Source organism: Orussus abietinus, unplaced genomic scaffold (assembly GCF_000612105.2).
Source record: "Orussus abietinus isolate OABI.00-Male unplaced genomic scaffold, Oabi_2.0 scaffold497, whole genome shotgun sequence".
Lineage (NCBI taxonomy): Eukaryota > Metazoa > Arthropoda > Insecta > Hymenoptera > Orussidae > Orussus > Orussus abietinus.
Genome location: NW_019394641.1, coordinates 1 through 58,784, shown reverse-complemented (window position 1 = coordinate 58,784; position 58,784 = coordinate 1). Strand labels below are relative to the sequence as shown.

At 42.4% G+C, this 58,784-nt stretch overlaps 5 protein-coding genes across 8 annotated transcripts; 2 read left to right on the top strand and 3 right to left on the bottom strand.

Moving 5' to 3' along the window:
* The first annotated feature begins 10,202 nt into the window (after positions 1–10,202).
* Positions 10,203–24,561, top strand: LOC105702730 (tubby-related protein 4). The gene is made up of 13 exons (XM_023432920.1): positions 10,203–10,262; positions 14,028–14,135; positions 15,164–15,329; positions 16,814–17,082; positions 17,919–18,007; positions 18,073–18,207; positions 18,288–18,687; positions 19,103–19,280; positions 19,353–20,904; positions 21,379–21,492; positions 21,588–21,810; positions 22,444–22,623; positions 23,203–24,561. The coding sequence occupies exons 1-13, from the start codon at positions 10,203–10,205 to the stop codon at positions 23,317–23,319; spliced, it is 3,591 nt and encodes a 1,196-aa protein (XP_023288688.1). The 3' UTR covers positions 23,320–24,561.
* Positions 24,562–31,427: 6,866 nt separating this feature from the next.
* LOC105702726 (mucin-3A) lies at positions 31,428–50,877 on the bottom strand. Its single transcript, XM_023432918.1, has 18 exons — positions 50,578–50,877; positions 50,038–50,239; positions 48,866–49,545; positions 48,483–48,666; positions 48,261–48,341; positions 46,032–47,588; positions 45,667–45,918; positions 45,437–45,538; positions 44,229–44,327; positions 42,168–42,312; positions 39,941–41,706; positions 39,026–39,670; positions 38,234–38,647; positions 37,733–37,951; positions 36,659–37,206; positions 35,762–36,005; positions 35,533–35,635; positions 31,428–35,455 (listed from the first exon to the last, which is right to left on the bottom strand). Exons 4-18 carry the CDS (start codon positions 48,585–48,587, stop codon positions 34,716–34,718), a joined length of 7,020 nt encoding a protein of 2,339 aa, XP_023288686.1. The 5' UTR covers positions 48,588–48,666; positions 48,866–49,545; positions 50,038–50,239; positions 50,578–50,877; the 3' UTR covers positions 31,428–34,715.
* Positions 50,878–51,915: 1,038 nt separating this feature from the next.
* Positions 51,916–56,283, bottom strand: LOC105702727 (cell cycle control protein 50A). Of its 4 annotated transcripts, none has more exons than XR_001104309.1 (6): positions 55,409–55,427; positions 55,097–55,187; positions 54,120–54,944; positions 53,807–53,972; positions 52,372–52,551; positions 51,916–52,097 (listed from the first exon to the last, which is right to left on the bottom strand). XR_001104309.1 is itself a non-coding variant. In XM_012430524.1 (6 exons), exons 1-5 carry the CDS (start codon positions 55,412–55,414, stop codon positions 53,271–53,273), a joined length of 1,101 nt encoding a protein of 366 aa, XP_012285947.1. In that variant the 5' UTR covers positions 55,415–55,427; the 3' UTR covers positions 51,916–52,551; positions 53,227–53,270. The 4 variants fall into 4 exon arrangements, 3 of the variants coding, with proteins under 3 accessions (XP_012285947.1, XP_012285948.1, XP_012285945.1); XM_012430524.1 differs by adding an exon at positions 53,227–53,283 and having other exon boundaries at positions 51,916–52,551; XM_012430525.1 differs by lacking the exon at positions 55,409–55,427 and adding an exon at positions 56,260–56,283 and having other exon boundaries at positions 51,916–52,551.
* On the top strand, positions 55,761–57,257 carry LOC105702729 (ankyrin repeat domain-containing protein 40). Its single transcript, XM_012430527.2, has 3 exons — positions 55,761–56,103; positions 56,329–56,636; positions 56,698–57,257. The coding sequence occupies exons 1-3, from the start codon at positions 55,979–55,981 to the stop codon at positions 57,042–57,044; spliced, it is 780 nt and encodes a 259-aa protein (XP_012285950.1). The 5' UTR covers positions 55,761–55,978; the 3' UTR covers positions 57,045–57,257.
* Positions 57,194–58,656, bottom strand: LOC105702728 (ribosomal L1 domain-containing protein CG13096). The gene is made up of 3 exons (XM_012430526.2): positions 58,422–58,656; positions 57,558–58,123; positions 57,194–57,481 (listed from the first exon to the last, which is right to left on the bottom strand). Exons 1-3 carry the CDS (start codon positions 58,622–58,624, stop codon positions 57,306–57,308), a joined length of 945 nt encoding a protein of 314 aa, XP_012285949.1. The 5' UTR covers positions 58,625–58,656; the 3' UTR covers positions 57,194–57,305.
* Positions 58,657–58,784: the final 128 nt, after the last annotated feature.

The window sequence follows — 58,784 nt, the reverse complement described above, 5'->3', positions numbered from 1 at the left end:
TAAATATTTACAAAATGTACGATATTTGTTAAATATATAGAGAATACAAGATAAAGATTTTATGCTACGAGGGATACCCTTTACATAATGTTTATAACATGTAATGTGTAAGTAAGATTTATATTACTATTTCTTATGCAACTATATAAAACTGTTATAAAACGGCAAATATTCAACATCCGGAAACAATTGCAGGAACATTTTTATAGATATTGATGTGGAGCCAAAGAAGTCATCTCAAACAAATTACCGCAAAAAGTAATTCCATTCGATTACTATAAATTTCCTAAAATATAAAATAGAAAATATTGAACATACGGAAACAATTGCAGGAACATTTTGATAGATATTGACGTGGAGCCGAAGAATCCATCTCAAACAAATTACCGCATGAATGGTTTTTCACCAGGGTGAAATTGAATTTGAACACGCGCTATTATATTTTTATTCTCCACGAGATATTTTCATAAAAGGGATTTGGTGCGACGGTGCCATGAAATGAAAAAAAAAAGAATGTAATATCCCCGACACGCTAGCGTGGGTGTGCACGCGTGTAATGACCGGGCCCATCGCTGTAAATGCATTTTCAGCTGCGCTCACGCATTACTGCGTTCTCGCCTACCGACAATAATTTACCCTTTAAAAATGAGAGCCATGTCGAAAGTGTATTTTCAGACCTAGTACCAAGCATACACTACAACTTTCCTCACTAAAACGATTAAACAAGGACTAAAAATATGAAAGCGGAGTGAAAATGATCGTCGCATTGAAATCACTAAAATCGAAAATTTCTGCATGGCGCGTTATTGACTGTATAAAAATCGATATATGAAACAAAATGCAGCATCACCGTTGGCACTTGCAACGAAATTTATATTTAATCCACGAAATTGGCTCGCTTTGCTTCTGGAGCGTTCCCTAGTAGCATAGAATAATTTTTAAATATTTCTTTGTAATCTTTGCTAAGTATCTCCAGCGACAGATTTTTTAAGATCTCTTGTAGATTTCATGCGAAGATATTTGAAATATTTCTTGAAAATCTCAATGACATATTTAGTTTCAATAATTTATAAACATATGGAGAAATTATATTTTTTAACTCGTGAACATAATAAAAATACAGTTTTTACTTCACGACTATTATCGGACACTTCATTTGGTATCAAAAAACACGAGAAATTTTTCTAATATTTTCGTACCGCTATTTCATTATGGGAGCAAAACGTGTGATTTTCATTTTAAACGGTTGTCAGAAAACGACGTTTTTTTAAACGGTTGTCAGAAAACGACGTTTTTTTTAAACGGTTGTCAGAAAACGACGTTTTTTTAAACGGTTGTCAGAAAACGACGTTTTTTTAAACGGTTGTCAGAAAACGACGTTTTTTTTAAACGGTTGTCAGAAAACGACGTTTTTTTAAACGGTCGTCAGAAAACGACGTTTTTTTAAACGGTTGTCAGAAAACGACAAAACTGTTTAATAATAATAGTTCGAACGAAATGGGTCATTTCTTTAATGATTTTAGGAACAATTGATGCTCATTCAAATGTTCTTAATAACAAGAAAATGTTGCGAGTATAAATTAATATATTTCATCTCGATGGGTTCATTTCGCTCTGCATATTTATTACCACGCTTAGTTAAGGATTATCCCGCGATACTATCATTAATCCAGATAAGCCTTAAGCAATATTCTGCAAGTTTTTAATTAAACTAGTTTAGCTATGTGTCAGACTAACAAATTAGTTAGTCTTAAAAGAGTTATAGGATACTTTTAAAAGAGCTGTTTAGAGATAATGCCAGATTGCACTGGATTAAGGATAGCAACTAATCTCCTTTATTATTATGAAAAATAGCTAAATTAATTTCATGGAACAATTACATATTCTCTGAAGTTCATTGACTTAATCCTTTACTGCATAACGTGCCCCTACGGCAACAAACCATATATTACTTTATATTGTTATATTTTTAATCCTTTAGTTACGAAGCGCCACTATAGTGGTTTTCGCGTGACGTCGTTTTACCAAGTGCCAATATAGTATCCGACTTCATTCTCATGTATTCAAAGCGACAAATAAATATCGTATTCGAGCCATGGTTAAAGGGTTAATATAAAAATATGATAAATAAACTACACTGTACCAATTTTATTGCAATATAATAGTTTATAACCAAAACTCTACATCCGAATTACGTTTTCTTTTAAAAATATATTTAAAATGGTCACGCAATAGAGAGTTAAGTAAGTTTCTGAACATTTTTCTATGTCATCGGATAGAAAAAACAAATACGAACATGTAAAAAATGGCAACGTAGCTCAATACTATGATACACTTTTTTTTTAATATTACCCGCCGAATACATTATAAACGTTTTAAAAATATTTCATATCAAAATCACACGTTTTGCTCCCATAACGAAATAGCGGAAAGAAAGTATTAGAAGAATTTCTCGTGTTTCTTGATACCAAATGAAGTGTCCGATAATAGTCGTGAAGTAAAGAATGTATTTTTATTATGTTCAAAAATTAAAAAAATATAATTTCATCAATTGTTTGTGTAGCACAATTATAGTACAATTGTGTACTATATATATAAAACAAGTGTAGTACAATTGTGTAGCAATGTTTATAAATTATTGAAACTAAATATGTCATTGAGATTTTCAAGAAATATTTCAAATATCTTCTCATGAAATCTACAAGATATCTTAAAAAATCTGTCGCTTGAGATATTTAGCAAAAATTACAAAGAAATGTTTAGAAATTATTCTATGCTACTAGGGTTTATTTACAATGCTTCGGTGCTTTTCGAGCAAGCATTTTATTATCCATGAATATTTGTATTTCCCGCCACTGCGCGGTCTATATTACGGTACACTGCCCCTAGATGGCAGTAAGAACTTCAGGACGCCTTCGTCGAACCTCAACAGTTTCTCTTCTATTTGACCGTTATCACGAGCATTGACCCTCGAAACCGTATTCCATGCGAACTTCCTTCTCGATAAGCTTGAAAAATGGTTCTATTTTCAAGTTTTAGGGAGGCGATAACGATTTCAATGCGAAGGGAAAATATTTCCGAATGTCGTTGCGTGACCGATATGGTCGTTGACGATCCTTCCCGCGGATTCTGGCTCGAAGTTCTTGAGGATATGAATTTCTACGTCCGTCATGCCAGTGGAAACCAATTTCACAGCTTTCGGATATCGCGTGGAAATCTCACGTGGAGACGCAGTCATTGACGTGGATGCGTCGTGACGTGAAGGGACCTGAGGAAACGAGGCATCCCGAGAAACGTCACTTCCGGTAGCATCGAAGAGACTCGTAAATAGGGAATAAAATTTATAGGAACCAGTGACGTTCTTCCGAGGTCAAGACCTCTGGAGGATATGAAATATACAACTTAGCGAGGGATTTACTACTGTGAATATCGTTAAACGAGCCCTTGTTAGGTCGGGGATCGTTTGCTCAGGAGCAGCAATAACGGTTACCTGAGGATATCGATCGGACCAGGCCTCGTGGGTTGTTTTTGGGACTCGCTTCCAGATGGTTGAAACCAGCCAAAGACCTCGTCGAGTAAAGTAATAAAGATACTTTATTCCCGGTGCCTCTTGGTTTACAGGAATGACTCGTAGACTAATCTACTTAAGGGGATATGAAAGCGCTATCCGCAAGCTCAATTTTTCATAAAACTTTTCTACGAACTGGGTGCCTCAAATTGTTTCATACTTTAAACGTGAATATGGAGACCCTAAGGTAGGTCCTGAAACTCGGGAAATTTCATTTTTTATCAACTATTTTTAAAATACCTAATAATAAATTTGAAACGAATTGAAATTTCATGAGTTTCAGGACCTTCCTTATAGTCTTGCTATTCACACTGTAAAGTTTCAAACTATTCTGTAAACTGAGTTGGGAGAAAAGTATTATAAACAAAACCTCTTTGACGCCAATTTCACGTCACCTTATAGTCTTGCTATTCACACTGTAAAGTTTCAAACTATTCTGTAAACTGAGTTGGGAGAAAAGTATTATAAACAAAACCTCTTTGACGCCACTTTCACGTCACCTTAAGGTGAAGTGAAACACGTCGAGAAACTTGATCGACGTCGATAAAAAAGATTTTTCTAAATGCCTACGTTGCCAACGTTCGTTTTTATATTGATGGCTGTGTCGAATTATATCGTGTATTGTACCAAATGGCATACTCCAGCTGTCGTTTTCGTACAATAAATATCAAGAAATCGAAGTAAAACTCCAGAAATCCCCTGGATTCGTGCTTTCTGGGGCCCTAATTGACTGCAGAGGGACACCCTGCGCCATCTGTGATTTCCAGGTCAATTAAATTTTCACTCCGAGACCTCGTATTCCCATCGTTTTGGCATAGAAACGCATACAACACTTCTTTTGCCTTTATCCCGTTCAAATGCGAGTTTATCGATTACCAGAGTGTTCTAAATTGTTGTAAAATTATCCTGACCCTTTCGTTTCTCATATCAGAGCCTTCGATATTTGTATATTGATCGAAATATGAGAGCTCGACGCCATTTTGGTTCTGGTCTGGCTAAGTTAAAAAATTTGTTCCGAAAATCAAAGTTTTGAATGTGTCAGGACAATTCTTAGATGATCAGGAGTGATGTGTCAAAGTTTCGGACAGCTTGGTCCAATACCCTTAAAAAAAAAAGTGTTGTATTCGAATCGACTGATTTGAAGGGGGTTTCACTTCACCTTAAGGGGACTGGTATTCACCAAGAGTTACAGATGCCTCGCACGCAGGTTACAGAGAGGAGACAGTTCAAACTTCGCTGGTCAGTGAGAGGGAGCCCTTCGAAGCGGGCCTTTTTATACTAAACCGGTGTGTTCCTAGATGCAGAGAAGGACGCTTATTGGTGAGTTTTTAAGATTGAGAAGGGTAATGTCTGGTTGGTTTGGGGACAGGTTGAAGGGGAAACAGGTGGAAAGTCGTCTTTTCCAGAGAATCCGAATGTTTTCCTTTCCCAGGGCTGTTATCTGGTTTGAGGTGTGGAAGTACGCAGAGAAACAAAGGGGAGATAAAGCACGAAGGAAAGCGTGTCTCTAGGAGCATTTTGGAGCACGAGACGCGCCGCTTAGAGTTTCTGAAATGTTAGGTAGGGACCTAACACCCTCCTTCCGTGTTTCACCTTCCCGTTACACATCGCAGAAGGAAAATTGCGTTTCACGCACAACCATTAAAGACCATTGTCGGGACAATTGTGTATGATTTTGTAAAAATTTTGCGAAGAATGAACAATACAAATCTACGCATCGTAACAGATCTTATTCTAGTTAATTTACCTATGTTGCTGTAATGTTGTATGATGTATGCTATAATATTAAGGTTTAATTCCCCTTGCTTCCTGTCACACTTTATCTCATTGATGTTAAATGAAAATGTTTTCTGTTATTCCTTAAGTGAACTTTTTCAATCTCAGTACATCACGTCACTAGTTTATTTTATCTTTAAACATTAAAATCTCTGTTACCAACATCTTAAGAAACATAACGATTTAAAAATACATCTTGATTTCTCGCGTTCAAATGCTATGGCTCTTTTCTTTATGTGATGCACATAATATCATTGCTATCAACGTTTGTTTTCCTTTTTAGTCCCATTTCAACAAATATCTACAACAAAATTACTATAACGATATCAATATTGGATAAAATAAAATAAAATAGTTCCTTCGTAAGGTTTACTAGCGTTTTTTCGTGGTGGAGAAATTTATTCAAATTTGATCGATAATGATGTATATGTACATACTTACTTCTGTATATACACGAATACATTGACTTGATTAACTCCCGACTGACAAAATACCATGAATAAGTTCATTAGCAGATACAAATATTCCTAATAAAAATGATATTTGATTCGTAGTCATTCGGCATACTTAAACGTTCCCGACAACGAATACAAATCTTTGAGCATACGTTAAGTGAGTTTCGAGATACAGAAGTTATCAATGCTTTTAGTGACGATGACTTGAACAAAAACCATTTGTAACAATGTTCAAATTCCCAGCTGACAAACGTATAAAAGGAATGCTCTTCGACATGTGCATTAAGAACAAAGTTTTACCATTAAAAACGTTTGAAACGTTCTCGGAAACGTTCCAAAATTTCTTAGCGAAGCGATTTAGAAGTTCCCGACAATTTTACGTATATTTCGGCGACGTGATTTAGTCTCTTCCAACTAATAGGTACGCTGACTCGACGGGAGAGCATTGTCGAAGGACATAAATTAGTTGTCGCCGTCAGGGTGTACGGACGTAAGTCTAAGAGTGTGGGTGTTCATCCACGTTGCACTGCCGCAGAGCTTTTTCGTAAGCCCAGTCAGTCTTTCGACCGAGGGGTATTCATTCAGGAAATCATGGATTTTAAGGTGAAGTGAAACCCCCTTCAAATCAGTCGATTCGAATACAACACTCTTTTTTAAGGGTACTGGACCAAACTGTCCGAAACTTTGACGCATGACTCGTGATCATCTAAGAATTGTCCTGACACATTCAAAATTTGGATTTTTCAACGAAACTGTTTAACTTAGCCCAGACTAGAACCAAAATGGCGTGGAGCTCTCATATTTCGATCAATATACAATTATTGAAGGCTCTGATATGAGAAACGAAAGTGTCAGGACAGTTGTGCAACAATTTAAAACACTCTGATACTCGAGAAACTCGAATTTGAACATGATGAAGGCAAAAAAAGTGCTTTATGCGCGTCTATGCCAAAACGATGGGCATACGAGGTCTCGGAGTGAAAATTTAATTGACCTGAAAATCACAGATGGCGCAGGGGGTCCCCTCTGCAGTCAATTAGGGCCCCAGAAAGCATGAATCCAGAGGATTACAGGAGTTTTACTTCGATTTCTTGATATTTATTGTACGAAAACGACAGGTGGAATATGCCATTTGGTACAATACCCAATATAATTCGACAGAGCCATCAATATAAAAACGAATGTCGGCAATGTAGGTATTTAGAAAAATTTTCTTTTTCGTCGTCGATTAAGTTCCTCGATGTGTTTCACTTTGCTTTACTCTATGCTATCATTCCTGCCAGCAACGTTTCATAAGTAAGGACTAAAGTGACCTGAAATCCTTAGCGTCGTAGAATCGTCAATAATTGATATGATTCACGATTCCAATCCTCCTATTATCCTATTATGCAGACCACATCTGTTATACATGATGTTATCATTCCTGGCAGCAACGTTTCACAAGCAAGGACTAAAGTGACTTAAAATCCTTAGCTTCGAATCGTAAAATTGTCTCGGTGACGCTACGCGAATGGAATTTTCTGCACGTTTTACAGTTTCTCTCTTTCGTCAGAGAAAGCCGTCCTTGGCGAACCAGAGAGAACTTACCCCGTTAAATAATAACGCGATGTTATTGCCTTCACGCATAACGTGACCCCAAGGATTCACGGCCTGAAAAATGTCCCTCCATTTTTCACTTCCCTGCAGCCCTTGGGCCCTAATCTAAATCTACGATACGTCTTAAAAGATCTGTCGCTCGAGATATTTAACAAAGAATACAACAAATATTTATAAATTATTATGTGTTACTAGGGTCTTATATCAGTGCCGATAGGTCTGTCCGTGCGCTGAATTGACATTATTTTCTGGATGAACGTCGCAAAGCGACTCGCAATTTCAAGAAGCTGACAAGCGATGGCCCGTCCCAGAAGACTACTATTGGGGCTCTGTATGGTAGGGAGGTCTTCTAAGGACCCCAAAAAGATTGAAGGGAGCAGAGAGAGAGAAAAAGATAGAGAGAGGTAGATCGAGTAGGGGCAAGTGGAGGGGAGGCGGGGCGAGGAAACAGGCTAGAACGAAAGGGGACAATAGTTTGGGATACATATTGAGTGCTAGAGAAGCAACAACGGAGACACGTATGGGGAAGGAGAACAAATGCTGCCCAAGGTTCCAAAACACCGCAGTGCCCTATTAGCATTCATTTATTGTACCTTCGTGTGACGCCTACTCGGAATAGCATAAGTGTCACCAGCCCGTTCCGCCGGGGAACATTGTGCGAACATTGCCGAAGAAGAAGCAGATGCGGAACACCCGGTGCGCCGGGCGGAATACCGATAGAATCATCTGCAAGGGACACCAGGGAAAGTCTGAGCTTCTCCAGGAACGGGAGTGCCATGCCCACTGAACCTCACCTGAACAATTGGAGTTGACCCTAAAGAGGCGTCAGATGCCGGACCCAGAGGTAGAGGGTGGTGTGGTCTTGGCTGCGCAGGACGCCAAAGTAGCGACCAACGATTCATCTGTTTGGTCACGATCGTTGCAGATGCCGCTCGTTTTGACCATTGCTTAGTTATCGAGGGATGTCGTAGGTACCTAAGTTAAGTGTGCAGAGAACTGTAAGACAAGATATCGCGTGATTATTCATCTTCCGATGATGTATCCAGCCACACAACTAATGGTAAAGCGAGCTCCAAGATCGATAAGGACCACAACCAGACTGTAAAGATCTTCGGCAACAAGAATTTGCACTGATTGGACCAGAATGGGAATGAATCCACGCGGCTTCATCCTATATCACTTTAGGGCCAACGATTCATCCGTTTGGTCACGATCGTTGCAGATGCCGTTCGCCTTAACCATTGCCTAGTTATCGAGGGATGTCGTAGGTACCTAAGTTAAGTGTGCAGAGAACTGTAAGACAAGATATCGCGTGATTATTCATCTTCCGATGATGTATCCAGCCACACAACTAATGGTAAAGCGAGCTCCAAGATCGATAAGGACCACAACCAGACTGTAAAAATCTTCGGCAAGAAGAATTTGCGCTCATTGGACCAGAATGGGAAAGAATCCACGCGGCTTCGTCCTATATCACTTTAGGGCCAACGATTCATCCATTTGGTCACGATCGTTGCAGATGCCATTCAAATTGACCATTTCCTAGTTATCGAGGGATGTCTTAGGTACCTAAGTTACGTGTGCAGAGAACTGTAAGACAAGATATCGCGTGATTATTCACCCTCCGATGATCTAACCAGCCACACAACTAATGGTAAGGCGAGCTCCCAGATCGATAGGGACCACAACCACACTGTAAAAATCTTCGGCAAGAAGAATTTGCGCTCATTGGACCAGAATGGGATTGAATCCACGCGGCTTCGTCCTATATCACTTTAGGGCCAACGATTCATCCGTTTGGTCACGATCGTTGCAGATGCCGTTCGCCTTAACCATTGCCTAGTTATCGAGGGATGTCTTAGGTACCTAAGTTACTTGTGCAGAGAACTGTAAGACAAGATATCGCGTGATTATTCACCCTCGGATGATCTAACCGGCCATACAACTAATGGTAAGGCGAGCTCCCAGGTCGATAGGGACCACACTGTAAAACTGTACTGTAAAAATCTTCGGCAAGAAGAATTTGCGCTCATTGGACCAGAATGGGAAAGAATCCACGCGGCTTCGTCCTATATCACTTTAGGAACGTGACACCGGAAAGAAGACCCTTTATCAGCTATGTAAGTCGTTCAAATTTAAGATGGCGATCGGTGTGCCATCGAGCGACGACGCACGGAAGGAGACAGTCTCTAGTTGGCCCACGAGGACAAAACCCGCCGTAGATCATTTTGTTAAATAAAGCCCTAATTAATCAAACGCTGTGTCGTTCTGTACACCTCACAGGTAGGTGACCTCCCTTTGCCCAGATTCATGAAGGGGTTGTAATTCGTTTCGTACACGATCTGAGGATTAATTGAACCATTCGACATTTGCAGTCCGAAGCGAGATTATCGACCTCAGTTGCATCTCTAAACCCTGTGTTCATTTGATCGTGTAGTTTGCCGACAGAAATTTCAGTCTCATGTAGTTCACCAAGAACCAAGTTCATTACTTTCGTTAAAACCTCAAAGTCCTTGGAACGTTTCAATTGACTCGGAGTTTGAAAAATATAAGAATGGAATGGATATTCCAAATTATACAAGTGAGGCTTGAAAAATAGTACTTCAAGGTACTGGAACATTAAACTCATTAGAAAAGAAGGCAGCAAAACTAATTGGGAAGTGTACTAGAAATATGAGTTAAGATTATAATTACATTTATGAAAAGTGGGTTCTTCAATTTGCACAATTTAATATTACAACGTTTGCTAATAATTTGCATAAAACACGTTTGTATTCCTAAGGTTAGGTGGAGAGAGGACCTTAAACATGAAGCAAGGTTCAATTGAATACTTGAGAATTGAGGTTTCTGACAGTATGGTCAGCAAGGTAAGTTGTCAGTAAGGTAACATGTTATATTAATGTTATAATTTCAGTTACCTTAAAATAATGTTAATTTTTCATACATTTAATTTAAAAAATCACGTAATTTTATCGAAAATTATATAACTTTTTATTTTTAATTACTTTTTGGTACTTGACAATAGTTAGATATTAAATGACAGATCAGACTTTCAATGAAATTATGTAATGATAAACTGTCTGATTTTACTTAAAGACTATTATGGTTTCATGCGACTAGCATACAATTACTGATAATGTATATGCGCGTACGAATTAAAATCACATTTTTTCATACGAGTAATAAACATAATATGACATATATTAATCTCATGACATTTGACGATGAATTATGACAATGACGATGATGTAATAAAATAGATGACAGTTAGCACCGATGTAGTTCTGTTTTGTTACAAATATATGCTGCATATACACAGTAATATTAGGACAGTAACATAATGTAAGATAAGAGTAACAAAGTTACGCTACGTTTATATTGATATGGTAGTAACAAATGTTATGTAACCTGTTTGTTCCATGTTACATAACTGTTAAGTTACTGCATTGTAACAAATGTCATGTAACTAGTTAGCTCTATGTTACGTAACTGTTAGGTAATTATATTGTAACAAACGTTATGTTATGTGTTAGTTTTAAGTTACGTAACTGTTAGGTTTGGTGTTCAGTGGGTGGTTCTATTGGCGCGATTTTTTATTTCTTCATCTTCGCGGATGTACCTCCTCGGTTATCGTCACCTCGCTTTCGTGTCATTCCGGTCTGTCAATTTGACGCCGCGGTCGCCATATTGGTCGAGCAGATGACGTCACCAGCGCACAGCTATGCGCGTACGACGATTTTTCATCATATCCCTGACAGCTGTTCCTCCAATAAGAGGCTACTGTCATATTCATAAAAATGTGGCGTATCTCACGTTCGGCAAGAAATTCAGTAGATGGCTGTGGAGCTTCAACTGCACAATTAAAAATATTCCATGATTGCTTCAAGTCCATTCCTGCATCTTATTTTTTTTACCCTTTCCTATAATTCCTTGTAAACATCTGAGCTCGTTTAAATTGGACTAAAATCTAGTTTAAACAAAGATTTAGAGAGTTTAAATAAAGAAATTGGATCGAACAAGCACGAATAATTATTTTTCATTGCGTTACTTGGCGCAAGACTCTGTCGAGTTTTTACGCATTTAACCTGTGACTATGTAGGTATCGACTGCTAGCAGCTCGTATTTTATCATGCATTGACAGGACTGATCTATATACTAACTGGATAGCTGATATCCTACAAAATTGCGTGACGTTTTGAAGCGACCAAAGCCCTCTGGCCATGGGCACATAAACTAATGTCGTAGTATGTGCGCATATGTCAAAAGAACGTGTTATTTAGCTGCAGATAGGATAAGAGGGATCAAATATGTTTCCTGGAAAAGAATTATTGTCACTTTTATTAAAATACTTACGAGAAAAAAGGTAACCGTTTTGTTTTAGTCGAAGCTTCCTTAAATATGCCCCACGCACCATTTCACCAATAAACCCTAGTAGCACAAAATATTTGTCTTATATTTTCTATGTATTTAACGAGTATCGTACACTTTGTAAATATTTACCAGACGTTTGAAATATTTGCAAAACGTTTACTTTAGAATATTATCCGCATAATATTTATATAATCTTAGCTCCACGTGTTTTCATAATATTTTTCTACCAGACATACGAAACATTTCGTTTCATTTTAATGCAAGTGTTTTCTAAATATTATCCGCCGAATACATTATAAACATTTTTAAAATACTTACAATCAAAATCACACATTTTGCTTCCATGACGAAATAGCGGAACGAAAATATTAGACAAATTTCTCGTGTTTTTTTTATATCAAATGATGTGTCCGATGATAGTCGCGAAGTAAAAAAATGTATTTTTTATTACATGGTCATAAATTAAAAAATATAATTTCTGTATATGTGTATAAACTATTGAAACTAAATATGTCATTGAGATTTTCAAGAAATATTTCAGATATCTTCGAATGAAATCTACAAGAAATCTTAAAAGATCTGTCGCTTGAGATATTTAGCAAAGATTACAAAGAAATATTTAGAAATTATTCTATGCTACTAGGGAAGTGTCCGGATGTTGTGTCTCTTTGTACTACTTTAAGTCAAAGCATTTAACACATGCGCGACCGGCAAATTTTTTCCGTTTCAAATACTGAGTACCGACGAAAATAATGAAATTCGGAAACTGGTTGCCGCAAACTTGTATCGTGTATCGTTATGGACGTGATTCACGTCAGCGGCTATCAGGGATAGAATTTAAGACGACGTGAATTCACGTCAACGGCAATCAGGAATAGAATTTAAGACGACGTGAATTCACGTCAGCGACAATCAGGAATAGAATTTAAGACGACATGAATTCACGTTAGCGACAATCAGGAATAGAATTTAAGACGACGTGAATTCACGTCAGCGGCAACCAGGAATAGAATTTAAGACGACGTGAATTCACGTCAGCGACAATCAGGAATAGAATTTAAGACGATGTGAATTCACGTCAGCGGCAACCAGGAATGGAACTTGAAAAGACGTGAATTCACGTCACTGGTCGCGAATGTGTTAACTGACTATTCGAATCACGAGGTCGATGCTTGATGCAACTTAGATGACTAAAAATACTTAGAAGTAATTGTGCAGAATTTGGATGCCTACGAGATAGATATTAATTAACACTCGATGTCGGGTCTTTTACATTGAAAGCGATATCCCGCCTTCTGTTAAACGAATTGTCAATAATCCACTGTGAAAGATCTATCGGTAATTAATTCACGCGCGATATTTGAGCGTTACTCGATTCAGAGCACGAAGCGAGAGACCGAAAGGAACGAAACGTAAAAAGAAACGATGTCCGCTTGCTCGCGGAAACTAATTAAATGCGACGAAACGGAGAACCGAAGAGAGACAAGAAAGTTATAATGAATTTTCTTCCCACTGGCGAAACACCAACGTCGCTATTAATCTTCATAATTGCGAAGCACTTTTACCCCGCTATGATATCTCTTTGCTTTCCATCGACACTTGTCCTCCATTGTCAGGAATCCTCCTTCACTGATACCCTAGTAGCATAGAATAATTTCTACATATTTCTTCGTAATCTCTGCTAAATATCTCAAACGACAGATTTCTTAACATTTCTTGTAGATTTCATCCGAAGATATCTGAAATATTTCGTGAAAATCTCAATGGCATATTTAGTTTCAATAATGTATAAACATATAGGGAAATGTTTTTTAACTTATTAACGTAATAAGAATACATTTTTTATTTCACGACTATTATAGGACACCTCATTTGGTATAAAAAAACACGAGAAATTTTTCTAATATTTTCGTTCCGCTACTTCATTATGGGAGCAAAACGTGTGAATTTGATTTTAAATGTTTTTAAAACGTTTATAATGTATTCGGCAGATAATATTTGAAAAAAATACTTGTATTAAATTGAAACGAAATGTTTTGTATATCTGGTAGAAAAATATTATGAAAACACATGGAGGTAATATTATATGAATATTATAGTGGTAATATTCTAAAGTAAACGTTTTTCAATTATTTCAAATGTCTGGTAAATATTTACAAAATGTACGATATTCGTTAGATATATAGAAAATATAGGACAAATATTTGTGCTACTAGGGATAACTCTGTAAGATTGTTATCAAACAATTTTCTTCGTTGTAGGACGGTTTCGTGTTGGTCGGGAGCGTTGCAGGGCAGAGATATTGGTCGTCGATGTTGAACGATCAGGCGACGATAACCTGCGGCATCTGGACACCGGACGACCAGCAGGTATCAAAGGAACACAAATTTCTCGATAAATATAAGATAAAGTCCAGGAGTAATTCGCTCGCGAAGTCATTGATTTTAATGCTCCAAATCGCAAGCAGAAATTACGAAAAATCGTTGGAAATCGCCGAAATATCGTCACGATTTGAACCCGATCGTCCCTCATTATCGAATCGCATTGTTGTTCATTGCATAAACTCAATGAAAATCGGTTCTAAAACAAAGAAATTGTCCTAACTGATCTTCGAGTAAATATCTCCTTCGGAAATCGCATTGTTGTTCATCGCATAAAATTAATGGCAATCGGTTCTAAAACAAAGAAATTGTCCTAACTGATCTCCGAGCAAATAGCCTCTTCGGGAATCGTATTGTTGTTCATCACATAAAATCAATGGCAGTCGGTTCTAAAACAAAGAAATTGTCCTAACTGATCTCCGAACAAATAACCCCTTTGGAAATCGTATTGTTGTTCATCGCATAAAATCAATGGCAATCGGTTCTAAAACAATGAAATTGTCCTAACTGATCTTCGAGTAAATAGCCCCTTCGGAAATCGCATTGTTGTTCATCGCATAAAATCAATGGCAATCGGTTCTAAAATAATGGAATTGTCCTGACTGATCTCCGAACAAATAGCTCCTTCGGAAATCGCATTGTTGTTCATCGCATAAAATCAATGGCAATCGGTTCTAAAACAAAGAAATTGTCCTAACTGATCTCCGAACAAATAGCCCCTTCGGAAATCGCATTGTTCTTCATCGCATAAAATCAATGGCAATCGGTTCTAAAACAAAGAAATTGTCCTAACTGATCTTCGAGTAAATAGCCCCTTCGGAAATCGCATTGTTGTTCATCGCATAAAATCAATGGCAATCGGTTCTAAAACAAATAAATTGTCCTAACTGATCTCCGAGCAAATAGCCCCTCGAATAAAGTAAGGTGAAACGGAAGTTTGAAATCTCTGTTTGCCTCTCGGTCGGGAAACGAGGAGATATCCGAAAGGCGGAAATGTTATCTCGCCGTGCCAACAGGTGTATTTCGGAACGACCGCTGGTCAGCTGATAGTGATGGATGTCCATGGGGCGATGGTTTCGGAGATCCAGCTGGCTGCTGGTGTCACCTCCATGGCTTGGAGCGCGGAAAAATTCAAGATGGAGGAAGGGGACGATGACGTCGGTGGAAATCAATTGCAGCAAGGTAAAGATCTCGTGTTTTGTCGCGAGCAGGTGCCAGTGCCGGGTAATGCATTCAGGAAAGTAGGGTACAGTAATTTGATGGCAATCGCGCGACGTGCCAGGAGAGCCATCAGGTTTTCATACAACCAGAAAGACGGACGAGCTAAATTGCAGAAATTCGAGAAGTGAAAGATGGCGCGGCCTCTCATACATAACGAAAAAAAAAGGAGAAAAATCAAAATACTCTTTCCGAAAAGAGTAAATTTCAAATTTTCCAGAGCGAGAAACGAACAAACGGACATATCTCCTCATTTAATCCGGGTAAATGTATCTAATCCTTTAATTAAGGCGATATGAAGGGGGTGTGGATCACGTTTATGAAACGTTTCTCCGAGTTGGGAGCACCGAATCGTTTCAAGCTTTACACTGGGTTTATAGAGACTATAAGGAAGGCACCCATGGAATCCAAATTTTCTGAAAATCCGTTTATAAACGTTTTAACCAAAAGTTGTCTAGAAATTTGAATTTTTCTTTAATATCTTCGTAGATATTTTCGACATTATTTGTACAAACTTAAATTTCACAAAGCTGCTAGCTTTAGGAACGTATTGTTTCAAGCTTTACACTAGGAATATAGAGACTATAAGGAAGGCACCCATGGAATCCAAATTTTCTGAAAATCCGTTTATAAACGTTTTAACAATTTTTCTCTATAAATTTTAATTTTTCTTCAATATCATCGTAGATATTTTCGACGTTATTTCTACAAACTTAAATTTCACGGGGGGTCAGGACGTCCCTTATAGTCTATGTATTCATATTGTATAGTTTGAAAGGACTCGGCGCACCCAGTTCGGAGGAAAGTTTCATAAACGATTGATCTCACGGATGCCACTTTCACGTCTCGTTGATACTTATTTTTGGAATATTTTTCAGACGATTCATACGGCATATCAGATGGGCAAACATATCCTTTATGTGTGTAATCCTCTAATTAAGGCAATGTGAAATGAGCATGGATCTCATTTATGAAACATTTCTCCGAGCTGGGTGCACCGAATCGTTCTTTTAGCTTTACACTGGGTTTATAGAGACTATAAGGAAAGCACTCATGGAATCCAAATTTTCTAAAAATCCGTTTATAAACGTTTTAACAATTTTTCTCTAGAAATTTGAATTTTTCTTCAATATCATCGTAGATATTTTCGACGTTATTTCTACCAACTTAAATTTCACGGGGGTCAGGACCTTCCTTATAGCCTGTGTATTCATATTGTATGGTTTAAAAGGACTCGGTGCACCCAGTTCGGAGGAAAGTTTCATAAACGATTGATCTCACGGATGCCACTTTCACGTCTCGTTGATACTTATTTTGGGAATATTTTTCAGACGATTTATACGGCATATCAAATGGGCAAACATATCCTTATGCAACCAACGCGTTCCATGGGATTCTGTTCCGCTTGATAGCTATCTAACGTGATCGTAATCATTTCCAATTGACAGACGAACGAAGTTACGTCCTGGCTGTTTGCCTGGCTGACGGGAACATCGTGATGCTGCGCTCCTTTGACGACGTGTCGCCCATTACGATACGAACCAATCTGAGAGCCCCCCTGCACGCCGAATGGAGCAACTCGAGGAAGCTCCTGGCCATAGCTGGCACCAAGGAAGGTGACATCGTGCAACCGAGCACCCCGGAATACACCAATTTGTTGAAATTCTACTCGGATACCGGAACCCTGGTCTACACCACGGTCATTCCGTATACGCAGGTTCGCACAGCCCCTGTTAATTAGGATGGAACTTATCACGTTGAAGTTACAGTACCAAATAGCACTTCAACGAGGATAAATTAACTCTAATACATACGTACATTAAGTGTAATAAGGGGATGTAAAAGTGGTACCCATGAGACCAATCGTCACTGTTTTTTTTCTTTTTTTTCTAAACTGGGTGTGCCGATTAGTTTCAAACATTACAACGTAAATGTAGAGGCTATAAGGAAGGTCCTAACACCGATGAAATTTCAATTGTTATACAACATTCTATTAAACACCTATAGTGAAATTTTGTACAAATCGAAATTTCATGCGCGACAGGACTTTCTTTGTGGCCTTAATAATCACGCTGTGAAGTTTGAAAGGATTCGGTACGCTCAGTTCGGAGAAGTTTCATAAAGAAGGCCAAAAAAGTGTTGTATGCGCTTCTATGCTAAAACGATGGTAATACGAGGTCTCGGAGTGAAAATTTAATTGACCTGGAAATCACAGATGGCGCAGGGGGTCCCTCTGCGGTCAATGAGGGCCCCAGAAAGCATGAATCTAGAGGATTTCTGGAGTTTTACTTCGATTTCTTTATAATTATTGTACGGAAACGACACGTGGAGTATGCCATTTGGTACAATACCCAATACAATTCACCCAGCTGTCAATATAAAAACGAACGTCGGCAACGTAGGCATTTAGAAAAATCTTTATCGACGTTGATCAAGTTCCTCGACGTGTTTCGCTTCACCTTAACAATTTATTCAGGTTTCTCGGCGAGATAAATTTAAGATGTATGCAGGAATTCATCCTCGATTATTATTACATTTAATTGTCCCTTCCAGTGTCCAGTTTCTGCGCTGACGTGGGGCCACAACGACAGACGCCTCTTCGTGGCCACCGGTGCTCGTGTTCATGCGGCTTGGGTCTCGAGGTAGACAGTGTCCTAGAAAATATATTTAACGATTAGTGGATCTTTAACCAATGTCTATCTTGCAGGAGAGTGGGATCCCTTCAACTGTTGTCAAGATTAGCCGTCAGGGCGGCTCTCAGTAGGGAGTACAGCGTGCAGCAGCTACCTCTGCCTCCCAGATTAAGGGCCTTGGTCGCTGCACTTTTCGCCAGTACAATTAGGTTCGTCAAAGACAAGATAAGGACGTGGATGCTCTCGATTTGCACGATGCAAGGTCACACCTTGAGTCGGTTTTCCATAGATGCTGCGTCCCTGAACCGCGAGAACTGCGGCGATTCGTGTCCAGGCCTCCTCCAGGTGGAGGAAGGTTGCACTGCACGATGCTGAGGCATGCTGGGGAACCGGCCCCTTGTTACACCTTGTACTTAGAGTACCTGGGTGGTCTAGTGCCTCTTTTGAAGGGCCGAAGAACCAGCAAGATACGGCCGGAGTTCGTCATCTTCGATCCGCAGAGTCAGAACACTCTTCAGGTTCCCGATTACGCGACGCAGTGTCCTTCGTACAGCGATGGCTCCGACACCGAAAGAGACAACGCCGAGTTGTGTGGCTCCCCGAGGAATCGCAGGAAAAACAGGAGAAGGAAGGAGGAGAAACCGACCGAGGAAAACGACGACCTCGCCTACGTGGACACGCTCCCAGAGGTGACGAGAAACTTGAAGCAATCCGTAAGATCGGAAGATCCTGCAACGATGTCGTCGCCGTTTTCAAATTCAATTCTAATTAGCATAAGTTGTCGCGGGTTCTTTGGTCAATCCAATACAATCTAGAACCCAGGAATTAAGGGGGGCCGAAAGAGACATCCGAGCCGTCTCGTTTACAAAACTTTTCTCCCAACGGAGTGTACCGAATCGTTTGAAATTTTACCACGTGAATATGGACGCCCCAAGGAAGGTCTTGGCACTCTAAAAACGTAATTTTTTAATGTTTTTTTTATAAACAATTACATATTTATAAAAATTAGAATTTTACGGGTTTCAAGACCTTTCTTAGGGCCTCCATATGCCGCAACCATATCACCTTAACGCCGCCATCTTACTAAGGCGATTCCTTTCCCAGCACGCGAGGCTGGTGGAGGTCACATCGAACATCTGGGGCACGAAGTTCAAAATCCACGGTCTGGCAGACTCGGTTCCGGCGAATTTGGGCCAAGTCACGTACAGGACCTCGCTGTTGCACCTGCAGCCTAGGCAGATGACGTTGGTGATGACCGAGTTACGGGATGACCTACCAGCGGGTAATTCCCCTCCCAAGAAGTGAAAAGATGTTCTCTATATTCCCCAATTTCACGACAATTTCCGTGTATCAGGTCCAGACCCTACGTTTAACCCGAATCTCTTCTCGGAGGACGAGGAGGAAGCGTACCAGGAACCTCAGGGCACCTCTCGAAGCACTCCAGAGGCCCAGGCGCCCCCGATCGCCCCGATGACCCCGAGGAACACCCGACTGAACTCCACCAGGCCGAAATCCCAGGTGTCGAATCAATTCCTGCCAACGGAGCCTCATCCTCCAGCCCTGGCTCGCGCGGAGAGCTACGAGGACGAGTTCCCGTACGTCGACCTCCAAGACATGGTGAACTTCTGCGAGAACCTGCGCACCACGTCCGCCAACACATACCGAACCCCACCACGACACAACGCCCCGAGATGCTGCGACGTCCCGGCATTGCAGTCTCCAAAGAACGCAGTGGCACCCACGCAAACGCTGATAGCCACGTCTAACCCCAGCACCGACTACTCCGGGAACATCCAGAGGGTGAAGAACGCGCTGGCGGACCAGCAGACGAGCATGGCGATGAAGAAGGAGCTGGAGAACAACAAGATCAACCAGATCTCAGAGGAGAAGAGCTGCCTGGGGCCCTGTCCGACCAACATCATCCCCACGTCCATGCAGAACGGACAGATGTCTCCAGGGGGAGGCTTGAACTCTCGAGCGTGCACCCAGAACCCCATGATGAACGGCTTGAACAGTCCAGGCACTTGCTCGCAACCTCAGACCGTGTACATGAACGGCCTCAACAGCATGGGGTGTTCCAACAGCGTGCTGAACGGCAACCAGGGCTCCATTCTGCAAGGTGGAACGATTAATGTACATCCTAAGAATACTGTAAACCAAGGGGCGGGTTCTTTGATGAGTCAGGCGCCCCCGTTCCCCAAGGGTTCTGGGTCTCCTACGTGTTCCTATCCGTTCCCGGGGAACTCGGGCTCTTGTCAGTCGGGGCAGATCTCACATTCTGGTCAAGGTAAGCTCAAGGAGGGCAAGGCTGGGTGCTGTGGTAAGTCGGGGAAGTCGGAGGAGCTGAGGTTCATCGACGAGGAGATCAGGAGCACGGAGGGCACGGTGCAGCCTAGAATTGTTCATCGAACACACACCGTCATGAGCATCGGGCCTCTGTGTGTGGATGACACGATTGTCAGAAGCTGCAGCGTTGGGTACTTGGACCTTGTCGATGCTCAGATGGTGCCCTGCGACGTGGCGTTGAAGATGCTGATCAAGGAGGCCCCCAACAAAAGGCTGGTGCTCGTCTCGAGGAAGACGCGCAGGAGGAAGAAGAACAAGACCCAGCACGAGATCGGGCAGCAAAGCGCGAAGCCTAGGCTGAAGAACTGCGGGAAATCAAGGAGCCTCGACTCCAGCGATATCTTCCCCAGCACCGAGCAGATCGCTCTGCCTCCTCAACTTCCGGAGCACCTGGAAGAGACGACTACTGGGAACCTCGAGGCCATGCCGGAAGAACCGACCAAGGTGGAAAGGGATCTGGCCACCCAGGTCGAGGAGAAGCTGGAGAAGGGCCTGCCAGAAGCCGAAGAGGCGGCGGACAAGAAGCTGAACAGACTGGAAGCGTGTGCCTCCACGACCAGGTGAGATCCTGAACCACGTCCAAATACACGGAAGAAAATTATTTTCCCACAATTGCTGCATCAATAGATCTAAAATATCGTTGTAATACCAACCACCCAAATGATGAGACGGATCAGGTCGAATGGTAATATTAACTATGCAATGAAGTTGCAATACACGTAATGCTACAACTAGTATCTTGTACTTGCCTTGACTAAACGATGAAGTAGCCATTACTTTGTTCCTTTCCTATGTCACCGTGGTTGCCACAATTTCCTGGCAAGGTTATTTCACATATTGTCTTGCAACGTGGTTACCATTATCACAATTGTGTTTTTCTTGGCTATTCTATTTTTTTTTCTTTTTCGCTGTATATCTTAACTCTTTATCTACCAATGGCTAGGAATATTGAAGGGATGTTGAGAGTGAACTTCGTCGCGGTAGGATGTGAATTTTCTATTGAAAAAAGGTTGAAAAGTTATTGTCGTTTCCAGAGGATCCAGCCCCACTGGTTCCTTGGCCTCTTCCCTCGATGGACTTGCCGCAAGACTTCGAGATTTCGACGACAGCCATTCTTTACCTCCGCCATCTCCTCGCCCGTGTTCCAGGTATGAGGTTCGCCCTTGTCGAAGACTTCCACCTGTAATCAAGAAATTGTAGGCAGCGTTATATCCTAGTATTCTTGCATAAGCTGGTCTTTCAGGCTACCCAGAAGTTCACCGAGCAGCCCGGCACCGTCGAAAAAGGGTAAAAGACCCGCCTCGGCGTCTCCTATCAGAAGGAGACTATTGTCGAGTCCTTTGTTGAGCAGAAGAGCGAGGAAGAACAGAGGCGAAAGCTCCGACGACGAGGGTCTCGTCCAGGACGAGTCATCGCGAAGTTATCGCAACTTAGAGACATTCCAGAAAGCACAGCTTCGCCAAAAGGTCTGACTTAAGTGAAACATTGTCGTTCCCAACCCCCACACTGTGAAAAAAAATATATATATACATATTTCTTTGAATTGTCTCTAGTAGCACAGAATAATTTCTAAATATTTTTTCTAATCTTTGCTAAATATCTCAAGCGACAGATTTTTTAAGATGTCTCGTAGATTTCATTCGAAGATATCTAAAATATTTGGTGAACATCTCAATGACACGTTTAGTTTTAATTATTTAGAAACATTTATCGAAATTATATTTTTAATTTGTAAAGTATAACAAAAATACATTATTTACTTTAGGATTGTTATCGGATATGTCTGTTAAATATTTACAAAATGTACGATATTCGTTAAATATATAGAAAATATAATAGAACTATATTATGCTACTAGGGGTACCACAGATATATTTGATATATTTTGAATTCAAAGAATAATCATAAGTTGTCGCAATTCCGAAGAAACGATTTATGCAAATTATTCGATTTCGAGTGAATTCTTTGAATTTTCAAAATACTTCTCTGGTATTATTTGAAGGAATACTTTTTTCTCTGGTTCTGTGACATTTACTTTCTTTCCTTGTTCTTTTTCTTTCGATGTAAGGGCAGTTATTAATATTTAATTGAAATTGCAGTTGAAGCAAAGGGGTGCAAATTTATCGGCGCACAAAACGGAGGTAACTAGGAGGGAACTGGTGATGCATAACAAAGCTCCTATGTGGAACGAGTCCAGTCAAGTGTATCAACTAGACTTTGGGGGAAGAGTCACGCAGGAAAGCGCAAAGAACTTCCAGATCGAGTTCCGGGGCAAGCAGGTAACGCCTTCTCTTCCGGAATCCTTGCGAAAGCTCATTTCCTTAACTCGGTGCGTGTAGGACTATCTGCCGTAAATCCAGATAATCCTTAAGGTGATGTTAAAGCGCCATCGGAGAGGTCTCGTTTATGAAACTTTCCTCCAAACTGGGTGCGCCGAATCGTTTCAAACTTTGCCAAATACGCAGGGAGGCCCTAGGGAAGGTCCTGACGTCCATGAGATTTCAATCCTTTGAAAATGTGTGTATAGAAATTTAAAAATATTGTTCTAAAAAGGAATTTCAGGTGTCGGGTCGAAATATCAAATGTTTCGCGGGGTAATTCTTTGGATATGATAGCAATAATATTTAAGTAACAACGGTACTACTTACGTTATTTTTATTAAAGCATGTCACGTATAATTTACGTGTCGTGCCATTGTTTTTTAGTCTTACACAAGCCGGGTTAGGGAAAAGTCCAGAATGTTTAGGCAGGTTTCGTGATCCCTTAAACCCAGTTTATTTCCAATAAGACGGCGTGGAGAGCGACTTTCCATGAGTACCTACTTTGCAGGGCTAATTGACAGGATTATTTCTCAACAGGTGATGCAGTTTGGGAGAATCGACGGCAATGCCTACACGCTGGACTTTCAATACCCTTTCAGCGCCTTGCAAGCCTTCGCCGTAGCCTTGGCAAACGTGACCCAGCGGCTCAAGTAACCATCAATCTCCAGTACTTCATTCGACATATGTACGGATTTAGTTATTACAATTAATCGCCACTGTCGAAAAGTCCGCCTATCCGTGCCGAAGCTTTACAAACGCTTCCCAAAGCCGGGTCTTCTAAACTAAAACTAAACTCTCGCCGAGGGCGAGAATACATCCAACTGACTCCTCGGAATTTCATTTCCTTGCTTCTAGATGTCGTTATAACTTGGACAATGTCGAGAGGAAACCATTTCTCGGCTTCCAGGTCCGTGCGGAATTTGGAGTACGAATACTAATGGCAGATTCCATGGAGCGCAGCGTCTGGAAGAAGTCAAGTTGGATGAGCAGGTTGAAAGAAGGGACACTAAATGGAGGAGCCAGAAGAAGAAGGATACGGTCTTCGAGATCAAGGTCCTGGGTAAATCGATGAACGAGATGACAAGTCGTCGTTGCTTGTTCCATCCGTCGAAGACTCCTGAAGACTTTTCTTCCATCGAGGACACCTCCAGGTCTCCTTGATTGACGGACAGGATTTTCCCTGAAGGAGTCGCCAGCGGTTTGGATTCCGAGACCGAACGTTACCGTGGATGTCTTTCGTTGAATGATTTGACGCATTAATGTCATACCGTCCAAGGTGTTTCGTTTTTCCCCCCGGATTTCGAGAGCGCTCATTTGTATAGTTTATACTACGCGTTAAAGTGTATCGGCGATGTTAACGAGGGTCTCGTTTAGTTTTGCTCTCCGCGGTGTACCCGAATTTTATATACACCGGACTTCGGCGTCCCCCGACTTTCGGAAGACCCGTAGTCCCTCGATTAAGTACTTCGTAAATCGTAAAACCGTACGGGAACCAACGTCCGGCCTGAATAGCCTCGATACTATAAAGAAAACGTACCGATACAAGACACGTTTCCGGCGCAAGGCACATACGAATACCTGCGCTGCCATTATCGACCCTACTACACTGTACACATGCCTAAGTATACTTGTAAGTAAGTGTTCGGGCCTACGAGAAACTGCTGAGAAACACTGAAAGTTTTTAACAAATTACATTTCTGGAGCACGGGGCACCCAAACAATCCGGAAGCGACCGATACCTCGGCAAGGAAGTCGTCCTGGACCGCTAAAACGAAAATTGATATCAATTTGGATAATGACTCCCCTTAAGGCTGTATGAAGGGGTCATTCTATATATACGAGACATCAAAATATTTATAAAATTTCTCTCTAAACTGGGTGCAACGAATAATTCAAAAACTTCAGCACGTGATTATGGAGGTCCTAAGGAAGAGCACTATGCTGATGAAATTTCATTTTTTAAAAAAGAATATGTGACCGGTTCGCGTCTGGGATAAGTAAACAAATTTTTTGGAAAAAATGAAATTTCTATCGCGTTCTTCCTTAAGCCCTCCATAAGGTGCTGAAGTTTCAAATAACTCGGTGCATCCAATATGGAGAAAAGTTTTGTAAATATTATAACGTTTTATGTATGAAGTGACCCTTTCGCAACACCTTAATAATCTTGGAGGAAAAAATATATCGAAGCGACTTACGATTCGGTAATTCCAGTCCATTCGTCCAGTGGTACGAAAAGGACTTCCAAGTCGGGAAAGTTGACTTTTCGAGTCGAGAGAAATCCTCGAAAAAGGAAAAAAGGAGTCCTGTTTGACAGGACTTGGTTTGAAAAGTAGAGTATCGAGTGAATTCGGCAGGACTCGGTTTGAAAAGTAGAGTGTCGCTCGTGTCTAGGAAATTGGGAATACGACTATGACATCCGATCGCTTTGTACTGCATTACAATTTTATAAAGACGTATACACGTACTTTGGGTGACCCCGTACTCACGAGTTGGCTATAATGTATAAATATACACGTACACGTGGCAGGCAGTGAACTTAGAATAATTCAGTGTTGAAGTTACATGGGGGCGAGAGTTATTTAAATTTTTAGGTAAGACAAAAAAAGAGGAACTATACTCTCGATTACGGATTGTTTTCCAAGCCTATTAGCGCATATTTGTACCGTCGATGTTGGGTTTGATCTGCGCACGATGTTGCATTATAAAAGTTGGGTCGCTAACTCACGACGTCGTTTACGTGGTTTCGATGATCCAACGGACGTTTCTTGCGAGATGTCAATAAGGTCTTCTGAACACCGTCTAGTGGAAACTCAGTGAATAGTTAATAACATATTAAACAGCTCGACTAGAGACGCGAAACGTTTAAGCGTGAACGTGCAGTTACCTTTGCTCTTGTCGATCTAATCGCCGGTAATGTCGTTACTTTCCTCTACTGATTGTTAATATCTGTACCAGTGTAACTGCTAAATTCTTTCCCGGTAAGGCTCTGGTTAATCCATCGCCACGTCTTGTAAAACTCGTAGATGTCTCCGGGTACAAGTCGCTTGGCTCTAGAAGACTCGGGAATTCTCCTCGTGGTATATTCCCCGCCTCCCGGAATATTTCTTTACCTAAAAAGAAAGACATCAAGTTAAGTGTTGACCTAGGGTCTCGTTTAAAGCGAAACTAGGCAGCGGCGTTAAGACTCCTCCACACGTTGACATTCCGACTTCTTCCGAAATTCTGAATTTCGCGACTTCGCCTGCAGCGAGTCCTCGCTTTTCCACGGAAAGTTAACACATTCGCTATCGGCAAATCTCTTTTTCCCCCGTTTCAAATACCGAGTACCGGCGCAAAATAATGACATTCTGAAACGGGTTGCCGCAAACCTGTGTCGTGTATCGTCATGGGCGTGAATTCACGTCAGCGGCAATCAGGAATAGAATTTAAAATGACGTGAATTCACGTCAGCGGCAACCAGGGATAGAATTTAAAATGACGTGAATTCACGTCAGCAGCAACCAGGAATAGAATTTAAAATGACGTGAATTCACGTCAGCGGTCGCGAATGTGTTAAGAAAGGACTGTTCGTTACTAGTTTTAATCGATGCACGAAAACGAGGGATTCGTCGTGAGTTCGCGCCTTATTGTGATATATCTATGTACCTAGTTTACCATTGTTCATTTTTACAGTTCCGCTCGACGAAGGGAGGACTTAAGTCACGACTCTCGTTGGAACTTAGAGATGCAGACGCAGTCTCTGGGTTCTAGACTCTAATTAAGCGCGCATTAAATACGTCCAAAGCGTATTAAACCACGTCAGAGCTTGAAAGACTAATTTCTAAGATCCCACGAGCCCTTAAAGCATGGCCGTGGCTAGTTTTTCGCACGTCTTTAAAGGCAATCCCTAATAAAAGGGGTTTTAACCAGGCGAAAGATTAGGTCGAAAAGCTAGAAACGAACCAAGTGACATAATTCACGGTCAGTCCACTTCTCTAGATCGTACCGATCGAGCGGAGAATAAAATTCAGTTCAATTCTAGGATTCGTTAAGATTGTTGTAAGGGGTTGAAGATAGTTTTTACGGCAAGCGCAGTTTAGGCGACTCTTAAGACAGTTTTGCCGACTTTCCGAAATAATTATAGAGAGCCACGCTGTAACATAATTCGTGCTCACGGTTTTCCAGTTCTTTGTTAAAAATGGAATGGAAAAGTCCCCTAACATTTTCTTCCTACGGTCTACGGTTAGCCTGTAATAATTAATTGAAAAGCCGCGTCGATCGGCGATACGCGAATCTAAGAGCGCGCCGCAACGAAGGAGTCTCACTGAGCGCGGCGGATGTCACACGGAGCGCGGCTGATCGACGCGTCTAACTTAACAATTAATTATTACGCGTAAACTATGCGTCGTAGGGAAATGTTGTACAGTACTTTTCGACTCTGTTTTCAACTAGGATAACAATGGGTGAGCACGGGTTTTGCCACGCCCTGTCGTGTGCGATGCGTACACGTAAAAAGGTAATTCTGCGCTCTGATATGCAAGCGTTGTCAACGAGATGCGTGACTGCGTACCGAAACGTTCGATCCAGTTGAAGTTAGCCCCACACCGAGTGGTTCGACGAGATACTCTCATTTCTTTCGAGTTCTATTCATACACATAGAATACATGGACCCCGAATGCCGATTCGACTGTTACAGAAGATTGAGAGACAAAAAACAAAGGAGGGTAAAAAGCTTTATCTTTCCCTCCGATTTTGCAAAATGGAATTCCGTTGCGTAGCACAATAAGGCTACGGATTTTCCAACGACAAGGAAGAAAGAGGAAAAGGACCGTCCCTTAATCTTGCATTCACAGGAGCGGTTGCACCAACATTCGAGTTAAAATCCTTAATCGAGGATTACTTAACGCGTGGTTAGAGTTAACCCGACATCAAATGGTTACTATACGAAGATTAAGATTTGTGAGCGCAACATCAATAGCACTAATTCAAGATTAACTAGCCGTAGTTAAGAAATTTCACCCTAACCACGGTTGGTGCAATCGGCCTGCAAGAATATTAAAGGAGTGATTTAAGTGTTCAGGGTACGTATATTCTACGTCTATGGTTCTATCCCGTAGAAGTAACGTTAAGGCTATACTTAAAGGAAAGGCGGTTGCATTACACGCGGAACTTCATGACTGAATAAACGATACGACCCGCGCCATTGTATCGAATCCAATCGAATTAGTGTTGTTTTTATTACACGGCGACGTACTCGTAATCATTGATTTTTCGCTACAGCGCTAACGGCGGTTCTGTATATGTGCAATGTAATTTTGTTACCGAATACATTAATGATTATCGAAGATTTGTAAATAAACGTGAAAGGATTCGCAAACCGACTGCTCCGCCGTGAATGCAAAATTAACGACGACCGTTGTTTTTCCTGGTATCGTGGACAGCTGATCGGTGAATTTTCGCCAGACCCCCGATTAATTTCTCTTTAAAGATCCATTCGTGGCCTTCAAAATGAGCCATCGAGCGAGCCTTTGCGAATTTTCGCAAGGAAGATACGAATTTATGAAAAGTAAGCCGCGCCCAAGTAGTTCCCAAGAATTCAAAAAGCTCCACGGAAGCCTTGATCCTCCTACGGACATTCGAAGCTTCATAAATAGTACGTTAACCAACAGGTGGCGGCGCTGTAATCAACTCTCGATGCCTCTCGATCTGCCCAAGCAGGGTTGGGTAATTTCACGATTTTCGAGGTTTTTCACGTCTATTACGTAAATCAAGTAGTTTACCGTAGAAAACGTATCAAATACAAGACAGACGTAGAGCATGCGGTATCCGCTAGATTATAAACATCCATCTTGTCCATTTGTTTCATTCCATAATTTACATCTTGGTCTTCCACCTTTATACATTTTGATACAAATATTGGCTACGAATCTTACGACTTCAAATAGCCGTTATCAGCCGTTATAAACAAACGTCAAATGCACATATATGCATACATTTCAAATTTCCAAGGCTGATTTCGAATGTGCGCGGATTTGTGGATGCGTAAAGCGCAATCCCCTTAATAACCAATGAGAATTTGTCTTAAAGGCAAATAGGTGGACTCTCATTGGCTATTGACGATATTGCGCATGCGCTTTGCCCTTTTAGTTTGGGATAATATACTTCGTGCCTGCGTAGAAAACCACGTAATTACTTTTTTAATTACTACACGTATTATACTTACCCAACCCTGCCCATAAGCAATCTCCCAACTCATCTATGCCTACTAGTTTCTGCCTCAAACTACTGAAAAGTTGAGAACAACCACAGTTCCGCAGCGCGTACTTGGAGATTAGAAGCAGCCACCAGCGCCGCCGTGGAGGAGAACGGTACCCGATACTTTTAAAAAACGATGCGGCGCCATCTTGAACTGGCCCCCGAGAAAATAACGAAACATTGAAACAAATAAGCACTTAAAGATAAAACCAAGATAGCAATCACGGGCAACGTTAACGTTAAAATTAACTTTAATGCTGCAAATGAAAATGAATAATTAAAATGGAATGATTGGTACAGAAAGTAGGACGCGGTAACCATGGGCTTTAAAACTCTTTGCGTCTTTCAAATCAATCTCTACAATTCAAGGTTTCACCCCGATATTTGACAATTCTTTACAATGTGACTGTAACAACAGTGCGAGACGACCGAGAACCGAACCTAGAACCACCGGAGCACATAAAAGTCGCCATTACTTTCAGTCTTACATTGCTCCGACAACGAGGGGACAAAGAATCGTGTCGTCGAGCCTACCGCTTAATCCGAATTCGTTAAACAATCGGTACAAAGACGTTTGTACGTGTGCGAAGAACAGAAGCCGATGCCTGTGCGTCGTTATCGTCATGCTCGAGCGGAGGATATATCGAGAAACGCGGGAATCTCGCGTCTACGTCACGAGCCTCGGTATTACCGCATTCGCGATCAAACGTGTACATAAATAAACGATACTTTATAAATTTATTTTGCCTCGTTCTCTACTTCCTAATCCTAAGGTCTCACTTATTCGGTTCATTGAGCTGCTCTCTGAAAAACGTGCACAGCCCCTCCCTCCGTGATTCTTTACATTCGACCTATCTCTGTACATATGCATTAATACAAGTCGACAATAGCTGGACACACATATCCCTCGGTAGACGCACCAAGATCCTCTCGATTTATAGATTAAAAATCAGTTTTCACCGTTTGATTCTCGTTTCCCTGCTCGGAATGTCTACACATTACCGGTATATAAAACACTCAGTCGTACATCGGCATTGTAATTTTCACTCAACGAGGTACAAAAATATCCGACGTAACGATTAAAGATTCGAACTAAGGGTCAATGGCTTAAGGGGGCGTCAAAGTGGCACCCGAGGAGTCAATCGTTTATGAAACTTTTCTTGAAAGTAGGTCCCCGCCGAATTCTAACTTCACAATGTGAATATGGAAGATATAAGGAAATTCCTGACCCTGACAACATTTCATGGGGATCGCGACCCTCCTTATGGCTTCCGTATTAACACATTCGCGACCGCTGACGTGAATTCACGTCGTTTCAAGTTCTATTCCTGGTTGCCGCTGACGTTAATTCACGTCATTTTAAATTCTATTCCCGATTGCCGCTGACGTGAATCACGTCCTGCTTAGTCGGCTCGCTAATTTTTAACCGGCGCGGCACACAATTCTTATCATTTTTATCCTTGCTTTAACGATACAAGTTTCCAGCAACCAGTTTCAGAATTTTCAAGTCGATTCGGTACACCCTTTTTTGAGAGAAGCTACGTCAACTCTTCGACGCCACTTTCGCATCGCCTTAAGGCTCGAAATTAAAGCGTTTAATGCATTCACGGATAAAAGGCGACAGTACGGCAGGTCGCACCCTCAAAATCGCATACAGTCAATACGTAACAGCATTTATTCCGCCATGTAAAACACTTAATGCAAATGTTCGGCATAATCGCGCAAACACCGCAGTAGTTGCAACAACATTCTCCTACGAAGAGAATTTTTTTAACACACCGAATAGTGCGGAATAAAAATCCGAATAAATAACCGCGGAATGTCCCGAGGCATTCCCGAATTGTTGCTAAATTTTCTTGGGCCAAGTTGAAGGTTTAAAAAATTCCAAATTACTTTTTAAACGGTCGTTGAATCTCGACGAGAAAATGGCCGAAATTAAATTCAACGTTACGAATTGGGTGGCGCAACAGATACTCCTCTTATGTCCCTAATTGTACATAAATATATTATATAGTCACATTAAATGTTTCTTCGACGTGTTTGCTGACTGTTCAACGTATGCGTCTTTGATGGGCACCCTAATTAACTCTTTTTCACGGCTAACCAATTCCTGAAGGTCCGCTTGGATGCGCGTCCCTATCTCGCGTATACAATAGGATTTTTGTCGACCACTTCTAGACGTTAAAATTCCGTCGCAGAGACTGTTATTCAAATGGAAGGATACTCGTGTTAAGAGACGACGAGGGTGACTTCGTTATTACGTGTATACATGCAAAAGCTTCCTCTAACATCATTTCCTCCCAGCTTATTACCACGCTCCGACATGATTACCGTGGACGTACCTTGAGAACAACGACTCGAATTTAGAAAAATAAACACACTTTATTAACATACTCATTATTGGCACGCCGGAAAACTAGCACATTATTCGCACGCGTTGTGTTGTTGCCTTTTCTTTTCCCTTCTTTTTAGATTATCCAGACGTCATATTAACGATGAAACGGAGGGTACGACTTTTTTTTGTTTACTTTTTTTTTCCCATTTAAGCTATGGAAGGGTTTTGAGTAAAAGACTCACCCTTGCCTTCCCTTAACCAAAACGATAGCAGGGGTGTTGCACGGCATTCTTTTGTCTTTCTTTATCGGCCGAGAAGGCTTCTCCATTTCTCGAGAATTCCTTAGCGAAAATCCATCTACCTCGAGATATCTAATCGTGTACCGGGGACATTTCTTTTCGTACGGATAACTAAGTCGATCGGTAGGAACTTAACAACGGGAAACGCGTTAGACTTTTGGAGCTGCGAAGCCTGCGTTTCCAAAAAAAAAGAAGTTGCGCATCGATATCTATAACGTCACCTCGAAGATTATCCAAGAGATCTACTTAATGCTATTTTAGTCTCAGTTTGAACCTCCCTTTTCTCGTCTAATGAAACAATTACGCGGACCCCTTATCAGTTGAAATTCAGGAAACGTGTCTTGCTGTCGGAGGTTGACATCCTATCCTTCGAGGGAAACTTATATGATATGTTCGTCTGCCTTTCTTTAATAATGCTACTTTGGAAACTTACACGGTTCCCAGGTATAACAATTTATATTGTAAACAATTTCCAAGACTGTCCTTTTAATTGTGACAGTTTCCCGCTAGGGGGAACTTTCACTTGTTACTGGTATCGCAGTTTTTTTTTAATAATGTTACTTTCTTTAATAATGCTACTTTGGAAACTTACACGGTTCCCAGGTATAACATTTATATTGTAAACAATTTCCAAATTGTCCTTTTAATTGTGACAGTTTCCCGCTAGGGGGAACTTTCACTTGTTACTGGTATCGCAGTTTTTTTTTAATAATGTTACTTTCTTTGATAATGCTACTTTGGAAACTTACACAGTTCCCAGGTATAACATTTATATTGTAAACAATTTCCATGACTGTCCTTTTAATTGTGACAGTTTCCCGCTAGGGGGAACTTTCACTCGTTACTGGTATCGCAGTTTTTAAATGATTAGAGTAATCGGTGTAAATATCCGTGTTAGCCACTGCAAATGTATATGTACATTATCCTCGTTACGCAGAGTTCATAAGGAGGCGTGATTAAAAAATCTGCGGCTACCTTTGTCATCCTTCGAGAGCATTCACGAGATTCGATATGATGCCAGGGTATGGGATAAATATTCCGAATAATATAGCAGCAGCATCGCATAATTTATGTTATCGAAAAGGTCATTTATACAGTCGTATCAGGACACTCGTCATCATGTGTCGTTAAATCCCTTTGATGGGCCCTCAGAAACGTAAGAAAAAGCTCCAAAAGTCATATCTCGAACCGTATTTACACATTGGCCGTACTCAAACGGCTAATTGAAAGGTATTAAACATACTTCCGATATGCGCAACACCCCTACTAGTGATTACGCAAAGTAGCAGGTGTAATAACAGTGATTCTAAGATCATGATTATAACAATGAGAACGGTGCTAATAATATTAATGGCGAAAATAGTTACGACTTCCATGACGACGATGATAGTAATAACGACGACGACGAACAAATTAGATGACAATGATGAGCGTGATATACAATGACAATAATATATACTTTTAAAACATATGTACAATTTCACCGACCCATCCTTAAGTATCCGTAAATTCCTTACGCTTACGTTGTGTTACTGATAAAGTGGAATAAGTCACTTTAAATAGTTTTTTCCTTTTTACAAAATTACATTACAAAACTGGCAGACTGAAATAACTGAGCGAGTTACCTAGCTACCTAACCACATGTACAGCTGCTTAAAAGTATAATTACGCGAGTAGCTTAAACGCTTCTTACTCTAATGGAAAGTGTACAATTTCATTTTTTTTATTTCATCGTATAAATAATTAGAATTATTGCCATTGCGAGAGAAAACATTACCGAGGACGATTGGAAAAACTCCGCATCGCGTGGAATCACTGTTCACAAATTTCTATGATTTCTCGATAAACGAAAGCCGCGAAAGATCCGTCTTCAACGTGGGAGCGAAATAGAGCTCAATTGATCATGATTCGAGTTATCAACGTCATTCCTCCATTTCTTGATCGAGGAGGTGAATAAAAAAAAAAAACATAAATATCACGCGAATAATGAACTACTTCCTTCCGGTAGAAGAAAAAAAAAAAAAGAAAGAAAAAAATACCGCGGGCCCGATATGGCGCAAAATTTCATTCGACATTATTGATTGCTCTACAATGAACGACGTATTTACAAGAAACATTTTGTCAAACACTTAAAATGCATTTACTATCGTTTCGCATCTTGTTGACGGCAGTCGGAAGGGCGAAACATTACTCCTAACAAATACTGTCTGTCTGAGATATCGAAAGCTGCTTGATCGCTGTACAACAGAGTCTATATTCTAAGGCGATGAAACAATGTCCTTACGACTCGTCAGCTAGTAAAATAATGACAAGTCCGTAACCCCATTCACGTTCGAAGCGGAAGATACACGGTATCACCCTAACCAAAACAAGTTCCTTTCCAATATGGAAAAAAAAAAACAAAAAAAAACACCGAATTTGCTCCATTATCATGAGCAACATAAATTATGCTTAAAAATTTCCAGCTCTTCGAAGAATCCTCAATCGAGATTACAAAAGATCTGACATCGCGGATCCTCTGGGGAAACCAAGGTTTGAATTCGCGAAGACCTGTTACAATTCATGATCAGGGTAACGAGAAAACATAATTCCGTAAAGCTTTCGAGAAAACCACGTCTAAGAAACGCTTCCAGTAAACATAGGATTACGCCTAGGTGCAACAATATCCAGTACTCCACTAGCTGACGGTAACGCTCGTTAACAAGAGTTTAATCGCGCGGAATAACAACCCCGTCGAATCGAATTTAAAGGAAACCCCCTTTACGTGTCTTCTGCGGAGTCCATCCCCAAAAGTTGAGGCCTCCATCTTACGTTTGATTGAGCAAGCAACGGAAATTCAGGACCACCCTGATGGGAAGGTCCTGGAGGTCGCCCGGCCGTTAACGTGAACGCCAACGAAGACAGTATTCGTAGAATCGAGAAACGAAGAAAAGGGAATTCCGGTGCGGCCCGCTGTAAGGTAGTCGCCAATCGTGAGGTAGTAAACGCGAGTCATCCCTTGACGACCGGAGGGTCGTTGCGAGGTGTTCGACGCGTTTAAGTTAATCGCCTCCTCGGGAGGGAAGAGAGCGAGCACCACCGTGGGTACTCGCGCAACAGGATTCCTTAGCGATAATCCGGCCCTCTTCCAAGGGTCCTGGCGAGCGAACGAGAGCCCTTCAACAGACCTTGTTGAAGGAGGGTCACGAGCCTAGGATGCTGCGCACCGCCTGGTCCAGTACCGGGTCCTTGGACTCGGCCGGCTGGGCGGACGAGCCGCCGCTGCTGCTGGGCAACGCGTTCGCCGGTCCCTTCTTCAGGTTCAGAATACTGTCTATGGCGGACTGCACCTGTGCCGTGATATCGTCGGGCTCGTTCTCGTTCTCGGCCTCGTTCTCGTTGACGAGATGCAGCGACGTCGGGCACTGGGTCTGCGAGTGGAGAGCCAGCCCGTCCAGGCTGTCGGTGTCCTCTAGGAGGTCTCGCTCGAGGTCGGTCGCGCTGCTCCAGCGCTTCTCCACGCCGGCCGAGTGGACCTCGTCGCAGGACTCGCCACTTCCCGGAACGTTACTACTCTCACCGCCACTACTGCTCACGTTAACACCCCGGTATTCACCGTTTGCTCGCGTTCTTTCGCCCTTAGACGACTTCGAGGTCATCTCACTACCACTGCCGGAACCGTTGCCGTTTCGACATTTGGTCGAATCCATCGCGGCCGGGTACACGCCGAGTTCCTTCTGGATCTCCAGCCACTCGTCGTAGTCGCCGCTGGTGCAGCTTGCCGGCTTAATCGAGACCTTAGAGTCGACCTCCACCCCCGGGAAGTCGTCCTCTAGCTCGCGCTTCACCGACATGCCGCCCAGCAGCGACGTCGACTTCACGTCCTCTGTCACGCCGGGCTCGACCTTTGGCACCAGGGGCTTCTCCTCCTTCTTGAACTCCTCTGAAATGTCCCGGGGATTTATTAAACTTTCTACCGTGTACCATCGTCGTATCTCGATCCCCTTTGCATCTACTCACCGCTGACTTTGGCCTCTTGCTCCCGCAACCGATTCAGGATGCTTTCCTCCTCGGCCACGAATGTTCGGTCGATCATCATGAGTTCGGATGTTCGTACCTCGCGCTGAAAGTAACGGACAAAAGACACCATTATTAACTCTTAGCTCTTACACGGTAACGAAGGGATACTCCAACGTAGGTAATCGAACGGCGCGAGAAAGGTTAAAGGTGCCGTAATGGATCCCCTTACCATGCTTTCCATTAGCAAAAGGTAAGTGTATTTATTCATCATGGAGTTGAATTTGCTCAGAAGGTGTTTGGCCGTCTCCTCGAATATTTCGTCCGCCTTGGCAAGATCCTTGGTGCTCAAAACCTGTTCGTTGAAGCAGTGATACCTTACGAGGCGTTTACAGGCGTCACTCTTGCTCAAGAACGGTGTGTTTACGTCGGGGTTTAGAGCACCACTTTGATCGATCTTCAGTTGCTGTTCCATCCTAAAAACGAGGCAATCGATTACTCCCGACTCGCACACCACCATTAACCACTTAAACGATCTCGTTAAGGTGATATGAAAGCCGCCGAAAAATATCATGGACGTCGTTAAAAATGGCAACCGATATTCCATCTGAAATAAAGCGCCGTTACCGACATTTATGTTTACGCTATGGTTACGTCTAATGCACTCTACCTTGAGAATTATACGAAATTGCATACTCGATACATAATTTTAGTAGATTAATTATATAGAAATTAAAGCAAAACTCGATAACTCCCCTGGATTCATGATTTCTGATGCTCTAATGGGCCAGTGGCGCCTTCTGTATCGTATAGCGGCAACTACAATTTCCTTCAATTGCATTCTAAAATGTTATGCCCAGAACGTGAAACTCTGCATTTTCGATTCTAACCTTTCAAAATACGTAAAATATGACGAATGTGTCCCTGGTTCTAGTGTGGGCTAGATTAAAAAATGTTTTCTTTTTAAATATAAAATATAACAAGTGCCTCAAGGCCTCCGTAACCACTTGAAGTTTCAAACGATTCGGAGCGCCCAGTTCGTAGGAAAGTTTAATAAACGTATCGACGCATCGGAAGGCAGCTTCGTATCACCTCAACTCTTCTAACGCCTAACTTCGACGTTACTCACAAGTCACCGCGATTGATTTGCCTGCAAATCGGACTTGACGCGGGCCTTTTGACCCCTTGCCTCGGACTGACCAACGGACTCGTAGTACTCCCAGGACTGAGCATCTGCTTAGGAGGATTCCCAGCGACGTTGACGGGACTCTGAATCCGCTGCGTCCCCTTGCTGATCATCCTAGGAGAAGTAGCCGTACTTTGTCCCGCAGGAGAGGTGGTTCGCGGTTGCGACTGGACAGGCGAGGACATTTCGAGCTTGATGGGGCTCGGGGTTTGCAGGTTCAGCTTCACGTCCAAAGGATCGGTTTGGCATTGCGTAGACTGCTGCGTGTTGGCGACCTGTTGCCCGTGCGACTGCGTGACCTGGGTGCCGTTTTGCTGTGCAAGTGTGGTCGCCGAAAGACTCGCCGTGGAGAACGACTGTCCGCTGGCCGAAGACGGACTGAGTATCTGATTAGCGTGGCTTTGGTAGTACTTGTGCTGCTTATTGTGCGCCTGGTGCAGATTTTGATGCGCAACACTCGACACGCCTTGACTCTGGGTGCACTGCTGCGCCTAGAATTGCCAAACCAATCGTCAGATCCTCGACAACGTGACGACAAAATCAACCTCTCATTCTCTGTACTCTGACATTGCTTTAAGATTACGTCAAAGTGGTCTCATCCGTAAAACTTTTCTTCAAACTAGGTATACCGAATCGTTTCAAACCCATAAAATTTCAACGTTTTAAATTTGTTCATAGACATTTTAACATTTCTTTCTTTCTTCTACAAAACATACAATTTCATGATTCCCGGGACCTTCCTTATAGCCTTCACAATCGCGTTATAAAGTTCGGAGGTTATAGGGAAGGTCCTGACACCCATGAAATTTCAATTTCTTTTAAAATTGCTTATGGACATTTAATAAAAAGAAATTCTTAAAGTTGAAATTTCATGGGTCTCGGGATTTTCCTTAGAGTCTACCTTATTCGTGTTGTAAAGTTTGAAACGCCTCGGTACACCCAATTAGGAGAAAAGTGTCAGGGAGGATTGACTCCTCGGATGCGACTTTCGGCCCCCCTTAACGGCGCCGCACTTACCCCGAAATTGCTCAGGTAAACATTGTTAGGGCTACTCGTTAGATTCTGGCCCGAAGCAGTCGGACAGGAACTGTTGCTCTGCGAGTTCATCGTCATGGAGGAGGCTTGTGTCTGAGTCTGCGTCTGGACCGTTGAAGTTTGACTCTTGCATACGCTTTGCGCCTGGGAATTCGGTATCATGGTGGACACCACATTGACGTTGACATTTGTTTCGGCTCCCTAGAAATATATATGAGATAAATACAAGCAGCCATTGCTTTAACCCTTAACGCTCCGACTTTTAATTGTGAATATCAACCGGCAACTCCAACTTATTCTCATCATACTTCGACTTGGAAGTCGGTCGGATAGGTGGTGCTTGAGAGGCACACTTGGAGTAGAACGCCGCACATCGGTGGTGCTTGAGCGCCACACTTGGAGCGTTAAGAGTTAAGTACCGAGTGTTTTCCCTAAGTACTAATAAGTCGTTAAACCTGCGTTGAAACGCCAAAACATACTCACACTGCTGACCGGGTGGGACGAGTTACTAACGATCTTTCCACTCGCAAGGATTCGGGCCTGTTCTTGATACAACTTCGACAGTATGGCTTGTTCAGCTTGCGTGTTAGTTTTCCGCGCAAGTATGGATTGTATCTGAGCTTGGATGTTCTTCAAAACCTGCTGCTTTTGAGCTGGCAGTTGAATAGTTTGCACCCTCTGCACCATCTGGCCATTCGGCACTGTCGAGGATGCTTGACCACCGGAAGAAGGCAAGGTTAGCGAGCTGTTCACGTCACCTTGAGTGGTATCGCACTTACTGGGAGTTGTACTCTGGGACACAAAATTGACGCCCTTGCTCGAAGTATCAGTCTTCTGTAACGTGGCTGCGGTAGTCGTTACCATCGTTGGACGGGCCACAGTAAACGTCTTGGCGACCTGACATCAAAAAGAACATTAATATCCACGCAACTACGAGTTTCGAGTCCAGAAAGAAAGCAATATTAATTAAAAAGTCTAGAAAGAAAACAATACATATTAAGGGGATGTAAAAGCGGCATCCGAAGGGTCAATCCTCCATAAAACTTTTCTCCTAACTGGATGCGACATCCCGACACCCATGAAATTTCATTTTTAAGAATTTCATTAAATATCCATAACCAATTTTAAAAGGAATTGAAATTTCATGGGTGTCAGGACCTTCCCTACAGCCTCCACATTCACGTTGTAAATTTTGAAATGGTTTGGTACCCCCAGGAGAAAAGTATCAACATCAAGACCTCTTTGGCGCCACTGTCGGGAAATAATAAAACTAACCTGTGAATTCGCAATTCCATGAGCTAAGGTGATGGCCACTTTGGTTTTCTTGACGACCTTCGCCTTCTTTGGTACGGAATTGGGATGCGATTGCTGACTGTTTCCTAGGTTCCTGATCTGCTGCTGATTGAGACTGTCGATGAACTGACTAGGGAAGTTCGAGTTTTGTATCTGGATCTGGTGTGGCATTTGGGACGGAGCCGCTTGAACTACAATATTCTGTATATTGTTCTGAATAGTCGGCGCCCCTCCGGAACTATTGACTATGATCTGACTCGTCGGCGTGTTGATCTGCACACCCTGGAGATTCTGATTGGACGCGTCGGGCTCGCCGATGACGATCTTCTGCGTCTGTCCATGGCTCTGAGTCTGTTGAACGGCGTTCAACTGGCCGGCGAGGAACTGCTGCAACAGCTGCTGGCTTATCACCTGCATTTGCCCGTTCGCGTTCGCAATCAGCAACTGATCGTTCGGATTCAGATTACTGAGGGCGTTGAGGATCTCCGGAGTGATCTTCGGGGCGTTGTGTAGAATGTTCGTGGCCGTAGAATTAAGTACGTTCGCGTTGTTCGATTCTGCTTTCTGCGACTCGGTCTGCTGCACACCGGTCGAACAGGGTACATTCGATATAAGGATGTTCTGTTGCTGTACATTCTGCTGCTGCATATTATGTTGTTGCATATTCTGTTGTTGCATGTTCTGCTGTTGCATGTTTTGCTGTTGAATATTCTGCTGCTGTATGTTCTGCTGTTGCATATTCTGCTGTTGAATGTTCTGCTGTTGAATGTTCTGCTGCTGTATGTTCTGCTGCTGCATGTTCTGTTGTTGCGTATTCTGCTGCTGCATATTCTGCTGTTGTATATTCTGCTGCTGTATACTCTGCTGCATGTTCTGCTGCTGCATGTTGTGATGCGCATTGCTCTGTTGCTCGATACCCCCCATCAGAGTTTGACAGTCACTCTGCTGCCCGTTAACCGACGACGAAACGTTGGACAAGACGACCTTCTGTTGCTGTAGATTGATATTTTGCTGCACATTCAAGTTCTGCAACCCGGGACACGCACCACCCTGATGCCGAATACCGGTAGCCTGTGTCTGATGCGACTGTTCGCCGCCACCTAGCTGCAGATTTTGTTCGACGCTCTGCTGCAACACGTTAATCGTATGATGCTGCGCGTTACCACTGGATTGATGCTGTACTTCCACGGTGCTATGATGAAAATCATTCAGCGAGTTCTGCTGAGGCACGTTGCTCGCATTTTGCCGGATGTTGACGGCAACGTTTTGCTCCATCATGTGTTGAACGTTCTGCGTCTGCACCGCCTGAGCGGACATTTGATGGTGGAGGTTCTCCTGATGCGACAGAGAATTCTGCTGCAACGGCTGGCCAGCTTCCTGTTGAATGGTCACCTGCTGAGGGTTCTGCGAACTTTTCCCGACGATGACGTTCCTCTGCGTGTGCACGCCACCTGGACTGGTCTTCTGAAGTACCTGAATGTTCTGCTGCACCCCCTTGCCGCTCAGATTCTGCCGGACGTTCGCGTTCACGCAGGTGTTCGTCAACCGAGATTGCTGGCCGGACTTTTGGATCTGGACATTAACAGCCTGTTGATTGGCCTGAACGGTGTACTTCGACGGGGGCGATTTCATAGACTCGCTAGAAATTTGGATGGTTGCGGTTTGAGCCTGAAGATTATGCATCGACGCCTGCACGGTCTTCGACGTATGGCAGATATTCTGACCAGCAGAACCCATGGAAGTCGGGACACTGCCCGTGGGCAGGGTGTTTACGCCTCCCTGACCAACCATGTTAGACGACAGGTTGGAATTCTGGGAGACATTCAAGCCATCGTTGGCCGAACTCCCCAGATTGGCGCACATCTGTAAATGCTGGGGACTAGCAGCCGAGGAGCTTTGACTGCTACCGGGGTTCATAGTTTGGCCTACGGTCGGACCTTTGGATGGTTTCGCTTGTTTCTGCCGATTCTGGAGGACACTGTGGTCTACGTGCGACACGGTTTGGCTTAGGAGCTGGGAGATGATCTGGGAATTCTGGCCAGTGCCCTGAGTCAAGGAGCGGATCAACGCCTGCGCCGTGGCTTGATCTATCTCGGGCTGATTCGGTTCGGGTGCGTGATGGAGGACGACCCTTCCGTCCTCGCCTACGGCTAACCTCAGGTGGCCGGAGATCGTGTTCTGGACCGGCATCTGCAATTGCGCGACCAACTGGCTAGGCTGACTAGACGAGGGCGAGAAATTCGGACTGGACGAACTGGAGATCGGCACCTGGACCAGACCCTGCCCTGGTTGGTTCGATGCGGCCACCTGGGTGGGCAATTGCTGTCCCATCGTGTGTCCCGCGTTCTGGTCGATGTGAATTTGCGCCGTCACGTCCGACTCGGCCGACAGGTCGTTATCGAAGATGTCGTCGTCATCGCCGATGCCGGATATCTTCATGATGCTCGCGAGGTCCAGCTTTGGCGGTTCCTCGTCCTTCTTTTTCGCCTTTTTCTTCTTCTTGGCCTTCTTCTTAGGCGGTGGCAGCAGACTCTGATCGGTCGTCGTTTGCATCGTCGTTATATTACCACTCGCTGTGGACGTACTGACCTGCGCCATTTGCGGCTGAGGACTTTGCACAATGGCATTCTGTATCACGATCGGGTTCCCCGCGCCGGTGTTCGCTGAAAGAAGGACGACAAAGGCGATATAAAATACTGATTCCTCGTTCAGGATTCCACGATAAACGTTAAAATCATTTTCCGCGAGATTCTTCGCTAAGAGGTCCTGAAAGCGACATCTGGTGAATCGTTCGTGAAACTTTCGTCCGAATTGAGTTTACCGAATCGTTTCCAACTTTGCAACGTGAATACGGAGGCTATAAGATTCCGGACAACCGTGAAACTTCATTTCTTTTTTTTATATATATATAAAAAATCTATAAATGTCTATAAACCAATTTAAAAGAAAAAATTGAAGTTTCATAAATGTCGGAATCTTCCTTGGAGTCATCATATTTACGTAATGAAGTTTGAAACGATTCGGTAAACTCAATTCGGACGAAAAGTTTCGTAAACAAGACCTCTTTGACTCTACTTTAGCGCCACCTTAAGACGTACCGATAAACAGGTTGGACTTAACTTACATGGTGCAGGACTCGAGGGTGTATGCCTTATCACTGGTGGTGCTGGTGGAGGAAAACCATTCGGAACGGCAAAGAAAGCGGGCGTGATGCCTTGAAGTTGCATGCCTTGCGCTGTTACAACCCTTACCAGTTGTTGCTGAGTCAGCTGTAATAGCAAATTAGTGTCTTACCAAATAAATGACATCACGTATCTCGCTAGATTTTAAGTACCTATAAATTCACTTCAACTGATCGAAATCATCAGTCCCAAGAATATTATCAAGATCACTGTTGATCAAAAAGTCATCGAAAGAAGAAAAAAAAAAAGAGAGATATAAAAACCAGGACATAGTGTCTTCGTTATCTTCCATTTTCCTCGCACTATGTTACAAAGAATGACAAAACGCACAGAAAAAAAAAAAGAAGAAAAGGTGAGTCCTCGGTACTCACAACAAAACCCATACTTTCGCAATACCTCACAGTGAGAGGGAGACAAAAATCATTCTTACATAATCACCTTTAGACATAAATAGTAAACCTTTCCTCTCAGTCTTAGCTTTAAATAGTCCTGAGCATTTGATTAACAACGTAAGCACCGCCTTTACGCCCTAAAATCGTATCAGAGTCACACATTCGCAAAGCAAACCCTCCCATCAGAGCCAAAACAATATCTGCCGCTGAATACGGTTCGCAATTGCGAACATTCCAGATTCCCTAATGCACTATTACCTTAAACAGTTTGCCGGTAACGTGAGTAATAACGCATGCTCTTAACCCGCTAATGGCCCACTACCCTTCGTATGAGATATATATATAACCCAAAATACATAGTATACAAATTTCTTGAGACCAATGAAAATGGAAGATTAAACAGGGAAATCCCACAAGATAACCGTGATCCGGAAACGGAGCTGCGATGCAGTTTATGAACATTTTGATGCTGGTAAATCGATCAAGCGATGATAACAATGAAAGTGCGGACGGATGAAACGGTAATACAAGGGAACCAGGTACGGCGTATATACTTTCGGAAACCAATCGACGTCTGAGAACTCTAAATAAAAGTCGGGACCTGAATGTACAAGGACACGACTGTGCACGCACGAATATTACGTAGGTTGGCAACTTTAAGGGGACCCTAAAGTATCATCTGAGAATCGTTCATGAAGCTTTACTCCGTACTGGGCGTACAGAATCCTTTCAAGCTTTACACCGTGAATACGAGAGCTCCGAAAAAGATCCTGCCACTCATGAAATTTCATTTTTTACAAGAAATTTCTTAAGGGGATTCGAAAGTCGCATCCTAAAGCTCAATCGTTCATAAAACTATTCTACGAACTGGGTATCTCAAATAGTTTCATACTTTAAAACGTAAATACGGAGACCCTAAGGTAGGTCCTGAAACTCGCGAAATTTCATTTCTTATTAACTATTTTTAAAATACCTATAAACAAATTTGAAAAGAATTGAAATCTCATGAGTTTCAGGACCTTCCTTATAGTCTCCCTGTTCACGTTCTTAAATTTCAAACTATTCGGTAAACCGAGTTGGGAGAAAAGTCTTATAAACAAAACCTCTTCGACGCCACTTTCACATCGCCTTAAATACCAATAAACAATTTTTTTTACAAAAAAGTGAAGTTTCATAAATGTCGAGGACTTTCCCTACGGCCTCCATATTCACATTGTAAAGTTTGAAACGATTCGGTACACCCACTCCGGAGAAGTTTCATAAACGAGACCTCTTTGACGCGACTTTCGCATTGCCTTAATAACCTACCAACACCAACGGTTCAAGTTAATATAACCGCGGTTACATTCATTTGAATTCAAGTTAACATAACCCTTGACAGGTACTTTGCCAACCCCAAGTGCATATGTACGAGCACAGACCCGTGGCCAATTTATCATCAGTCCAAGAGAAGTAAAGAACACAAAGAATAGGAAAAAAAAAATAACAAAAACAAAAAGAAGGGAGCTTAATCGATGAGTCAACTTGCACCGCGTAATGGGCGGTATAGATTGAAATCCGTCCTAGGTATTGCCATACCTGGTCTTCTTGTATCACCGATGAGACCATCACCTGTGCAGTATGTTGTTGAGTGTTCGCTGGAGTCCTGAGGATCAGCTGAACACCTCCGGGTTGCTGCTGCACGATTACAGGACCAGTTGAGGGCAGAACCTTCACGAGAACCCAAACCAAAAATATATAATAGATAATCCCGACCTATTTCATATCCAAGGGCCACAATACGAGACATCTAAAGTAAACGAGCCGTGTCTCACTTTGGTTACTCTCTTTTCCCCATACTCATACTAGCTCTACGTATCATCATCTTCGAGGAAGACGGAGTCATTCCCTGCCGTGTACCATGCTCGCAACGACCTGAAGAATCGTTGCTAACGCGCTTAAAGATAACAGTGTGTGAAAAGGGACACTATAAAAGCGAGTAAACATTAAAGAGATGGACAAAAAGGAATACCTCGCACTCGGCAAAATCGACTGGCAAGACAGGAAGTTAACGTTAAGGTGATGTGAAACTGGCGCCAGAGAGGTCTCGTTTATGAAACTTTTCTCCGAAGTGGGTGTACCGAATCGTTTCAAACTTGACAATATGGATATGGAGGCTGTAAGGAAGATCCCGACACCCCTAAACGTTCCTTTCTTTTAATTTATTTATAGACACTTTCAAACTCTGGTATAAAAAATGAAATTCCATTAGCGTCGAAATCTTCCTTATAGCCTCCACGTTCGCGTTATAATGTTCGAAACGATTCGGTGCACCCAGTACGTAGAAAAGTATCATGAGCGATTGACCTTTCGGATGCCACTTTCACATCCCCTTAACTCGAGATAAACGTAGACGTAGGTTTCTCCATCCAACTTTTCAATTCGAAAGATGCCGCACGACTCCTTGGCATGATAGTGGTCCAACCCATTAGCGATAAACAAACGTTGACATGCTTTCCGTCGCGATTGCTGTTAGGCAACTCATTCAACCGAAGCAGCAACGATTAAGCGTATCTCAACACCTCGTCTAAGCCAGGGGACATGAAGAAACGATATTCGGGGATAAAAGTGAAATTAACATACACGCAAGAATCCAATTAACAAGGATACCCAGCGAGAATGAACGCTAATGGATCAAATGCGCAAAAGAACGACTACCCCGGAGAGGTATCGAGTGGTTTTTGTAAATTAAGATGAACATCTCGTTACCGAACGATTAATTAAAAATTAGGAGCGAGTGTCAGCAGGCAAAGCAACCCAGTAAACTAAAGAGTCGAAACCTGATTTAGCAGGAGACCCTGCGCAGTTGGTATCATCGTAGCAGTTGTTGGATTCGGTTGAGGCCCCGCGAGTACCAATTGAGGCTGCGTCTGCTGGGACACCTGTGGAGAAACAATGTACCGTTAAGACCGTAGTACAATTAGGACAGATATTACGCCACAGAACCCAAATACCTTACTAATAAATACTAGAAGAACGCACTCCTTATCTCGATCATCGATAGGCTTACTTGACTCGTAATCGTCGTGGCAACCCGTTGTTGCTTCTGTTGGGTATTTCCACCCTGTTGGTTCGGTGGCTTCGGCAAAATCTGGGGCGGCTGTTTAGCAGGCTTAGCGGCAGCAATCTGAATCTGCTGATTCCCCACAAGATGCGTCCTCGCGACGAGCTGGGTAGGCGCGGTTTGGTAACTTTGCGGGGTCCCGTGTATGATTTGCAGGACCTGCATTCCCTGTTGCAGTATCGGGGTGTTGGGCCTTACCTGAAATAAGGTCGACAATGGTAAAACGAGCGTCCTCCCTACCGATTGCTGGTAAATGTAGGAGAACTATGTACTGTAATCGGCCCCGTACGACGGGATTTTTATCTCCTTACCACGGGTGGACCGGGACTTCCTCCTGGAGCTGGACTCCTGTTCAAAGAACTGCCGTTACCGAGATGATGAGGACTCTTCGCGGGCGGGTACGGGCTGGGTGCCGGGCTCTGTATCGGCCCGACGCTCATGGGACTTTGCATGGGACTTTGTAGCTGCATGCCAAAGTTAGCGTTACACGTAGACGTGGCCACAGGACTGGGACTGTTCCTGTTCTGCATAGAATTGGAGGCAGGGCTTCTAAGTAGCAGCCGGTTAGGGCTGGGACTCGGAGTGGGCGGCGCGACGTTAGACGCCGGGCTCTTGAGCGGCACGGAGAACGGACTACCCGGGGAGCTGGCATTCTGGCTCTGTATACTCTGTATACTCTGTATGGACTTGACGGTGTTAATATTGGTGCTGATAGCATTCGTCTGCTGGTTCGCGCCAGCTAGGCTACCGGAGGTGTTCAGGCTGGTGTTCAAGCCTTGGGGGAAGGTCCGCTGCGACTGGAACCCAGTCGAGTGGGAAGAGCTTATGGACGAGACGTGGCCCAGGTTGGAAGTGGGATCGTTGCCAGATAGCGACATGTGCTGGACCGGGTTGGAGCTCGGCATGTTCGCCGAGAGGTTCGAATGCATCGTGCCGAAGTGGGCTACCTTCGTCGAGTGGATCACGTTGGACGTATGACTGGAGTCGGTGGTGGCCGAGAGTATCGGACCGCTGGTTGTGCTGGTGAAGATGCCCGAGTTCGACACCGCTCCAGGATTCGAGATCTGCGCGATCGAGGAGACCCCGGAGTTCGACAGGTGCGACACCCCCGAGCTCGACACGTGGGCGATGCTGGAGCCGACGATGTGGGGCGCGATGCTCTGAATGCTCTGTATAGTTTGAAAGGAAAAGTTTGCGCTGCTCGAGTTCACGCTGCTAGGCGTAAGTCCGGTCGCGAGGGCGTTCAACGATCTGTTGAGTCCCTGGCTTAGCCCAGGATTGATGCCGCTGGACGTTAAATTGGAGTTCAAGGTGTTGATGTTGGAGAGGCCAGAACTGGTGGAGCTCAGATTCGCGCTCAGGGTGGCAAGGTTCTGATTCATCGACGAGTTGAGGCTCGTCAGGTTCTGGTTAACCGTGTTCAGCCCGGCGATTCCTGAACCGATGTTACTGGAGTTGAGGGTGTTTAAGTTGTTTATGGCTGAGCCGACTCCGGTCAGTTCTTGACCCAGGTTCGACAGACCAGTATTAATACTGTTCGTAGGTAAACTAGAATTCAGATTCGAGTTGATGTTGTTCAAAGGGTTCAGGCTGGGATTGATCGCGGTAAGGCCCGTGTTGATGCCAGGCAATCCAAGGTTAAGCAGCGGATTCGACGTTGTGATGGCATTGGATGTAAGCGATGTGAGGTTTGTGTTCAAGAGCGATAGCGGCAGTCCCATGTTCAGGCCTACCCCAAAAGTGGGGGTGGCCGGGGGTAGGCCCATACCAGTCCCCGAGTGATTAATGGTACTTTGATTCAACTGGTTCAGCTGATTCAAGTAGACGATGTGATTCCCACTTGCCGATCCATTTCCCTGCTCTTGAGACTGCAAATGATCACATAACAATGTTAATTAATATTATACAAATCGTTGTTAAATGTCGTTAGAAAATGATTTGATGGTGGAGAAGTGACCGAGAGTCGAAATACGTACGATGGCAGACACGCGATAGTGAAAATAATATTAATCACAATTTTATATTATCTCTAATTTTAATTTCGTTTCACTACGTCAAGGCAGAGCATGTGATAATGCGTGGAACTCTGAAAATACGTATTTTAGTATTGAATACTAGTGTTACATGGTAAAGCGTGTTAAGAGAACTATTCCAAGCGAGTTTAATAATATAACAAATGCGAAGGGCACAACAATTTGTCAGGTTATTTGTTACATGAAAAAGAGGTTCACCGATCACAATTGTACATTGTTATACTGAGGACTTCTACCTTCTCGAGAAACAATCATGTAATTTATCAAATTATACATGGAAATCAGTTTTAAATTCCACATCTTTCTCCGGAAAAAAAAAAGGAAAACCAGTAACGAAGAAATACTAAATGTCTCTAGACAATTGTACAAATTAAGAACTCGAAGTCATTAAGATATGGTAATTTGCTAAGTTACAATAATCATGTACATTGAACATCATTTAAGAAACTTGTATCTATGAAATAAATAAAGGAGAAAGTTATCGAAACAATTGAATTTACTACTGACGTTATTGGTTGGCTGCTGCAGAGCGAAGGTTAATGGCTGCCCATTTGAGCTATGAGTCTGTAGTTGCTGTAGTTGCTGTAACTGTATTAAAAATACATAACATTTATTCATCTTTCTAGCAATGGTACAATTGATGAATAATTCAACCGATGTCACAGTTTTTATAGCACGTATATTCCCAATACTTTAAGTCCAATATTTTAATCTTGAAAAATTATTCACCTGTTGATGGGTAAGGACGGCAACAGGATTGTTACGACGTGTATTCGGGGAAGTTGTAGAGGATACTGAGTCCCCGAGGAGAGGGCGTGTCTGAGGCTGCTGCATGCCCACGCAGCCACTCGTAACCCCAGGCAGCGTCCAGCCACCTTGTCACCCTCTTTCTATCTTGCCCTCCAATTTATCTCTACAATATATTAAATTCTACATTAATACAAAAATACTGTCAAAATTAGTATAAACTATAAATACTAATTATTTCATATCAACACACCAGTTTAACACACGCGGCAATGCATGCAATATTTAAACCGTTACGTTATTAATTTGTAAAGCACCTGTAAAATTAATAACAGAAAATGAGGTCATTCGATCACTGCACTCACCCGTGAGATGAAAGGGATTGATTAGTGGTGAAAATTTTCAGTATTTGCGCTACGGCGCCATTCAACACGTCTTCGTCCCACGTTGCCTTCTCCAGACATGCATGTAACTTTGTGGTTCACGTATAACTTAATTCGATAAACATTTTCCACATCCACTGTACACTTCCGCTTCTTGTCAATGTTCCAAGTAAGGTTGAATCGAAGCCTAGGCTTTTGATATTTGCGTGAGAAATTTGTCAACATCTGTTCAACATCTCCCTTTACAAATTACACTACCCATTGAAGAACAACTGTATCACTGTGTTATGTGTGTGTTCGGATTTTTCTTCAAGATTCATTTGCTGTGCAATCACATCCATTTAGACGTTTGGACGTGTGACCATTTCATACGATAAACCTCGCACTTCCAAAAGTGCCGTAAATGTGTTACAATAATGATAAATATTTAACATCCGTCGGCTTAAACTTTGAAAGATTCTTGACTTATCCTAAGTCCAGCAATGAAAAGCGATTGGCTGGCATTGTTCAAACATTCAAGCAGTCACTTGACATCTAAGCATTGTCAACATCGATTGCACCAGACTGTTCTTCACGTTGAGCAAATCTACGCCGTTCAATCCAGGATTGCAGGTTTCAGTCAGTGATGTTGATTTAGAGGATATGGAACAGCATTCCTTAATCTGAAAAATGTAAGAAAAAAAACATTAACCGACGTTGCATCTCAAAACTTAACGCATCTTTTCCAGTTTTTCATATAAAAAATCTACCTTCAAAGACTCCATTCTAACACACCTCATACCTGAAATATGCTTTCATCCTAACCCTCACATAACCCAAACTTAATTCTCCCCCCTAAAAACTCCATGCAAAACATCAATGCATTCCTTATCCTAACCCTAACCCATAGCATAAACATTCCCCTCAAATCCCTTTCAAAGAACACTGAAGTTAGGGTTAAGTCACGATTAAGTCAAAAGTCTACAACCAAACTCGAATTCTATCAATCACAACTAACCAATAACCCAAGAACCTCCCCTTAATACAAGAAAACCCTTCCCATGCCTAAACCGACATCGAACCATCCCCCAAGTCCAATCCAGCACGCTCCGCTTCGCCCCACCTCCGTCTCTCGCCCAAAAAGTAACCAACAGACCAAATAATCATTCCCTCACCCCCTGTCGCAGTTCTCGCACCGACCTAAGAGAAGGACATCCATCCAGGGAGAAGGTGCACTACGAAGATACCGTCTCCGCAGGCCCAGAGGTTACCCCCCAAGAAGGATCGGCCAGAGTAGGAGCTGCCGTTCCGAAAGAGCCCCTAGCGAATCCATTCCGCCAGGTGGCCAGGGTCTCCTCTGGTTCCTTAGCAGCGCTCCTGGAATAGGTAAAACGGGACATTCAGTTTGAGGTTACAGCTCGTGCACCGCTGGAGCGTCCCTCTTCCTCCAAAGGGGCAGTCGTCGAGGCGAGGGTCCGTCCGAGTCCGCCGCGCGTCCTTGGCATAGGCCGTCCTCCGAGGCCGAGGTTCGGGCCGCGAGCGCACGCCCGCCCCGTAGACGGGCTCGGACACGCTCGCCCGCGAGTGACAAGGCGTAAACAAAAGAAAAGGTCCCTCGCGGTCGGCTGCGCCGCGCCAGTGGCGCGGGGAGCGCGCGCTCCAGGCAGGCCCGGCCCTCGGCAGCGCGGCGGGCTCGGCCAACGGCGACGAGTTACCGGTTCGCACCCGGAACCTCGACTTCGCCGCTCCTCTCCCTCCCGGGCGCCGCGGCGGCTGCGGTGGTGGTGGTGGCGGTGGCGGTGGCGGTGGCGGCGGCGGTGGCGGGGAACACGCACGCACTGATTCCTCGACTCGGTGGCGTCGTCGCGGCGGCCGCGAGTCGACGCTCCGTCCGGGTCGACCGATCGCCCGCGCCACTCGACACTCGACTCGCTCGCGCGAGTGCTCGCACTCACTGCCCCGAGACCGATTCACGGTGGTTCGCGTCCACGCCAGGTACCGCGTACGCGTTTCACTGCTCGGGGACAACGGCCATCATGTATTTGTCAAGGCTGCCATTAGCACGGCTCCATAAAATCCCAGAAGNCGGCCCCAGACCGCCCGCCCGCCCCGACCGACGAGTCGCGTCGCCGCCGACAGGTCGCGACCCGCCAGGACGAGCGTCCCCGCGGCCGCGAACCTCCCTCTGTCCTCCAGATCCGTTCGTCGGCATCGCGACCTCAGGAAATCGCCGCTCGGAGATACGAGCGCGCTCTCGCCTCGGCTGGCTCCGCTGACAGCCGACGCGAGGCCTCGGGCCTGCCAACCGGCCGGCGAGAAATCACCGACGCGGCCCGTCCGCGGCGGGAATCCGGAGGAACCGGACGGACGCGTCCGCCGAGGGGCCCCGTGCCTTAGCCAGGGTACTCCGAGGCGTCTCTTACGCGGAATCTTCTATGATCCCGGGGGAAACTACGGAGATTCGTTACTTAGTAAATCGTTGATTCCTTGCCCTGGAAGAGTCAATCTAATCGCGCCGTGAATTTCGAACGTTTCACGGTGTGTACGCATGTGTATGTAGTTATGTATGCCGTATGTGTGATGTATATGTGCAGGGAAGTCGAACGCGCGATGAGGGTGAGGTGTGCCTATGTGTATGTACTCAGGGCTGATGAGCCTCGGTATTTGCTAATTCGCGGTAAGGATTTAACGGTAAAGATAGAATATTAAGGTTTTCATAGGTGTTTGATAAGCTAACTGCGTAGTTTGTACCAATAGTCGCTGTCGGTTAGCTTATCTACTTTTATCGCCTGCATTACCGATGCTTTAACTTCGGAATAGCTGCGAGCGATCGTATCGTGGGTTTAGCTATTGGCGACGCGGGCGCCACCTGGCGGATCTTCGTTGAAACCAACCCATTCGTGTGGACGGTTCGTGGCAGGTTGTAGAATTATGTACAGGTATTTAATTGAATTCTACTTCGTGAGAGCTTTAAAGTAACGTTTTGTTGAATACCATATATTGAATAGTACGTGTATATATATTCCAAATAGAGGTAAAAGTGTATTAATATCCTATTTAATATTAGATTTTATTTTATAACGGTCGGACATCCCAGATGCTCTATATTACACTTTGCTTGGAAAATATGTAATCGCTGTATCACGTATCGGATGGGGGCAGACATTCTGTATTGTGTGGTTTTGTTTATAAAAAATACTTTATGTATATGATTGCTGGGCTTCCAAATGCTAACCTGAAAATCGTGTGCAATTATATTGCATTCAGCTTGCCAGACGTTACCGAATGGAACACTTTCGAGTTAACTTCCAAATAGTAACGTTCCACCGTAAATAATGTAATAATAAGAAGCTGATGGTTGAATAAAATTGCCGAGTTCTCAGGCTATCTCGAGGAGACATAACTACGTGGAAGTTGCACATAGAAATCGTACCTACTTCGTTAGACTAGCACAAACTGCTTTGTGATTATACATGATAAAGGTGCTCAAAAGTGTACGATTACAGTACCTGTATCAGCTTGTAACTGTACAACTTTCAATATTGGTAAAATACTTTTACGATCTATTCTCTAAATGCACAACCAAAGTCGCTGAAGGTTCACTTGGTTCGAAATAGACATTTGATGAACCTGTAGCTCCAGCTCACTGGTATGGCGTATTGCATGATACGTTGATCATCTCGTTTGTACTAGAAGCAAAATATATTATTTGTGATGTAACATACATGTCTTTATATAACTGCGATAACAATTACTTTGGTACCTTTCTACAGGAATAAGGGAAAATCTAGCAGAAAGTAACAGTGCGCAATATGTTCAAGCTGTTAAAAATATGAATTTAGTGAGTTATGACATGAATCATGAGGAAATAGGGAGCAAGCACAACATTTTTGGACAAAATTTTTGAACATGAACATGAATGTAATGCCATTCAAATGAATACAGGTGTGATAAAGTATGGAGTGCTCGATCATGCCTCTAATTTTGAATATATGGTTATAACGCATTTTACATACTAAATGTTCAATAGAGAAAGGATATAAAAACAAAACTAATAATAAAGTTAAAATTTCTCCGACTCCACTGCTTAAAACTCATTCACTTGACAGCGTTCGATTTATATATAATATATAATCAGCAGGATTCCGAGTCGAGTTCAGTTCATTTTGTGTTATATTTTACCTCATTGTATGTTAAGTCCAAAACCTAGAACTTACTGTCAAATAAAAATATTATGTATATCAAAACAATTTAGCACAAAATAATTTGAACTCAACTGATACCGATTGTCTATACAAGGAAAGAAATACTGGATAATAAGAATCTTAGCAGGGTGGATATAGTACACTTTAACAAACACTTACAAGAACAATTAGGAAGGCCTAACCATACTTTCTGGACTCCATCTTTATATTAGTCTGCTGTATAACATAGGCACACACACAATATACAATGTTAATTACCTATATGACATTCCACGCCATTCAACGTGATTGTATAAAATAAATGTCCAATGATATTTGAAGACCATTACTCTGACATGATTTTAAAATTTGGTATAATGGTTTTCATAAAGCTCATAAAGATACTAAAATTTAAAAGTCATGCCATTGTGCAATTTTGATGCAATTGCAGTATGAAGTTCTATGAAGTTATAAGAAGTAATTTCATATCGAATTAAGCATAGTTTGAAACATGATAGAATTGATTTTTAAGAAATATATGATAGAACTTTTGTGAAGAACTTTCACTTAATCGGTCTAGTTTCAACCTCCTTAAAATTTGTGTAACTTGCAATAACTTGACATCGAACAGAGTCAATATTTTGTCGTTAATGCCAGTTAATCTAAACATAATGACTCTCCAATGTGTTAAACAATACACACACACAAACTGTTCAATAAATAAGATTAAATTACAGCCATATTTGTGCCAGAGCCTTACCTCTTGGAACATTTGACATGTACAACCAACAGTGCTATACCCAAGACTAAACAAACACATCCTACAACTATGTAGGCGATTCCAAGGAATGGATTCTTTCCACCTAAGAGAGACGTGGTACTGAGAATCATTCTTTTTGTCCCTTCGAAGGCAGATACTGGATAAGCTGAAAGAAATTAACATAAAAAATATCACACCTATCTGAAATGAATAGTTCTTCAGATAACAAAAAAAAAATAAAAAACACTATTCAGTAATTTGTATCACAAGATATTCATGTAAAAAAGCTTCACTTCTGTATAATTTGACTTACAATAATTAACATGAAGAGTGTAGTTTCCAGCAAGCAATCCATCGGTAAACCCCTCCTTCATATGATCGATTCTTCGATAAAGCTTTCTGAATGTTGGCAACGCAGCAGTTCTCATCCACACTATTAAGTCTTCGTTTTGGAAGCCATTATTTTCATTGTTATCGGGATCTAATTCATAGATGCGTTTATTCCAATTCTTTGGCTTTTCAAAATTTTTAAATGCCTCTGCCAAATCACCTTCCGGATTACGAAATTTAATATTCTTATCAGATGGCCAAGCAATGCCTGTGTTAAGCAGCGATACATACTCGCCGTGTTTTACCGAATATAATGTAAGAACATCACTGAAAAGCGAATTGGCGATTGCACCGCAAGGCACTATTGGGATCTTTGTATCGTTTGGTTCTCTGTACGCAAATGGCTCGCAATCACTTGAGACTATCTCGCTTAATTTTCCCAAAAGCTGATTATCATCACGAGATTTAACATAACGCCGATGATTTTGATAAAAGTTAGTTAATCCATAATACATGTACACCTTTCCAGCAAAGTCAATGGGCAACGTAAAATCTATTTTACAATAACAGTCTAAACCAGGATTCTCAACGATGACTTCGGCACACTTCTTACCGGTATCACGAGTCTTATTTATGGACTCGCAATTTGTGTAATCTATAGTGTGTTCCTTCACTTCATCGGAAAAGTATAATAATCCTATGCCAACTGGGATAAATGCTATGCCAATTATAAAGAAGGTTGGCAAAACGGTGCCAGCTGTAAGGATCGGCTGCCACGCTGGTAATCGCTGTTGCTTGAATGCACTATCTGGGAAGAGATGAAATAAATAAAACATTGTAATTCATCTCTGATCTAATAAGAAAACGGTATACACAGGATGAACACGTGAAAATTATAGAATGGCAAAATTTCTTCCTGACACATAACCAAGAATTGACAGTATCACCAAAGTTATTTACCGGATGGCTTTTTAGTTTTTCCTATTGATCCAACCTCATTAATTGTCGTCATGTTGTCCCAAAGCGCTTGTCCTCTTTGGACTGTCAATATCTAAATATTGTAAACATAAATATCCATATACTTTAATACTGCATTAAACATCACCCCAAGTAGCAAATGTCTCAAAATCCATCGAGTTTAATTGAGCTCTTGAATTCTGTATGTATGGATGAAACAGGATGGACTAAGTTATCTTTATCTTTATCTTTTTTGGGATTTCGGCCTTGACGGATGGACTAAGTTATGTATCAGCTGTATGTATGTACACTTACATTCATCGATGGTTTCCTCCCGGACCTACTGCCCCTAATGCTCTCTCCGGCTGCGCGGCGTACTAGAGGCGAGAGCAGCGTGGAATTTGAATCGCCCAAGGGGCAGAATGGATTTCCTAAAGAAAATAAATGTTTAGAAACATAGACAATTAATGAAAATTATTTAAATATTATTGTATACTGAACTTAACACAATAATATTTAAATAATTTTCATTAATTGTCTTTGTTTCTAAACATTTATTTTCTTTAGGAAATCCATTCTGCCTCTTTGGCGATTCAAATTCCACGCTGCTCCTACCCCTAGTACGCCGCGCGGTCGGAGAGGGCAGTAAGTCCGCGACGGAACTATCGACGAATGCCAGTGTACACAATTTACATTTTACGTGATGTGCGGAAATATTACCGCTCTGTAAAACGATATTTCATCAATTGCTCGACGAAAACGGTAATTTGATATGTGTAAATTAATTCACAGAAGCTAATAATGCGACTTGTCAATGTATATACAAAAGTAATGGCTACTTCCCGGACGCGTGTTTGTATTTCGAAACGTTAAATTTCTGTAAGAATGGATCCAAAGAAGATACTAGAGGACCGTCTCCGAGAAGCGGCAAGCCTCGGAGATCACGACGTTGTTTCTGATCTTTTGAAAGCTGGCGTGGATGTCAATGCGCGGCAATCGATAAATGGATGGTAATTTAGGAACTAAAACTTCGATGAGAACTGTCTGAAAACTAGGGTTTTGCATTGTCAATTGTCAAAAGAAGTTATGAAATTTAAACAACTCAATCGATGAAACTTTACAGTGATAAAGTATACGTCTGAAACTGTTAGCCATAGAAAACTTACATCTTAAGTATCTCCCTTCTGGAAAGGCGTTTATCGTCACTATTATCAGTTCTTTGATTTCTTTTTAAGGACACCACTGCATTGGGCATCCAAAAGAGGTCATTACAGAGTTGCTGCTCTTTTACTGAGACATGGAGCAGACAAGAATATAAAGTCTAACAGAGGAGAGGATGCCGTGGCGGTTTGCAATAGTACAGGAGTTTTATCATTGCTTGCATCGGACATGCAACCTCTTCGACGATCGAAAGATTTAGAGCCAGGATATCCCATTGCAAGCGATCCAAAATTATGTTTCAATGTACATTACGATTCGGGAGATTCTAACATGAGAAATGAAACTTCGTCGTCTTTGGTTTCTACAAACACAAATGATGAAGGTATCAAAGAAATACCATTTTATATATTGAGCGATGTGACAATGTATATGTGTTTCCATAGTGTTGGTGCTGAAAATTCGTATCGCCGAGACAAGTGATCCAGATTTTATCGAAGTTGAATTACCAAGGAATAATCTTACATTCGATGGCCTGAAACAAGTGTGTTGTGAAGAACTGGACATCGATATTGGTCACATTGTTAAAATTAGGAAACTACCCAATACAAAGATGAGGAACGATAAAGACGTCCAGAGACTTTTAAATTTTCAGCATATCGAAGTTGTCACACATTCCACAGGATCTGGTGGATCTACTCAGGTTGTTAATGGTACTTCCAGCGTTCAACCATCTACTCCAACTAATGCTTATCAAAGCATATCTAAGAGAGCTCAGACTATTTTATACTGATATTAGAAAGCTAAAAATATGTCATTTAATTTAAGTTTGAGGGTTTAAAAGATGTGTCTTTACTAGAATAATTAACAATCTAATACTTGTATAGTTAAGGATAAAACATCGCTTATGGATAATTGAAGAGGATTAAAGTAAAACAAATATAGGTTCTTACAAATTTTAGTTACAAAAAAATTAAAGATGACAATTAAGAAATTATAAATAACCCATGGAATAATACCATCTAGGTAAATGATGCAGAGCATCGTGTAAGAGTTAGTCTTTCTTTCGATAGAATTTTTTCTTAATTCGTTTATAAACTCTGATGTCTCCTTCTGGTGTAAGAGCCACTTTAGCATTGCTAGACAATGTCGTCAATTCACCTTCAACCGTTTCATATGCTTTCGGTCGTCTTGGTTCTACAACTGGCACTTTCACCAAATTTTTGCATCCTGGAAAAAAAAATGAACATGAAATTACAACTGCATTATTGACCTAAGATTCTTTGTGTATAATGAAGGAACTCACTGGTAGTAAAGTAAATGGGCACAGCCAAACTTTTTGGGGTTTTAATATGTATGGATCGTATATTTTTCCATCCACCAGGATAGTATTTGGCTAGTTGTTTACACGTGGCAATAACATTATCACGAATTCGTTCATCCATCATTGCAGTGTGACCAATTTGAACGACATGACTATTACCCAGTGAATGAAGCTGCATGGAAGTCTTTTGGAGAGCAATGTCAATTTCTAATTTTAGGTCTTTACTTTGCATTTTAACAGGTGTAGGTAATTTGCGTTTCTTCCAAAAATGTTTTCCAAGCATATGCGACACATGGCCAGCTATTTTTCCATCGATCAAAAAGAAATCGTAGCTTCCTAAGAGTTTTCTTTTTAACTCGTACTGATCGAACTCATTCCTTACCCGATTCATGGGTATAACATCCTTTATTCTAGTGCATCCACACTTTTTAAGTAAAGTCTGATAGTGAACAACCGTCGGTTCATAGTCTTTTCTTCGACCTCGTTGTAGATCTGGTACAAAGAGTGCCACATCGTCTGTAGCTGAGACAATGGAGTTTGGTAACAGCCTTGAACAAAAAAAACTGTAATTGTAAATACTACTGCATGGTACATATCTACGTATTTCTTTCGATCGCATCGTATCATAGAGAAATTTTAATCACAGCCTTTCATAAGGATCCATTGGTTATTAATAATATAATCATTTGAAATTTATAGATGTTTAGATATGACTATATCACAGGCAATATTCCATATGATGAAATCATGTAAAATACATCAGTTAACTCTGTAGGAGCTAATCATTGAACATTATTTTTAAATTGATGAGAGACCACGCAGATAGCAAATTTCGAACTTACGTACATCCTCAACTGCCGCGTGGGTGTTTTTGGAATTTTGATACAGGTCACCTGCAGAAGAATCGCGTCACTCTCGTCTTCAAATAAGGCATTTTTACTCTTTCGCTGATCATTCGTCAGTGCTTTGACTGCTTCGATGCTTTTTATAATATGGCTTTTTGATAATTTTATGCCCGTACTCTGCCGAGTCTGTGCGCCTTCCGCCATGTCGTACGTCCAAAAGGAATGTTAACTCGACCACGGTTCATGCAATAACCTAGAAACGGGATACTGGGAGAAAACTCATCAAACCGTCCGCGAGTACGGTTTCCAGAGATAAGTTGAGAGATTGCTCACGGGCAGGGTCGCGCGATCGCACCGTGTGCTG

Coding starts and splice junctions, on each gene's coding strand:
- LOC105702730 (XM_023432920.1), top strand. CDS start 10,203: ATGAAGCAAGGTTCAATTGAATACTTGAGAATTGAGGTTTCTGACAGT. Junction 18,208..18,287: donor CTTTTCGCCAGTACAATTAG/GTTCGTCAAAGA, acceptor GGTTTTCCATAG/ATGCTGCGTCCCTGAACCGC. Junction 20,905..21,378: donor GCGTGTGCCTCCACGACCAG/GTGAGATCCTGA, acceptor TGTCGTTTCCAG/AGGATCCAGCCCCACTGGTT.
- LOC105702726 (XM_023432918.1), bottom strand. CDS start 48,587: ATGCAGCAGCCTCAGACACGCCCTCTCCTCGGGGACTCAGTATCCTCT. Junction 38,648..39,025: donor ATGGAATTGCGAATTCACAG/GTTAGTTTTATT, acceptor TTTTGATGTCAG/GTCGCCAAGACGTTTACTGT. Junction 37,207..37,732: donor TTTACCTGAGCAATTTCGGG/GTAAGTGCGGCG, acceptor TGGCAATTCTAG/GCGCAGCAGTGCACCCAGAG.
- LOC105702727 (XM_012430522.1), bottom strand. Junction 53,973..54,119: donor CACTCTTCATGTTAATTATT/GTAAGTCAAATT, acceptor AATTTCTTTCAG/CTTATCCAGTATCTGCCTTC. Junction 52,552..53,806: donor CATGTCAAATGTTCCAAGAG/GTAAGGCTCTGG, acceptor TTTTGCTTCTAG/TACAAACGAGATGATCAACG.
- LOC105702729 (XM_012430527.2), top strand. CDS start 55,979: ATGGATCCAAAGAAGATACTAGAGGACCGTCTCCGAGAAGCGGCAAGC. Junction 56,104..56,328: donor CGGCAATCGATAAATGGATG/GTAATTTAGGAA, acceptor TTTCTTTTTAAG/GACACCACTGCATTGGGCAT. Junction 56,637..56,697: donor TACAAACACAAATGATGAAG/GTATCAAAGAAA, acceptor GTGTTTCCATAG/TGTTGGTGCTGAAAATTCGT.
- LOC105702728 (XM_012430526.2), bottom strand. CDS start 58,624: ATGGCGGAAGGCGCACAGACTCGGCAGAGTACGGGCATAAAATTATCA. Junction 58,124..58,421: donor CCCACGCGGCAGTTGAGGAT/GTACGTAAGTTC, acceptor TTTTTGTTCAAG/GCTGTTACCAAACTCCATTG. Junction 57,482..57,557: donor GCCCATTTACTTTACTACCA/GTGAGTTCCTTC, acceptor TTTTTTTTCCAG/GATGCAAAAATTTGGTGAAA.